The sequence below is a fragment of the Papaver somniferum genome, unplaced genomic scaffold, assembly GCF_003573695.1.
Source record: "Papaver somniferum cultivar HN1 unplaced genomic scaffold, ASM357369v1 unplaced-scaffold_10, whole genome shotgun sequence".
NCBI lineage: Eukaryota > Viridiplantae > Streptophyta > Magnoliopsida > Ranunculales > Papaveraceae > Papaver > Papaver somniferum.
In genome coordinates this window covers 2,946,613-3,018,701 of record NW_020618825.1, presented here as the reverse complement: position 1 = coordinate 3,018,701, position 72,089 = coordinate 2,946,613, and the positions used below count along the sequence as shown (strand labels likewise).

At 37.7% G+C, this 72,089-nt stretch overlaps 4 protein-coding genes and 1 long non-coding RNA gene across 6 annotated transcripts; 2 read left to right on the top strand and 3 right to left on the bottom strand.

The window, feature by feature from the left end:
- Positions 1-25,663: 25,663 nt before the first annotated feature.
- On the bottom strand, positions 25,664-26,771 carry LOC113326893 (factor of DNA methylation 1-like). The gene is made up of 4 exons (XM_026574559.1): positions 26,486-26,771; positions 26,204-26,373; positions 25,849-26,070; positions 25,664-25,741 (listed from the first exon to the last, which is right to left on the bottom strand). Exons 1-4 carry the CDS (start codon positions 26,769-26,771, stop codon positions 25,664-25,666), a joined length of 756 nt encoding a protein of 251 aa, XP_026430344.1.
- Positions 26,772-36,384: 9,613 nt separating this feature from the next.
- On the top strand, positions 36,385-39,251 carry LOC113326562 (transmembrane protein 136-like). Its single transcript, XM_026574261.1, has 5 exons — positions 36,385-36,917; positions 36,994-37,137; positions 38,512-38,631; positions 38,784-38,879; positions 38,960-39,251. Exons 1-5 carry the CDS (start codon positions 36,699-36,701, stop codon positions 39,068-39,070), a joined length of 690 nt encoding a protein of 229 aa, XP_026430046.1. The 5' UTR covers positions 36,385-36,698; the 3' UTR covers positions 39,071-39,251.
- A 64-nt stretch (positions 39,252-39,315) lies between these two features.
- On the bottom strand, positions 39,316-40,805 carry LOC113326561 (peroxidase 5-like). The gene is made up of 4 exons (XM_026574260.1): positions 40,491-40,805; positions 40,182-40,370; positions 39,901-40,069; positions 39,316-39,806 (listed from the first exon to the last, which is right to left on the bottom strand). Exons 1-4 carry the CDS (start codon positions 40,710-40,712, stop codon positions 39,397-39,399), a joined length of 990 nt encoding a protein of 329 aa, XP_026430045.1. The 5' UTR covers positions 40,713-40,805; the 3' UTR covers positions 39,316-39,396.
- A 4,510-nt stretch (positions 40,806-45,315) lies between these two features.
- LOC113326975 (peroxidase 64-like) lies at positions 45,316-46,182 on the bottom strand. Its single transcript, XM_026574633.1, has 2 exons — positions 45,869-46,182; positions 45,316-45,752 (listed from the first exon to the last, which is right to left on the bottom strand). The coding sequence occupies exons 1-2, from the start codon at positions 46,088-46,090 to the stop codon at positions 45,570-45,572; spliced, it is 405 nt and encodes a 134-aa protein (XP_026430418.1). The 5' UTR covers positions 46,091-46,182; the 3' UTR covers positions 45,316-45,569.
- Positions 46,183-64,106: 17,924 nt separating this feature from the next.
- Positions 64,107-66,016, top strand: LOC113326133. 2 transcript variants are annotated; one of them, XR_003348323.1, is made up of 2 exons: positions 64,107-65,050; positions 65,322-66,016. It is a non-coding gene; the product is annotated as an uncharacterized LOC113326133 (long non-coding RNA). The 2 variants fall into 2 exon arrangements; XR_003348324.1 differs by having other exon boundaries at positions 64,107-65,087.
- Positions 66,017-72,089: the final 6,073 nt, after the last annotated feature.

The following is a 72,089-nucleotide window of genomic DNA, read 5'->3' as shown; positions in this document are numbered from 1 at the left end:
ATTACCCTGGCCATTTCCTGAATATTCCTATTCTTTCTTTCAGCAACTCCATTAGCTTGAGGAATGATAGGTGGTGAGTATTGTTGAATGATCCCCAGTTCGTCACAGAATTCAAATACTTTGGTGTCTTTGAATTCAGTTTCACGATCGCTTCTAATTTTCTTTAGTTTGCGACCTTGTTCGTTCTGGATCATTTTAACAATAATCTTAAATTCACCAAGAGTTTCATTCTTATGAGATAGAAATGCAACCCAAGTGAATCTGGTGTAATCATCTACCATAACTAAAGCATACTTCTTACCAGCAACAGTGGGTTGTTGAATTGGTCCGAAGAGATCCATATGAATTAAATCAAGTAGAGCTTTAGTGAGAATATCTCAGGATGATTTGTGGTGAACTTTCGTTTGCTTACCCTTTTGACACGCACCACATACACCTTCAATCTTTACATTGATTTTGAAAATGCCTCTAATAAGTTCTTCGTTAATGATCTTAGTTAGAAGATGATAATTGATGGGACTAAACCACTCATGCCAAAGATGTGTAGATTCCACCTTAGTCAAATTGCAACGGTTGCTAAACTGAGTATCAAGTAGATAATAGTTGTTTTTACCACGAGTTCCTTGAAAAATTACTTTCCCAGTTTTGTCTACAATGTCACATCCATTTTCATTGAAGACAACTCGATGGCCCTTGTCACAAATTTGACTAATAGAAAGAATATTAGCAGTTATACCTTTTACGTATACTACATCATGGATTTCTGGAACACCGGGCAACTTGATCGTTCCCTTCTTGCTGATGTAGAAACAACTCCCATCTCCAAACGTCACAGGACCTCCTCCACAGTCAATAGACGAAACAAACCATGTGAGATCACCCGTCATATGTCTACTACAACCACTATCAAGAAACCATTGAAAGGGAGACGCAGATCTTAAAGCAAAGGAACCCATACTATTAGTACTTCTCTGTTTAGAGTTTCCTGATAGTTTTGTATGTCCTTTCAGAGTATCAAAAAGTTGTTTAGTTTTTTTACAAAGATTACTTGCAACATTCATACTCTTTTGAAACGATATATAAACCTGTTGAAGGTGATCGGAAGAATCACAACAACAATACGGGCCAAAACCTTGAAGTTTGTCTGAGTAGTTCCTAGTCATATCAGTTTTCACAACAACCGGTCGTTGATTACCATCTGATTTACGACTATACTTTAAAGAGGAACAACCGGAGTTTCTCAGATTCACCAAGGGACTATTACCAGATATCAAATCCTTAAGAATTAAAATTTCTGCAACAAGACCAGAGGTGATCCGGATTTGTTCATCCAACCCTTTTTGAAGAGTAACCAGTTTATCAGACTTTTTTCTACGGTTGGTTTTCAAACCTGGTGAAGCGTCAATTGAGACTTTATGGTCCATATATTCAGATCGTTACAAACACAGACCTTTGAGGTCTTGAACGTGTTTGCCTGCTCTGATACCAATTGAAAAAGCGGGGGTCTAACAACACCACCCAATATTTCTCTTAGCAATCTGTATGGACTAACTCCAATATACTTTTCTAAAGAATCAACTAGACAGTCAGACTCAATCTAAACTAAAGTATGTCGAGGAGTTAATATCTCTCTCTTGTTTTGATTTACTCGATCTAATAGAAATCAGCGAGTCTTTAATCAAACACAAGGAATAACTTGGATGGTACCAAAGACCAATATCCAAGGATCAATCAATGAAAATCGACAACCAAAGGTTGGATTACTCTAATTGATGATCTAACGCACAACCTGTGTTATTTCAATTATAAATATATAACAATAGAATGAGGAAATTGAAATAACACAGACACCATAAATTTTGTTAACGAGGAAACTGCAAATGCAGAAAAACCCTGGGACCTAGTCCAGATTGAACATATACTGTATCAAGCCGCTACAGACACTAGCCTACTCCAAGCTAACTTCAGACTGGACTGTAGTTGAACCCCAATCAATCTCCCTCTAATCCAAGGTACAGTTATGCTCCTACGCCTCTGATCCTATCAGGATACTGCGCACTTGATTCCCTTAGCTGATCTCACCCAAAAATAAGAGTTGCTACGATCCAAAATCGCAGGCTTTGACAATAAACAAATCTGTCTCACGCAGACAAGTCTATCAAAGGATCAATCTGTCTCCCACAGATAAACCCTAAAGTTTTTGTTCCGTCTTTTGATAATAATCAAGGTGAACATGAACCAATTGATAATCCAGTCTTATATTTCCGAAGAACAACCCAGATTAATAAATCACCTCACAACAATCTTAATCGTATGGTAGCGAAACAAGATATTGCGGAATCACAAACGATGAGAAGAAGACGTTTGTGATTATTTTTATATCTTGCCTATTGGAGATATCAATCTCAAGCCAATCAATCTGATTGTACTCGTACGATAGAAGATGCAAGATCAGATCACACAACTACGATAAAAGTAGTATCGGTTTGGCTTTACAATCCCAATGAACTCTTTTAGTCGTTAACCCGGTTTGAGAAAATAAAACCAGAGGTTAAAGGAGAATCGCCTCTAGTATGCAAACTAGTATCACACGTAAGGTTTGGGGATTAGTTTTGCACAATACTAGATGTCTCCTTTATATAGTCTTTCAAATCGGGGTTTTGCCTTGGTCACAAAGCAAACAATATCCACCGTTAGATGAAAACCTGATTTAGATTCAAGCTAATGTTTTTCAACCGTTAGATCGAAAACTTAGCTTGTTACACACACTTGACAATGCACACTTCTAGGTTTGTTAACCGTACCCAAACGTATGCACTTGTTGGTTCATAATAGTTAACCAAAAGGTTAGCCATATAAGCATTTCATATCAACCATGTTCTTCTTTACCATAACTAGTTCAAATGACTTCAAATGAACTAGTTAGAGAGTTGTTTAATTGCAAGGAAATCTGATGTACTACACAAGACACAATTGAAGCAAAGATGATTTGATTCACTTGAATCGGTTCATGAAATTTTATAGCCACGGTTTGCATACTGCATTCCTTAGTCTTTTTAAGTTTAAGTTCAGAAATCATCTTCAGATATATAACCCTTCTCAAGTTCGCAGACTAGGTTTGCGGACTTAAGCAAACGGTAGAGTTTACAAACTCCAGCTGAAAATCTCGGCAAAGACCTTCCGCCGGTTCGCGGACTAGTCTAGTTTGTCAACTCCAGCAGAATTTCTCGGGATGACAAGTCCGGGAGTTCGCGGACTTGGAAACAAGCCATTCCTCCGGTTTCTCTTGATTAACAAAGTTTGCAAACTTTGGTTAAAGGAATAATACTTATACATAAATGTGTTTCCACAACAATGTTTATGTCCACCATTGGTTATGTAATCTAACCTCTCATTTCCATCATTGAAAGATTCTTAGAGGATGTTATATAGTTTTTATTCACAAACCATTTCTCGTCAAAGCAATTTTCAAAGTGATTGAAACATATCATGACTTTCGTCACTAGGTAAAGATGAACTTGATCGAAGAGAAAAGCTTACAACACATATTTCGAGATATAGATAGGCGAGGTATACTCGGCTCGAAATACCAATTGTATATAATCCAAGTCTATATATATAGCATACGACTTCTTGTCTCAAAAAGTAGGAGATATAGTAGATAGAAATCAAGAATTATAGTTTTGATCACTAACATTGACAAACATGCTTGATATAGCAACGCATGCGAGTTCGACCGAGCAATTCTCTAACAGTTACTTTTGGAGAAATTACAACTGAGATACTAGAATTACATAATGCATAAGCTTTTTATGTGTCAAAAGCCATTGAAGGAATTAAAAACAGAGAGGGTTGGTCTGGCCAAGATTTCTGTCTATTCTTCTTTATCCCCTCATTTTCGAAGAGATCCGCAACTCTGTTCGCTTTCCTATCTACGAAATTGAAACCCAAAAAGTGTGTGAGATTTGCTGCTTGTCTTCTTACTTCTTCTAAAATTGCCTGACTTTGCCATTGGATTGTTGAGAGTTCTCCTTGTAAATGCTTGATGATTGCTTGGTTATCTCTTTCTATGACCAGATATTGTAAGTTGTTTTTTGTGGCCCAATTTGTAGCTTGTAGGAGAGTTAGAGCCTCTGCCTCTTCAGCAGTGGATGTTCTGAAGATCCCTGAATGCACTCCTTTGAATGTTCCTGTCCAATTGCGAATCACAAAACCAAAAACTGCATTAGTGTAATCTGAAATCCAAGACGCATCACAATTTATTTTGACAGTATTTATTCTAGGGAATTGCCAGAATGGTGTTGGTTTGATGATTCTATCAAGAGATTGATTGATAGTTTGAGAATAAGTAGGGTGCCAGTTATCATAATGACGTTTTATATCCATGTCTAGTTGTGTAGGAGTTCTAGGTTTATCCTCAAAGGTTCTAAGGCATCTCCCTTTCCATATAAAACAACATTTGGTTGCAGCCATGGAAAATGAGATGGAATTCATATCCCCTGCAATCCATTCATTGTATTTATGTAAAAAGTTATTGTTGTTTGAGTCTAAAGTTTGAGATACTCCCTGAGCTGCCATTGGTTGAAGATTCCAAACTTCTTTTGCATATTCACAGTCAAAAAAAAGATGATAAGTAGTTTCAACAACATTTTTGCAAAAGATACGTTTGTTTTCCAAAGATCTGATCTTTTGTTTAGTTGGTAATGCATCTTGTAAGCATTTGCAAACAAACAATTTAATCCTTTGCGAAGTATCCATTGCCCAAAGTCCTTTCCAAAATTTTCTAGTGTTTACAGGAATAGAGTTTGAAGGGTTAGAGAGTTTTGCGTAAAGTGATTTCACAGAGAATTCTCCATTCCTAGTTAGTCTCCACCTTAGTTTGTGTAGCCTCATACTTCCCTCATTTGTATTGTAAAGTCTGATGTTTGAAATTTCCTGCATAGTTGAGTTGTCGAATAAAGATTGTAACAGATCCATGTTCCACTTATGTGTGTCTGAGTCAATGAGCTCAGACACAAGTATTATTGTAATGTTTCTTGAAGGGAAGGACTCAGCCAGAGTTTTATCTCTAGCTGGAAGCCATTTATCTTCCCAAACGTTTATCAGTTTTCCATTTCCCACTTCCCAGATGCTATACATTTTAACGTGTGCTATCCCTTGAAAAATACACTTGCAAATCCAGGAAGCTTGAGATTTCTTCTTAGAGTGTAAATCTCCATATTTTTTAAAATATTTTCCTTTGAGGATTTTAGCCCAAAGCTCATCCGGTTTACTAACAACTCTCCAATCAATTCTACTGATCATAGCTTGGTTAACTTTGTTAGCTTCTTTAAAACCTAAGCCCCCTTGGTCTATTGGATTACAAAGAAAGTCGAAAGACTTAATGTATATTCCTTTGGATTTTATTTATTCTCTTAATTATCTTTTTTGGGAGGACAAAGCATCCCATACTAAGGATGGGCATGCTTGACAGAACAGACTTGTTCAAGACCATTTTACTTGGTTGGGATAATATTTTTCCGAGCCAGTTTTTTATATTTTGTTCTATTTTCTCAATGATATTATCGAAAGATTTAAGTTTTGATCTATCTATAAACAATGGTACTCCTAGATGAGTATCCTTTATGTTAATTCTTTTTATTTTCATTAGTCTACAACCTATGTGCTTGTTATGGACTTTTTTGCTGAAAAACAGTCCCGCCTTTTCGAAGTTTATGACTTGACCTGAAGCTGCACTAAAAGTGTGGATTGCTTCTGGTAGATTTTTACAACTTCCTAAGTATGCTCTAGTGAACAGGAGCAAGTCATCTGCGAAGAACAGGTGCGAAATAGGAGGGGATTTTGGGGTAAGTTTTATTCCTTGCACTTTTTTTGTGTTTTGAAGGTGGTTTAGCAGGCGAGAGAACACCTCCATATAGAGTATGAATAGGTAGGGAGATAACGGGTCTCCCTGCCTAATGCCAATAGAGGGTTTGAATTCTCTACAAGGTTGACTATTAAGTAATACCGCTATCAATGAAGTAGATAAACATTGGTATATAAGATCACACCAATGTCTGGAGAAACCAAAGGATGTTATTGTTTTTATTAAGAAGTTCCAATTGACTCTGTCGAATGCTTTCGACATGTCAATTTTCAGACGTATGTTACCAGTTTTCTTCTTACTTTTTTCATTGAGTGTACAACCTCATGAGCTACGATAATATTATCCGAAATCTACCTAGAGGAAAGGAAAGAAGATTGTAGTGGGGAAATTATTTTTTCTAAAGTTTTTTTGAATCTGTTGGCTAGAATCTTGGCTATAATTTTGTAAGGTGTGTTGCACAGGCTGATTAAAGTTTTTGAGAGTCGTTGTTGTAGTAAATAGGATTCGAACTCAAAGATTTGTGAAGATTAAATTTAAAGGTTTAATAAAATTATATACAAAAAAAAATATTAACAGTGGTGAGAGGTACTGGTACTAAGAATTTCACCAAATTCCATTCATGTGATTCAAATAATAATTCCATGCAATTATAGCTCAAATATTAAAAATATGGACTCTTATTCTTTGCCAATATAGATTCTCAAAATATTAGTTATAAATCGTAAGCATGGAACATCAAGCATTTAAGCAAGCATGACCCATCAAATAAAATGATAACTAATTAATTCGAACTATAAATCAATTAAACACAAGTGCAAAAGTCATAAAAAGAATTATTAAAATTACCACATGCGTGAAATAGGGCTCCATCCGTCGTCCCAGTGTTGGGATTTAGCTTCTCATATTAATCACTTGCTCAAAATACATGTTTGTTGCTCAAAAGTTGATTAAAATGATAAAAATGAGTAAAACAGTGAATGTACGACCCACAGAAGGCGTCACAAAAAGAACGATAAGAGACAGGTGCTGCTGATGTTGAGACTGAACTGCGACCCTCCAGTGTGCGTCTAGACACTGTGGATTAACGACTGTCTACGCCAGTCTGTTCTTCGTGTTCTTCATCAGCAGTAGCAGCAGAAACAGAGTTTGATCAACTCGTGATTTCTTGCTCCTGAGCTATCCTATCGACCTCCAACTCTCGACACCCCTTCTAGGACTCCCAGGGAACCTATTTAAACCAAAAACACTCGTTGAATCTCCTCCATTAATCCCAAGTAATCTTCTTTTACTCGGGATATTTTCTTTCCTTTTTCAAAGAAATACGAGATTTTCTTTCCTTTAGTTCCTCTTCCGCGCTTCTGTTGATGTGGAACACACTCCAAACAAGTTTCTACAGCATCCCAACTCCATCCAAACACGTACAAACACGCTGAATCCCGTGAACAACTCTTCCCTGCACGTATTCCCCTTTTTCCAGCTCGTGGATTGCCTAGCCAATTCAATCCAATTATGGTCGAACCAAACACCCATACCATATTTATTATGATATATCACATCTTTCCACAAAGTTTCAGCGATTGAATCGCACAAAATCATGTCCAAATGCAATCGATAAAATCTTCCAGTGAAGAGCAAATATTTTCCCGCCAAAATATTTTTTCGAATTTGTGAAGACGGTCACCCCTTATCCAGTGGTCGTCCCCTTATCCGTTGCTGGAGTCCGAATAACACATGTCCCTTGGGGTGCCTTTAGTAATTTTTCTGGGTTCCTCCGGTGCATTTCTGGGGTGTCTTTAGTACTCTATAAAATAACACAATAAGTATTTAATCGAGTCTAACAATACAGAACATTGAGAACAAAATAGACACATAAATGCGTCTATCAAATACCCCCAAACTTATTATTTTCTAGTCCTCGAGCAAAACTAATAAAAAATAAATAAAACCGAGTTAATCTCGGGAGAGTTTACCAGAGGTGTGCCCACAAAACCATTACTCCAGACCCTAGCTATCTATGCAGAACCTTGGAAGGCACTAAAGAATCTCCTTGGTTGGCATACTTATTGACTACAGGCGGAAGTACCCTGATGCGAAATTCCAATTGTTGTACACGAGTTTGCACTCAAGCATACTAAAATTCATATAAAGTGACAGAGCTCTACTCATATAGTTTCTGGACATCATAAACCGGAGTCAACCAATCACATGGATAGATTAAGAAGATAAATGTAGAGAAAAATGTGGATGATGTTGACTAAGGTGAACCTATCCTAATGGACTGAGATACTGTCCTGGACTAATATCAACACACTGGAAAATACAAGGGAACCAGTGGTCGATAATCCTAACTCTAGGTCAACTCAGCTGGCATATACAAGGGTACCAGTGGTCGACTTTATTGTATTTATTCCGGTTGGTCTGGTGGTCTGGTCTCAATTTTTTTTTTTCATCTCAGTCACTCTATTTCACCCTAATAATGGTAAAAAAAAGAAGAAGAAGTGATCAGGATTCTTTCGATGTTTCCAACACGAGGATATGGCGAAACTACCATGTTTTCTTTTTCTAACACCTGAGCTCTGTGCTTTTATGAATAGACTCTTTAGATTTTTCCATCTAATCAGATTGGTTCCTCAAATCCTACAACCAAAATGCTTTCATCCACTTAGATTAGTTAGTGCCAACCTTAATAAGCATAAATTTCTAGTCTCTGGAGCTTATTTATTGCAACTAAGAACTTTCTCCCATACCCCCAAACTTAAATCTAACATTGTCCTCAATGTTCTAAAGATGAAATTAAAAGCATGAACAAGGAGAAAATGTTACCAATGAAGCAAAAGAGATAAGGAAAGATATTACCGTGTCGCATGAATATTGAGTTACCTCCCAAGAAGTGCTAAGTTTAAAGTCTTCATCCAGACTAAGCAAGGATTAGTCACCACATAGAATCATATAGTAGTAGCCGGAATAACTGTGGGTCATCTGGATCAAAAAGTGTTACCCAAAATAAGAGGAAACTGCAACAGACCAAGAAGATACCGAACATACCCTTGCTTAAGACAACTACATCTAGTTGTGGTTCAGGTTCAGGCTCTATAAAAGGGTCTAAATAAAAGGTTTTCATCGGTTGGATTTCCTCAAAGCTAAGATTCGGTTCAGGTATTAGAGTCTGGAAAAACTCAACTAAGAACTTAGAAGCACATAACAAAAACCTGAATAATTGGGGATCCTCTAAGTCAATTAGATTTGACTCACAAAGTTGACCATAATGAGAGTAGTTGTCATTCTTAAGCAAATGTGTCGATTCTAATTTCCTAAAGCATTTAGGTTTAGTCTCACAACTTAATATTCGACACATTTGGAATATAAACGTTCCCGCAGTTGGAAGAAAACTATTTGGTGGGAAAACAAAGTCAATCTGGGGATCATAGCCTGGAAAACCACATCAACCAGAGGATGGGTTTCTAACGACTGAACTTCTTCCTGGACATCATTAGGTTCGGGAAAACGAGTATGAAGGTAATTTTGTAAAATTGTCGAGGCAGAGATATCAAGTCCTAAGTGAAGGGACTTTCTGAGAGTTAAAGGTAAGGCACTAGGAAGGTGATAATCACCCCCAAACTTAGAGTTTTCAGTGTCTCTAGATAGACTAGTTACAATCTCCCTAATTTCTGGATCATTAGATTCTTGAAAATGGTCAATTGATTCTTCTAATTTATTATCAGGTAGTGCATCTTTACTCATCTCTACGGGTATATCTTCTTCATCTAATACTATTGTTTCTAAGTCGCTAGACTCTAAAACAACATTTTCGGAATAAACCCGTTCCTCTAAACCACTATCGGCTTCGTAACCAAAAGGAAAAACTACATCATCTAAAAAGGTGGTATCCCTAATCAAATCCTCGTCCTTTTGAATAGGTGAATAATCATAAAAATTATTTGGATTTGAACTAGAAATAATATAATCATTATAAAGCTCAATTGGATTAATAGATTCCTGATCACTATGCCTACATATTTCAGATTCTTCATTACTACTATCCTCATCATCATAATAGTACAAAGATGATTGAACCTTATCTAAATAAGTAGTGTCTTTTATTCTAGCCTCGTCCTCTAAATTAGGCAAATATTCACTATTGATATCAAGGGTAGAATTAGAAACCCTATTTTGGAAATTTAGATTATTTCGAGCAGCATTAGCCAACTGTTCATTTTCTGCCTCTAGACGTGCCTGAATTTCACTGAGCATAACACTTATACGTTCACCACTCTCGTTTATCATCTCAGAATATCGTGTACACTCTTCATTTGAACTATTCATTGCAACTTGGGTCTCTTTTAGTGATGGAACAGGTTCAGAAATATCATAATCAGGACTAGTTTCCAAAAACGAGTAACCAGTACTACAATGTTCCTGATTTTCTTGCTCGTAAGACCAATTCGCGTGTGTATAGTAATTGGGCTCACCATGGTATGAACCATAAACTTGAAAAGGTTGGCGTTCCCAACCACTATTCCCACCATGATCATAAAAATTATGATGTTCATATTCAAATTCAGATCGATACTCATTGTATTGGCTTCTGTTATACCAGTTCGACATTCTTAATTACAAGGGAATTCTATACAATCACAAACAAGGATGACTCGACCAAATCAATCCTACTGATTTCTAGCAAACAAAAAGCATGATGGCTCCACTTAGATTGTTTTCTAGACCAGCTTCTATTCCTTCGAAAAGGAATTCGTTACAATTTGAGCACACCCCTTTGGAATCAATCCGAGCTAATGTAAGTTGAATCGAGGCGAGGGAAGCTCAGTGGAGCTTTGATACCCAAAGCCTCACCTGTATTACAAGGCGGCGCAGTCACGCATTCAACTTACAGAAACCATCAAGAACTTTGAAGTATGCTTAAAAGAGTAACCAATATTTTTCGAAAGATTTTCCTACCAAGCTCGTTACCCTATCGGTCTCGTTCTAATCAAATTTTAAGCTTGGGTTCGCGTTAGGTTTCGTTTTCCTAAGGCGGGCAAGAAGGGAACGGTGATGAAATCCGAACCCTTATCTTATATGGCTAGTTCTTGCCCTTTACTAGGAAATTAAAGCAGCCGGTTCAGTCCTCAACATATAATCACCTTAAGGAAGACAGTAAACCTGCTGACAGGAGATTTGCGGGTGTTTAGAAGTTTACCTCCCGTACCAGACGGGCAAAGAACTGCTGTAGTCGACTCGGGCCACTGGCTCCGGTGTCAGTGTGCGAACCCGAGGGGCCGAGACGATATTGTAATCGTCGTCCTTCCCTGCAAACAATTTATATTTAATTTTTTTTTATATAACCCTTCCGTAGGGTTTAAAATTAAAATAAATTATCCAAAGTCCAGTCCAATGAAAAGAAATACAAATAATAATAATAATAATTACAAAAATAAAATAAAATGGAAAGTCTCTTAAAAAAAATAAAAAAAAATAAATCTCTTTTTTTTTTCTCTTTTTTTTTTCTCTCTCTTTTTTCTTTATTTTTTTTTTTGCTTTGTCTTTTTTTCTTCTCTTTTAGCTTTAAGCTTTGATTCCAAGGTCTTTAGTATCCAACTTCAAACCTGTAATACAAAGACACAACCAAAGAGACGTAAAAAGAACAAATGGAATAATAAAAAATAATAAAAAATCTAAAAATTCTACCTAAGCAAAAATCCGCGTCGGTGGCGCCAAAATGATTAAAATTTTTGATGGGGTTGTAGTAAATAGGATTCGAACTCAAAGATTTGTGAAGATTAAATTTAAAGGTTTAATAAAATTATATACAAAAAAAAATATTAACAATGGTGAGAGGTACTGGGACTAAGAATTTCACCAAATTCCATTCATGTGATTCAAATAATAATTCCATGCAATTATAGCTCAAATATTAAAAATATGGACTCTTATTCTTTGCCAATATAGATTCTCAAAATATTAGTTATAAATCGTAAGCATGGAACATCAAACATTTAAGCAAGCATGACCAATCAAATAAAATGATAACTAATTAATTCGAACCATAAATCAATTAAAAACAAGTGCAAAAGTCATAAAAAGAATTATTGAAATTACCACATGCGTGAAATAGGGCTCCATCCGTCGTCCCAGTGTTGGGATTTAGCTTCTCATATTAATCACTTGCTCAAAATACATGTTTGTTGCTCAAAAGTTGATTAAAATGATAAAAATGAGTAAAACAGTGAATGTACGACCCACAGAAGGCGTCACAAAAAGAACGATAAGAGACAGGTGCTGCTGATGTTGAGACTGCACTGCGACCCTCCAGTGTGCGTCTAGACACTGTTGATTAATGACTGTCTACGCCAGTCTGTTCTTCGTGTTCTTGGTGTTCTTCATCATCAGCAGCAGCAGAAACAGAGTTTGATCAACTCGTGATTTGTTTTTCATGAGCTATCCTCTCGACCACCAACTCTCTACACCCCCTCTAGAACTCCCAGGGAACCTATTTAAACCAAAAACACTCGTTGAATCTCCTCCATTAATCCCAAATAATCTTCTTTTACTCGGGATATTTTCTTTCCTTTTTCAAAGAAATACGGGATTTCTTTCCTTTAATTCCTCTTCCGTGCTTCTGTTTATGTGGAACACACTCCAAACAAGTTTCTACAGCATCCCAACTCCATCCAAACACGTACATACACGCTGAAACCCGTGAAAAACTCTTCCCTGCACGTATTCCCCTTTTTCCAGCTCGTGGATTGCCTAGCCAATTCAAGCCAATTATGGTCGAACCAAAAACCCATACCATCTTTATTATGATATATCACATCTTTCCACAAAGTTTCAGCGATTGAATCGCACAAAATCACGTCCAAATGCAATCGAGAAAATCTGCAAGTGAAGAGCAAATATTTTCCCGCCAAAATATTTTTTCGAATTTGTGAAGACGGTCACCCCTTATCCAGTGGTCGTCCCCTCATCCGTTGCTGGAGTCCGAATAACACATGTCCCTTGGGGTGCCTTTAGTAATTTTTCTGGGTTCCTTCGGTGCATTTCTGGGGTGTCTTTAGTACTCTATCCTATGGTGTAAAACACCAATTTTCGAGCCAATTTCGCCGCAAGAGCTTAATTTTCCAAAAACATCTACAAAAACATAAAATAACACAATGAGTATTTAATCGAGTCTAACAATACAGAAAATTGAGAACAAAATAGACACATAAATGCGTCTATCACAGGCCAATTGGCCTGAAATCAGAAGGATTTTTTGGGTTTTTTCTTAGGAATTAGAAATAAAAAAGTCTTGTTCAACTCATGATGAAGCTGTTTATGTTTGAAGAAATCTTGGATAATGTTTATTAACTGAGGACCAACAATCCTCCAGTTATGTTTAAAGAAACTCACCGGGTAACCATCTGATTTCAGGATAACACTGTGTTAGTTTGATACCGTCAAATCTTATTAGGATAGCTGATAGACACATTTATATTTCTATTTTGATCTCAATTGTATATTTTGTTAGTGCTCGACTTTGTATTTATTTGGTTATTTTATTGTTTTATAGGTTTTTTTGGAGAAATAAACTTTTGCGGGAAAATTGGCTCGAAAAGTGGTATTTGCGCTCGTGGGAGAAAATTACTGTTTGGACTCTCAGTTTGGATAAGGGGCACTTCAATTACTAAGGGGCACTTACTGATAAGGGGTATCCTCTTTACTATTTGCTGCCGCATGCTATTTACACCCCATCAGAGGATAGGGGCATCCCCTTTTTCTTCATCGTTCAAACACAATTTTGGCGGGAAACTATATTATTATCTGCGTGAATTTGGCAGCATCAGTTGGACGTGAAATAACGAGATTCAATGGCTGATTTTTGATGGGCTGACTTATCAAAAGCAGACAGGCTTATTATGAGAGTTTGGATCGATTGAAATGGGATGGATAATCAGTTCTCGACAAGACAGGGGAGGATAGTTTTCTCGGGTCCTGGGAAAGATTAAAGAGAGATTTTCATGGAGTTTTTCACATGATCGTACGGTGATTGGTCTGTTTTATCAAAACAAGGAAGTTGGGGGATTTATTCATGGAAAGAAAGAAGATTTCTTAAAGCAGAGTAGATGATAATATATCGAGTATTTTTCTGTTTCAATATGTGGAAGTTACGTGGAAGGAAGGAAATAAGAGATTGTATAAATATTTTATTAGGGTCTTGAGACAGTTCTGGAGGCTTGGACAACTCAGTTTACGCGTAGAAGAAAAAGGAAAGGCAGAAAAGTCCGTGACTTGCAGAGAAGAGAATGGGAAGATAATTGAAATCTTTCTCGAAATATCGTCACCTGTAGAGTATATATAAGTTGTTTCGAGTCTCATATAGGGGGATAAAGAGTTGGGGGGTCAATTGGACAGAGATGAAGGAAAGAAGTGCAGAGAATTATTGCTGCTGCTGCTGCAGTTAATAAGAACTCGGAGAACATTGGACGAACAGAAACAGTCGCAATTCTTCTGCAGCATAAAACTACCGTTCTTCTACAGTCTTAGAACGTTGTAACAGTGGCATCTGTAACACCCTTAGAGCGTTGCAAATCTATGTGTTATGCAATTTCTTCAATAAAACACCTTTTTGAGCTATGGATTATTATTTTGTATGTGTTTTTGATATGAGAAGCTAAACCCCAACACTGGGACGATGGAGGAAGCCATGTTTCACAATTGATTGGTAACTATAATCGATTCTTTATGACTTTTGCATTGTTTTTAATCGATGTATGATTTTTATTAATTAGTTGTGAGTTCGTTTGATGATGTATGCTTAGACTTAGAGCTTTTGGTGCATCATGCTTGTGATCTACAATTAATATTTTACAAAATCTACTTTTGGCAAAGAAAAGAGTCAAAAAAAGATCTAGAATTGTTATGAATCATTATATGAACCAATTGAATGTGATTAGTGGTGAAATCCTAAGTCCCAGTACCTCCCGATATTGTGACACTCTTGTATATATTTTCTATTTATAAGTCTGAAATCAATCTCAACAAGTCCGAGCGAATGATACTTTATTTACCACTTGAAAAACTACATCAATTTTTGGCGCCGCCGACGCGGATTTGTATTAGGTTTTAGGTTTTAGATTTATTTTATTATTTAGATTTTTTTTTTGTTTTGTTCTCTTTTACGCCTTTGGTATTTTTCTATTCTTTTTCAGATTTGGAGCAAAGCTACAAGGAAAGAAAAAGCGCTATAAAAGGAAAACATCGCCAAAGAAGGAAAGAAGGAGTCTGAAAGGAGTGAAGAAGATTTTGTATATATTTAGATTTTATTTCTTTTATTTTTGGAAAATTGTATTAGGGTTTGTTGTATTTTTGTAATTTTCTTTTTATATTTGGACACTTTTTGGACTTTATTTTTGGGACATTAGACATTACTATTTTTAAAACCTCAAGGAAGGGTTAAAAATTAAATATAAACTGTTTGCAGGGAAGGATGACAGTTACGATACTGTCTCGGCCCCTCGGGTTCGTACATTGACATAGGAGTCGGTGGCCTGAGTCGACTTCAACGGTTCATCGCCCGTCTGGTACGGGAGGTAAGACTCTATCCACCCACGAATCCCCTGTCAGTGGGTTTTATTTTGTGTGACAACTCACACCCCTGCAATAAAATATCGAACTGGTATTACAATAGCCAATACAACGAATATCCGACCGAGTTTCAAAATGGACGTTACTACTTTGACCATAGTGTGAATAGTGGTTGGGAACATCAAACTTTTGAAGGTTTTGGTCCATACCATGGTCAGCCCAATTACTATCCACACGCCAACCGGTTGTACGAGCAAAATTCCTCTCTACTAGAGTCAACACGTAAGTTAGCAGAAATGAATAACTTAGTTATGGACGAAAGCAATGCAACGAGTGAAATGTCTTTCCTAGATTCAATCAGGAAGTCATGTGAGTCGACTCAGAATCTTTTGTTAGAGGCCCGGAAAAGAACTGCTCAAAATAGTCTTAATTTCCAATATAGTGTTTCCAATAGTACTCTTGAAAAATGAGGATAGTTATTTGCATAATCAAGATGACGAGGTTAGAATTGGTAACACTACTAATTTAGATGAGGTTCAACCATTTGATGAGGATAGTGTTGATGAAGAATTTCAAATATGTAGGCATAGTGATCAGGAATTTGTTACTCCAACTAAGCTTTATAACGATAATATTATTTCTAGTTCAAATCCAAATAATTTTAATAATTATTCACCTATTCTAAAGGACGAGGATTTGACTAGAGATACTCCCGTTTTAGACGATGTAGTATTTCTTTTTGATTACGAAGCTAATAATGGTTTAGAGGAATGAGTTTTTTCTGAGAATATTGTTTCAGAGTCTAGCGATTCAGAAACATTAGTCTTAGACAAATAAAATGAACTCATAGAAATGAGTGAGGATGAACCTGACATAGAAGAATCAATTGACTATTTTCAGGAATCAGATGACCTTGAAATGAGGGAAGTTGTGACTAGTCTTTCTAGAGACACTGAAAACTCTAAGTTTGGGGGTGATTATCATTCTTCGTATGCTTTAACTCTTAGAAAGATCTCTCACTTGGGACTTGACATATGTGCCTCAACCATTTTACAAGATTATCTTCATACACGTTTTCCTGAACCTAGTGATGTCCATAAGGAAGTTCAGTTGTTATAAACCCATCCTCTGGTTGATGTGGATCATCCGGGCTATGATACTGAGATTGATTTTGTTTTCCCCACAAATATTCTTCTGCCATATGTGGGAACGTCTGAATTTCAAATTTGTCTGTTATTAAGTTCTAAGACTAAACCTAAATACTTTAAGAGAATAGAAAAGACACATTTGCGTAAGAATGACCACCACTCGCATTGTGGTCATCTGTGTGAGTCAAAACTGATTGACTTTAAGGATCCACGGTTATTTAGGTTATTATTATGTGCTTCTAAGTTTTTGTTTGAGTTTTTCCAGACTCTACAACCTGATAATTTGGATCTTACTTATGAGGAACACAAGCCCAAAGAAATTTATTTAGACCCTTTCATAGAGCACGAACCTGAACCACAGTTAGATGTAGTTGTCTTATATTGGAAACTAGATAAGGGTGTGCTTTATTTGTTAATTTTCTTGGTATATTGCAGATTCCTTTCATTGGTGGTAGCTTTATTTGGTTTTGATGACCCACAGATATTTCGGTTATTATTTTATGATTTTATGAGGTTACTAATCCTTTCTTAGTCTGGTTGAAGACTTTAAACTTAGCATTTCTTAGGAGGTAACCAAATACTCATGAAACACGGTAATATATTTCCTTAACTCTTTTGCTTCAAATGGTAACAATTTATCCTTGTTCATGCTTTTAATTTTATCTTTAGAACATTGAGGAAAATGTTAGATTTAAGTTTGGGGGTATGGGAGAAACTTTTTAGTTGCATAATTAAACTCCAGAGCCTAGAAATTTATGCTTATTAAGGATGGCACTAACCAGTCTAAGTGGATGGAAGCATCTTGGTTGTAGGAGTTGAGGAACCAATCTGATTAGATGGAAACATCTAAAGAGTCTATTCATAAAAGCACATAGCTCAAGTGTTAGAAATAACATGGTAGTTTCGCCATATCTCATTGAGTCCATTTCACTTCTATTTTTATTTTATTTTTATTTTTCTTTTTAAAATATGTTTCTCTAAGTGATTAGGTGGGTCTCACGATTCAAGTTGTTACCATTGCTAGGGTGAAATAGAGTGATTGAGATAGCCAACAAAAAAAAAAAAAAAAAGAATAAAGTTGAAAAAAATATAAGAAAATAAAAATAAAATTGAGACCAGACCATCAGACCAACTGGAATAAATTCAATAAAGTCGACCACTGGAACCCTTGTATATGCCAGTTGTGTTGACCTAGAGTTAGGATTATCGACTACTGGTACCCTTGTATATGCCAGTGTGTTGATATTAGTCAAACCGGTATCTCAGTCCATTAGGATAGGTTCATTATGGCAGTGGCCTTTAAACAGATATGAGAAACACCGTTTATCTTAGTCAACATCAAAACCATCTATGTTTTTCTATATCCATCTTCTTAATCTATCCATGTGATTTGTTTGATTCTGATTTTGGATGCGACTATCTGAGTTGAGCTCTGTCACTTCATATGAATTTTAGTATGCTTGAGTGCGAACTCGTGTACAGCAATTGGAATTTCGCATCAGGGTACTTCCTCCTGTAGTCAATAAGTATGCCAACCAAGGAGATTCTTTAGTGCCTTCCAAGGTTCTGTGTAGATAGCTAGGGTCTGGAGTATAAAGGTTTTGTGGGTATATCTCTGGTAAGCCCTCCCGAGACTATAACTCGGCCACTAAGGCCACTTAGGGGTTTAAAGGCTAGTTGCATACGCTAAATGCAACCGACGATGCCTGCGACAGTGAGTTAGGATTTTATTTTCTAGATTTGATTTGCTCGAGGACTAGCAAATAATAAGTTTGGGGGTATTTGATAGACGCATTTATGTGTCTATTTTGATCTCAATTGTATATATTGTTAGTGCTCGATGTTGTATTTATTTGGTTATTTTATTGTTTTATAGGTGTTTATGGAGAAATAAGGGGCACTTCAGACTCTCAGTTTGGATAAGGGGCACTTCAATTACTAAGGGGCACTTACTGATAATGGGTATCCTCTTTACTATTTGCTGCCGCATGCTATTTACATCCCATCAGAGGATAGGGGCATCCCCTTTTTCTTTATCGTTCAAACACAATTTTGGCGGGAAACTATATTATACCTGCGTGAATTTGGGAGCATCAGTTGGACGTGAAATAACGAGATTCAATGGCTGATTTTTGATGGGATGACTTATCAAGAGAAGACAGGCTTATTATGAGAGTTTGGATCGATTGAAATGGGATGGATAATCAGTTCTCGACAACACAGGGGAGGATAGTTTTCTCGGGTCCTGGGAAAGGTTAAAGAGAGATTTTCATGGAGTTTTTCACGGGATCGCACGGTGATTGGCCTGTTTTATCAAAACAGGGAAGTTGGGGAATTAATTCATGGAAAGAAAGAAGATTTCTTAAAACAGAGTAGATGATAATATATCGGGTATTTTTATGTTTCAATATGTGGAAGTTACGTGGAAGGATGGAAATAAGAGATTGTATAAAGATTTTATTAGGGTCTTGAGAGAGTTCTGGAGGCTTGGACAACTCAGTTTACACGTAGAAGAAAAAGGAAAGGCAGAAAAGTGCGTGACTTGCAGAGAAGAGAACGAGAAGATAATCGAAATCTTTCTCGAAATATCGTCGCCTGTAGAGTATATATAAGTTGTTTAGAGTCTCATATAGGGGGATAGAGAGTTGGGGGGTCAATTGGGAGGCCACAGAGGTGAAGGAAAGCGGTGCAGATAATTATTGCTGCTGCTGCAGTTAATAAGAACACGAAGAACATTGAACGAACAGAAATAGTCGCAATTCTGCTGCAGCATAAAACTATCGTTCTTCTACAGTCTTAGAACGTTGTAACAGTGGCGTCTGTAACACCCTTACAACGTTGCAAATCTATGTGTTAAGCAATTTCTTCAATAAAACACCTTTTTGAGCTATGGATTATTATTTTGTGCGTGTTTTTGATATGAGAAGCTAAACCCCAACACTGGGACGATGGAGGAAGCCATGTTTCATAATTGATTGGTAACTATAATCGATTCTTTATGACTTTTGCATTGTTTTTAATCGATGTATGATTTTTATTAATTAGTTGTGACTTCGTTTGATGATGTATGCTTAGACTTAGAGCTTTTGATGCATCATGCTTGTGATCTACAATTAATATTTTACAAAATCTACTTTTGGCAAAGAAAGAGTTAACAAAAGAGCTAGAATTGTTATGAATCATTATATGAACCAATTAAATGTGATTAGTGGTGAAATCTTAAGTCCTAGTACCTCCCGATATTGTGACACTCTTGTATATATTTTCTATTTTTAAGTCTGAAATCAATCTCAACAAGTCCGAGCGAACGATACTTTATTTACCACTTGAAAAACTACATAAATAGCACCACGTGTATTAGTTCTTATTCTACTTTTTTTTCTTTCTTTTTACTTATGTTTCACCATGCTACGAAAATAAAACAGCAAAGGGTGTGAAGAATAACATAACTTCCTCATGTCTACTTAAGAATAACTAACTTCGTAGATGTATCGTTGCTGCATCGGTTCATTTTGGCTTTTCTTCCTCGGAAAATTAAGTATATCGACAAAGATTACATAGTGTAAGCGCAAAGCAATATTCCCGAAAGACAAAAAGAACCGCGTGATAGCAAAAACCGCAACCACTTCCGAGCATTTTGATCTGGAAATAACTCTCGAACTGAAACCCGATATGTAGAAAATAAAAAATAGCATGTCGCATCAGGTATTATAACCGCAACTATCAATATTGCAATCGAAAAAGTAAAATAAAGTATTAGCTAAAAAAAAAAATTTTGCCTACCCAGACATAAAATCCTGGATCCGTCGTTGTTTATCCTTACACACATTTCATTTGAAAAGCTACAAAGTTCTTCAAACAAATAAAACAAAATATATGAAAAGCGAAAAACAAAAATAGCTCCAGCTTTCATTGCTTAATAAACAACTACGCGAACATATCAAGAATATAAAGCATAGTTTGGATAACTTAGCCTATGTAAAGAGTGGTCAGGATTTGTCCTCACAAAAGATAAATCTATGGATGTAATCGCTTGTCATAACTGATGGTTGTGATTGTAATTATAAATGCATCTAATGGATAAAATTTACCATGTCAGTAATATTTCATTAACTCTTCATAAAAAAAATAAATGTCAAATTAAAAATGATAATAAATTAATTATTTTTTGGATATTGGTAATAAATATATTTTTCTTAACTAATATTTAGGATCATTTTGGTATTACCGTGAGTTTTACAAAAGTGATTTTTCGATGCGCGTTAACTGTGCCGAGCTATGTAAAAAAGTAATTGAACGTTTGCAAAATATAAACTAAAGCTAAAATGGATTTAAAAAGCCATCAAATTGTGTTTGAGAAAATATCAGGTTCAACTATCATTGTAGCAAATGAAAAAAACAGACATATCTCTGAAAATTATTTTATTTTATTTTACCATGTTTAAAAATAAGTAAATTTTTTACTATTATACATATATGTAAGGTATTATTATCTTAACCACTTTTTAAAAATCAATAGTGTTGATAAATTAAAGAATCTTTCACTGAAATTGTATGACATAAAATATAGTTTAAAAATGAAAAATAATTATCTTTACTGAATAAATTATAACGAATAAAAATTGGTAATATTTTGATATAGGGATGATTTTTGTCGGTTACAAAAAAGAATTGGGATAGAAAAAAAAAACAAATTTGAAATTAGAGTTGGACTATATCTTTTGCAAGCTCCTTCTGCACAACTTTTAAAAGTTGATAGGGTTTAAAAGTGTTTTAAATAAAAAGCACTCGGATGAAAAAATATTGCTATAAATATGTGTTCAAAGCACTTTTCTTGAAAGAAAAAAGCAGTACCAAACTCAATCGGACTGGCTAACAATTATAATCATAACCAAATGCAACCATTGCGACATGATGCATTTTTGAGTTCGGAAATTCTTTGTACTCCCTTGTCGCTGGATTCCAAAGACAACGGGATTGCCGGGAGTGGAACCATAGGTAAACCAGACCATCACAAGACCCCCAAAACTGAACGGTAACCCTTGAATGGGTACTCATCAATTTCAACTGCACAATCAATGAATGTATCTGTCGACAATGAATGATATAAATCGTGACTTATTGAGTAGTATAAGGTCCTATGACTCGAACAATCGTACCCTCTAAGCAAAAGATTAGGGTTGTTTCTTTCGTTAGTAAGATCAAGATGCATCTTAAGATTCTTAACAAAATCATGGCTAGAAATTAAATTAAACCATGCCTTGCATACAAACTTACATGCGAACAAGGATTTGACTGGTACCTTTAGAAGAATTTCAAAGTAAATCTCCTCCGGGATGCTCGACATCCTGTCTCTCTCGCATAAAACTTCGATACGTATATTATGAAACCCTAATACTTGAAAACTCTATGAAAGTAAAGAGCAAGAGATCCCGACTACGCTAAATATGGCGAGCAAGATCCGGACTAAGCTAAGAAACTGAAAGTTCACAGAGTTGGTGGAGGTTTTGGAAGAAATCTATGGGTCACATAGATTTCTCATATAAAGATCTATACAAGGCCACAAATGGGTTTGGAGAGAAAGAGATTATAGGGAAGGGGCGACTTTGGTGGGGTCTACGGAGGTGTATTTCTTTTTTTTTTGTTTTTTTTTCTGACACGATCCCAAAAGGAAGTTGCCACAAAGAAAATCGCTCATGATTCAAAACATGGCACGCAGCAATCTATTGCAAAATTGTAAGCATTTGTCGACTTCGGCACTGAAACTTAATGCAACTCTATCCTTACTTCTAATGTTGCCGGCTCACCAGGTTATATATGACGCCATGCTACTTATGTTTATGCATTCGGGGTTGTCTTGCTTGAAGTTGCTTGTGCGAAGAGACCAGTAGAGATGAGGACAAACTGAACAGGCGTCCTTTTAATTTATCTGGTCGATTTGGTTCTGACTTGTTGTAGGGAAGGCTCCATTGTTGAGACCTTTGATCCAATTAGTAGTGGAAGTGAATATGCAGCAGAAGAGATGGAATTGGTTTTGAAACTTGGGTTGCTATATACTCGTACTAATTCATACTTTAGACCAACCATGAGACAAGTTATGCAGTATCTGAACGGAGATGCTGCTATGCTTCACACAGATTTGCAGGTTCTTGACACATGCGATACAGTCAATCAGGCGTTCAAGCGGTCTGGAGTATGTTCGGGGAACTTGTGTCCTCATGGTATAGACAGTACAGGATTGTACACCCGACGGTGTTGGGTGTTGCTAGGGACATTGAAATCGACACGTTCCACCAGGCTAGAACTGATTCCCTTGGTCATTGTTGACTAGAATGAGATTTCGACAGTTGGGCCCTGGCATGGCAAGTATGGCACGATGTCCAGAGCCTGTCAAGGGAGGTATAAACGAGTGGCACAATCCGGGGTGGGGTGTCTATGATATGTGCAAACATATCATTTAGTAATCAGGTTGAAATCAGAGTGAAATCATTAGAGGAGAAGAGACGAACTATCAGACTAGAAGCAAGACGAAATCATAGAATCAGGGAAGGAGAACCAGATAAGAAGCCATGATCTAAAATATCACCATTTTCATAGATAATCTCTGCTTGTTACACAATGGCACATATATAGCCAAACCTATAACTGTGCATAGAAAGTAACTACCCAAACTACCTATTACATGTGTACATATCAGTCTAGGTTTATCAATCGAGCTTCTTAATTTGTCTTGCGTAGGGTTTTCTTCGACCAAGTAAAGATGTCTTCTTCAACAAAGCCAAGAAGAATAGGAGACGGAGGAAAAGGAAGCACAAGAAAGGGTGAGATTTTCGATGATAGTAATAACTCATCAGCATCGATTATAGGTAGTAATGTTGATATCTCGACCCTGATTTTAACTCGCTTACCATTAAAATCTCTACTTGTGTTCAAATCTGTTTCAAAACAGTGGTTTTCTATAATCAATGACCCCAAATTTGTTCACAAACATTTCATTCAAAACCCTAGATTATCAGTCCCAGGATTGTTCTGCCGCTGTAATTCTGGGCGCTCCACGACAAGACCCTATTATGATTACATCTTCTTAGATGGAAATACCAACAGTTATGTCCCCTTTGAGGTCGTAGCTTTTGCAAAAGAGACAAAATCCCCTGTAAAGATTGTGCAATCTTGCAATGGACTACTCTTGTGTAGTGATTGTGTGCCACACAACTGTGATCGTACCTATTACATCTTCAATCCTTTCACAAAGCAATACAAAAGGTTACCTCGATATCAGTTGAGAATTCGTGATTACCCAGATCTTCTGGACGTTCGTTTGGCATTCGATCCATTCAAATCCCCGTATTACAAAGTCACAACTTTTTGGAGGAACAGTGATCTAAGAGGGTGTTGATGGGAATAGGGGATTTGAGTGTTTGGAGTGGTTGTGATGGTGGTGATCTACTGTTGGTTGTGGTGGAGGCGGCTGTTACAGCGGAAAGCGAGGGGATCGAACCCTCCTGATACCAACTTAGAACATATATTTTGGAGGAATGACTTCCACACAACTTGTGGAGATGAAACACTTCTATTTATATTAGAGATAAGTACATTGAGATAACAAGATATTCTAAATAAAGATAATTATCCCATGTTATTAGTCGGATCTTATTGTTGCTGACCAGACTTGGTTGTTGAGTCTTCAGATTTGTTACTTGACTGAGTTGATTGAGAGATTCCAGGGTACACCACACTACCTTCCTTAACATATAGAGTTGAAATATATGATTCTGAAACCTCCTCTTGGAGGTTGTCTAGATTTGATTCATGTACTCCTCCAGATGAATGTGAAATATGGGGTTGGGGTGCTGCTAGTATCTTCTGGAATGGTTCATTGTATTGGTGCGACATGTTTGGGCCTATGGTTTGCTTTGATATTGATCGTGAGTTAGTTGGGGTAGTGCCACTCCCAAGTTCTGATCGTGAATTAGTTGGGGTAGTGCCACTCCCAAGTTCTGATCGTGAATTAGTTGGGGTAGTGCCACTGCCAAGTTCTGCTCAAACAAACATGGATCTAAAGTTTTATTACGACATTGCTGAGTCTGGGGGCCATTTCTATCTTATCGAGAGGGATTATGATATGGATCTTCTCAGCATATTCGAGATGGATTCTGCGTACTCTAGTTGGAATGAAAAAGGGAGGTTCAATCCATATGCTAGGCTTCTTCGTTGGGATTATATCGTATTTATTAAAGAGAAGAAAGAAGACATCGAGTCAACAAAGGTTGTGCTGCTAACAACGGAGAATAGGCTTCTTTCGTATGATCTTAAAGATAAGAGCTTCGAGAAAATTTATCATCTATCAGAACGACAAGTTTGATACATCTGTCAAGTTTTATCAATATATCGAGTCCTTAGCTTGTGTCTAGTTATTTAAGTGACTCTTTCTTCATTTTGTTTCTTAGCTTGTGTTTAGTTATTTAAGTAAGTGCAACATTTTAAGTTCAGTTATTTAAGCCTAGTTGTATTTTGCCAATGAATTGCTTGTTGAATATGATCATAGAAATCTCCAAGGAATTACTTGTTTTGAATTCTCTACAACAGAAATTGGAACATGGGTCTGATACTTCGTATCTGCAAGGTTTTCAAGATTTGTTCCGGCCTCCATGAGAACTGACAGAAACCAGCTGTAGTTTTCTTCTTTACCAATGGGTTATAAGCCCAATGTAGACTGTGGAATCACTTCTTGACAAAAAGTTTTTGTCTTAATCTCACATCTTCCTTGACAGGAATTGAATGCCCATGGTGATGTAAACTATCAGGTTAACAAGCACAACCTTCTTTGTGTTAAATCTGAGTCTGTAATAATTCACTAAGCATTCCGATTTCTGAGTGATCCTAGTAACTCAGAATGCATCAGTTAATATACATGATAAAGAAACTACATAAGTAATCTGGAACAATGGACAGGATTGAATATTAATTGTTTGGAAATTTGGTACAAAGAAACTGGTGCACACACCACTAAACAGCTTGAGCTTTTATCTTCGACGTTTAGCACTTTTCAGGGCTTTCAATTTTTGTAGGACGTACTCCATTGCTTCCTTTAAGCTGGCTTCCCTTCCTTCTTTGAAATTCCAGCATCATGTACTTCCTTGCCCCATTCATCTTTCAGCTCTCTCAACTATTCATCATCTTCATCTAAAACTTCTTGCACGTAACGCACAGAATTGACAACACTCTTCAAACTCCACATTGATGGTAATTTAAGGGAGAATATAATTTACTTACAGTAAGCTTTTCATCAGTTGTCACATGCTTATACGGATACCACTGCGAATCTTGTATTTTCTTTTGCCACAGCGAGCACAGCTCAGCAGATTTTGTTTCCCATTTTGTAGTCGAGAACTTCTTAATACAAATATCTCGAAATGGTTTCTCATTCAGCTCCCCCATCCGATTTATCCCAATTACAGGAGGTCGCGAACGTATATATGCAAACCCATCCAAGCCCTGTACGTAACAGATAAATCGTGAAATTGCTTCAGAACAGTGATACTTCTGGTGCATATGGAATAAAAGCAAGTTTTTCATAGATTTCTTACCTCGATTAAAACTTTGCGTGCCTCCTGTAACTCGTGGTTACTTTGGCAATAAGGGTGTTATTTAGGTCAATCAAACTATCCAACTCATAGTCTTTCTCTTCTAGTTTTTTGCACATATCATTCACCTCGGTTAAGGTTAGAACATTCTTTTCACTACTCATATCTTCGCCCCATCCATATTCTCTTGCACAGTACTTAGCTTTCTTGTAACCTGCGGCCCAGTGGCAATCCAGACAAGGTAAAATGTTTCCAATTGATTCGTTACCACGATGTTTGCTTCTCATGGTTCACAAAGTTTCCCAAAAAGACATTCACATAGTTACCCAAAAGAGAAACGGTAGAGTTCAGGTTGAACAAAAGTATAAGTACCTCTTCGCTTAAAACAGAAAGTTGCTTGCTTTTGATATCCAATTCGGCCTCACACTTGTCGATTTCCTTGCATTTCTGCTTGAGTTCTCTCCTTTGACTTTCCAATTCTCTCCTAAGTGTCTCATTCTCATACACAACCCTCTGCGTATATTTCGTTTCTGAAGTAAAGTTAAGATGGGCATACATGTTAGAATCAGTTGATAAGGCATAGTGCATTATATGTCGATCGAACCCCGCCATTAGAATTGTACACATGGTAATTACAGTAGAGAACTAATTAGATGCATGTTCTATGTCATGTAAATGAGATGAATGATGATAATGGATTCTATGCACTGAGGTTAGAGGGTTAAGAGTTACTCCCTGGAACACAACATTACATCTATCCTTTCATATTATCCATGCTCCAAATCATGAGAGGGTATAATATTTTTTCATCCATAACATTGCCTTGAGAGAACCAGGTTATCACCCAGTCTGACACTGTATTGCAGTTGCTTCTAGCTGAATCTATAGTGATGTTAATCCCTTTCCAGACTTGTCTTGCATGTCTGCATTCAAAGATAATGTGTTCCATTATTTCCTCATTATGGCTACAGATATCACAATGCACATCCATATCCCCATTGTAAGTACCTAGTCTACTTTTGGTAGAGTTGATATCCCTTATGCACTTCCAGGCACACAACTTAATCCTGTGAGCTGTTTTACACTTCCATAAAGCTTTCCAAATTCTAGAACCAACTGTAATTTCATTGATCTGAATATTTCCATTAGACATAGTTAACATCTTGTATGTGCTCTTGACTGAAAATTTGCCATCTATAGATGGCATCCATACCATGATATCCTTTTCAGATTTATCAATGAAAATATCTTGAATTTTCCTAGAGGCGTCAGCATCAAATAAATGATCAAGAAGTGGTATGTTCCAGAGATTTGTATCTGGCAGCATCAATTCAACAACTTCACTATAAAACCTGAAGGTGTCATTATAGGATAATGGTGGAAGGTTCATACCTGGTATCCATTTGTCTAACCAAATTTTAATGTCCTCACCATTGTTGACTTTCATGAAATAATGTTGTTGCAGAATTTTCATTCCTTTTGAGATACCATTCCAAGTATATAAGCAGTTTTTAGCCTCTATATATTGATGTATGATGTCTCCATTTTTGAAATATTTACTTCTCAACACCTGTACCATTAGGTGACTTGATTCATTACAGAGCCGTATAACGTGGTTTTTTTTCTCTTCCATCGGTCCTTCTTCATCTGGAGGAATTTCTTAGAAAGATAATGGCGTTTTCAAGATCATTTGTTGGTCCAGGACCCAGGATCCTCCAAGCCAATTTAGTAAGAAGAGCTAGATTAAGCTTCTCTAAATCCCTGAATGCTAAGCCTCCAACATCTTGAAGTGCATACATTATTCCATGCTATAAGATTGTTACCACTGTTGGATTTGTGACCCCAAAAGAATTTCCTCTCCATAAAAGTGAGCTGATGAATAAGACTATTAGGTAACTTAAAAGTACTCATTTGATAAACTGGAACAGATTTAAAAACATGTTTAATCATGGTACCTCTACCAGCTTGAAAACCCTCTGGACCAGGTGCACTCCACTTTTCCATGCTTTTAAGAGTATCATGGACCTCTTGAAAAGATGGAATACTAGTAAGTAAGTAGTTCTCTTCTCCATTGACAATAGTTGCCAGAATGCTGTATAGAACTTCCTCAAGAATAAGATTAGTAGTGGTACTAATTTGCTTGAAATGATTTGTTAGATGGAGAGAAATATCATCTCTAGTTTGGAGCCATTTTCCATCATAATCTTAAATAGAGTCAATGTTGTTTCTGGTTCTTGTTCTGTTTGTCTTGGCGTGAAAGTATTTGCTATTATAGTCCATATCTTTCATGAAGTGTTCTCTACTTTTGTTGATAAAACATACTCTTGATTTTGTTTCACTTGTTAAGTTCCTTGTGATGCTGATAATTTCATTATGAGTATCTGAGTCACCTTCTTGAATTGTGTTCAACTCCATATGCATGTGATCCACCTTTTGATTAATATTACCAAAATTCTCTTTGTTCCACAATGGCAATTTTATTCTTGTGATTTGAAATCTGTTGAGTAACTCAAAAGCAGGAGATCCAATGACACCAGTTTTCCAAGCATTAGCAATAACTGTAGCACAATTCTCATCATTTAACCAAGGTAAAAAGAAATTAAAAGGTTTCCAACAGTTAGGGATTGTTGAATCTGTAACTAGCATGACTGGACTGTGATCACTGCCAACTTGGGTTAAATGAAATAACTTGGAATTGGAAAATGAACATTCCACTCACCATTTCCTAGAGCCATGTCTATTATAGACTTTTTAGAATTTGTACCTAAATTCTTACTGGTCCAAGTAAAATCTTTGCATACAAACCGAATATCATCTAAACCACTGTCAGAGACAACGCTATTGACCAACCCATCAGCAGAAGAGGAAGCACCAGTGTCCTTATCAACTAAGTGAAAATTAAGATCTCCTAGCGCTATCCAAGGATTTCTATTAGCTTTACTGATTTCATGTATGAAACTCCACTGTTCTTTCTTCTTATCGTAGTTGGTATTACCATACATATATACAAGTGCGAAGAAATTATGGTTTACTAGGATCATCTTTCCCTACAAGATTGAACATATTACTATAAGTGTCCACTAAGTCACAGGTGAAGCCATTTTTCCACAACACAACAAGACCACCAGAAAGACCTACTGGATCTATAAAAACACAATTTGGATATTGATATTGTTTTAATATTGGTCTGCATTTAGTCTGTGGAATCTTAGTCTCACATAAGAAAATGATATCAGGGTTTTGAGATCTAATCAAGTCACTCAAATGATTTCTAATAGTTGCATTTTTGAATTCTTGGACATTTCATGAAATGATCTTCATAGTAAAGACCTGGAAAAAGTATCAAAATATGCAAGTATGAAGGCTTTTTTATGGGGATAAAAGAAGCAATGTAGAATGAAATAATGACAGAATTTAAAATGAAAGAACCAACTGAGGCTGATATTAAAAATTTTAAAACTACTTAGAATATCTATTTTAAAAGTACTAAAAAGGAAATGAAAAAAACTAGAGTATGTTTTGAATACCTGAGTCTCCATCCATGAGTTGATAGTTTGATTATTTCCAGTTCTGACCATTTGAGATGTTTATTTGTCTGTGCTGGTATCATAATTGTTGATGATGGACCCAACTTCACTGTAATTGGCCTCATTTGAAGGATCTTCAGTAATTTTTAATTATTTTTCCAAGCCTTATTTCTTCAGAGGCTACTTTTCCATCCTTCTTAAGAAGAAAATCCAGATTGATAACTTCTCCATCTTTTGGAGGAATGAAAGTTGCACTATTCTTTAACTTCTTAATATTAGATTCAGAGGCAGGAGCATTACTACAAGAGGTAAAAGATATTTGTTTCATTATGCTGCTAGCCTTACCAAAGAAATATGGCTTCTCATGAGCTTTAGCTAATAAATTAGCCGCATCCTTACATACACATTTGCAATGCTTGATCACATAACAATCAGCAAAAATACCTGTTGGATGTCTTTCATAGAAGAATTTAATCCAGCGAGTGAACCCAGCATTTGTGATAGCTTTAATTCCCCTTCTGAAAGGATAAGAAAAATCCACATTGCCACAAACTTTTACCGGATCACTTCTAACTGCAACAACATCATTCGATAACAATGACTTTCCCATAATACCTTACCTCCCAATTTTGTGACAGCATCAACATTCATGTGTTCTGGAAGACGGTGTTTAAGATGGATCCATAAATGTTGGAAGTCCCGATGCTTCTCCGTGTAAACCATTTCAGGAATGTATTCATGAACAACTAGCAAATGTTTCTTCACACTCCATGGTCTTTCTTCAATGTCTTTGTTGAGGAAATCCCACTTACTGAATTTGAAAATCATCATATTCGGCTCAACCTCCACAATCTTGATGTCTTCTTCAGTCATAAAAGGCTACATGAACTTGATATATTTCTCCACAACTTCAACTTTCATCCTTCATTCTATGATAACTTTGCGAACTGCACTTGCTTCCCAGCTATTTGCCTGATCTCCCTCAGTAGTATTTGGTTGTTGAAACACCACTACCTCAGACGTTTCACCCAAATCCAAAGTTTCTTGTTTAAACTTGTTAACAAGTTCTCCTAGTTGACTAGAATTATCCTCCTCCATTGTTTTGATGAAAAACTTCTTAGGGTTTAACCTTTCTTTATAGATGATGTATGTATTATTTCTTGAGAATAATACGGGGTGAAAGACTGTAAGTATAGATATTCAGAGTATTTTCTGGGATATTATCTCTATAATTCTGGGAGTAGAGTGAAAGTCTTTCGATTTTATCGTGGTAAGTTTTGTAGCTAGCTAGTAGAATGTAAAGTAAAAATAGGAAACTAATTTTCTGTTTTATGCTGAAATTACGGGTTTTGAATTTTTTTGAAAAGGTCCAAAGGAGGGCTTCTCTATCAACTAGACTCACTGAGTTGAACGCTCTTCTATCTTCTTCCATTTCGAAAAACTGATACCTTCATAGATAGAATTTACTACCAAACCTTAGCAACTTACTCAGCATACACGTGGATCATAACACACGTTAAGGCAAACGTCATCAAGATATAATTCAAACTGCAAACACATTTAGGAGACACAGGAAAAGTTTAGAAACTCATTAATCATCCATGTTCTAAGAAAAGGTGGTGTGTATATGTGGGTCAAAGAGTGGTCGAGATCGTCCGGAATTTTGGACGTTAAAGATTATGTCTTGGCCCAAATATCTGCTTAACTACTTAACCGTCCCGGACTAACCTTGATACGGTTCAAGTTCATCTGACCATAGCCTAACCACTTAACATAATCACGCCATAACCCTGCCTAACCTAAAACCTACTTTAACCCTAATTGTAAGCTAAGTAGCTAACTATATAGGCTAACCTTGGTTCTGACAAATTGATCACGACCACTTTAAGAATTTTCTTATTAAGGGCACATTTTCTAGCTGTGCCTCATGTTTTCCTCTCCAACACCTAACATTAGCTGTGCCTCCCATTATTTTCCTCTCATGTATATTTCCCAGCCACGACTATCAACAGATCTCTGGATTACTTAGATGCGTTTTTTCTCCGAGGTCACAACATTAATCTCTAGGACACTACCAGGAGCTTACTGGGTCATCCCAGTCTTTATTATATGATACAATGTAATGGTTTTCTTCTTAAATGCATGTGGTGACCACCAAATAAATCGTCGATCACTTGGTTGATTTTAATATTTACACCATCTTAATTTGGGCAACTCGAACTCATATTTTGTTGTCAAGTATATAACTGTTATCTCCGTTAAAAAGAAATAATATTCCCATCTTTTTTTAAGAAAGAGATACTATCATTTTTTTAAATGGAGGTAATGTATGTTCTGTGATATAAATTAAAAATAAAAAAAAATATTTAAAAATGGGTAGAATGAAACTGTTTACATCCTGGCTCTCTTCACATTTTTATCCATTTAAACAGTATCAAAATCTAAATGTCCTTTTCATTCAGGAATTGTTGATTTTGATCTTTTTAACCAATTTTGTGTTTTCAGGTTGGATAGAGAGTTTATGCTATAGCCTAACCAATACTAACTTTAATTATGCTGGGATCCAACCAGAGCTAACCTTAACCTAATCAAAGATTACTCTATGGCTCGGCCAACGCTAACTTTAACTTAGTTCTTAACTTAACCACACTGTAACAACTAAATCTGAATTAGCGTAATCGTACTAACCATGGGCCCAGCTAACTCAAAAATCCTGCTAGCACAAAAAGGTTGAGCCTGGCGGTATGCCGGGTGATACCTAGTCAAGATTTAAAAAGAGAGTAAAACAAAAACGCGATGCAAAATATAAACTTAACAAAGATAGGTAAATTAAATTGCTTAAAAATGATTGGAAAAAAACCAGTGGTAATAGTAAAGGTGATGAAGATCAGATCATGTTAAAAACTTATGCCTTAGTCGACTCAGAAACGTCGCCCGATCCTCGGAGAAAACAGAGAAGAAAATTGATTTCAATTCATATCTCGCTGGAGATAGTACTACGGTTTACAGTACAGCTCATCCTATCTACTTGACATGTTAGTCATAAGTCTAATAACCAACTTGTGGTGAGTGTTTTAACACGTGACATATGTCAATGCAATGAGTGGAGAGACCTTAAAGGATTATAAACCGCAGGATTTAAAATTGCCCAATTTGTGGAGAGATCCTAAAGAATTATAAACCGCATGATCTTAGATTGCCCAATTTATGGAGAGGCCCTAAAGGATTATAAACCGCAGGATCTTAGATTACCCAACAATGTCGGACTAATAATCTCAACACGCCTCTCACGTGTAGCCTCGTTGGGTCTAACACGTGGACAATTAAATCGGGTGACGCGGAATAAAGATATGGTCAAATTACTCGTCGCAAATAACCTACTCTCATACCATGTTCGAATGTGGACATCCAACTCAAAACCAATTGGTAATGAGTGGAGAGGCCCTAAAAGATTATAAATCGCAGAATCTTAAATTGCCCAACCACGTGGGACTAATAATCTCAACACTGTATACTGTGCGCTAATCAAGATGGATTTACACCTCAAAAATGCTTGTCAACAAGTTCAACTCGTGGTTTGTTTCAAAAAAGAATAAAGAATGAGAAAAAAGAAAAAGAGAATCTCGAACTCATGGAAAAAGCAAAAGGCACTTTAGGAAAATTCAACATGCAACCTGCGGTAAGGATGTCATGGCTAGGGGACCAAAAGAAATAGTTAAATGTATGCAGCATGGACAAAATCTAAATCCTAAATATAAAAACGATGAGTCAAACACCGGATAATATATGCCACCAGCGATTAAAATGTTGACAATCTTAGTACATGAAAACATTTTTTTTTCCATGTATCTCATCCTTTGATTTTTCGCGTCTCCTTCCGTAGCTAGTCTACAGACAAGATCCTGCAATCTTCTTACCTCTTGACGCAAGTAATTAGTTTCCATTTGTAGTAGCAGATCCTACTACTACACCCTTTGGTTAATCTATACAACTCCGTCCCTCCGACCCAACAGTTCAACAACTCTTCCCCTCCAGCCCAACATCCCTACACACCACCTCACAGACGTCTTAAACTCCTTCCCTCCGGCCCAACAACTAAGCGTTTGTCTTCCGCCCCTTCAACTTCCTCTTTATCTCCTTCGCCCACTGAACACATTACTTCGTCCACTGAACCTCCTGCAACTCTTCCCCTTCTGCCAACAACTCCGTCCACTGGTCCCCCTTCACTTCTTCCACCTCTTGCTTCCACTGATCAGCGTCCCACTCCCTCCACTCCAAATTCCTCTTCTACAGCACAGCGTCCTTAGGTCCCTTCTACAGAACAATGTCCCACTCTCTCCACTCCAACTACCGATACCAATACAGTATCACCATCAGCCACAACTCCTTCGGCCCCTACCATCCCTACAGCTCCTTCTCGACCTACCACTCGTGCCTCCCGTGGTATTTTCTGCCCTATAAATCGTCTCAACCTTCATATCCAAACCTCTCCCTCTATCTCTCCTCTTCCTCGCTCTCACTTGTATGCCCTTAGGGACGTTAACTGGAATCCTGCCATGCATGACGAGTACAATGCTATGTTGAAAACTAACACCTGGGAACTTGTACCACGACCACGTGATGCTCATGTTATTCGTTCCATGTGGTTGTTTCGTCATAAATATAATGCTGATGGATCATTACAGCGACACAAGGCTCGTCTTGTTGCTAATGGCAAATCTCAACAAGTTGGAGTTGACTGTTTTGAAACGTTTAGCCCGGTTGTCAAACCTGCTACTATTCGTACTGTTCTCACCATTGCTACATCACGGTCTTGGCCCATACATCAGCTGGATGTCAAGAATGCTTTTTTTCATGGAGATCTAACCGAGACAGTATATATGCATCAGCCTCCGGGATTTGTTGACCCTGATCACCCGGACTACTTATGTAAATTGCGTAAATCACTTTATGGCCTCAATCAGGCTTCCCGGGCGTGGTTTCAGAGATTTGCCAAGTTCATCATAAGTTGTGGTTTCCGCGGCAGTGTATGTGATCAATCACTTTTTGTTTATCAATCAGGGTCCGAAACAGCATACCTACTTTTATACGTTGATGACATTATTTTGACTGCCTCTACTGATGCTCTCCTATACCGCTTCATTGATTTGATGAAGAGAGAATTTGCAATGTCTGACCTTGGTCCTCTACATCATTTTTTGGACATCACTGTTACTCCTTCATCCTATGGATTATTTTTGTCTCAATCTTTATATGCACAGGACATCATTGCGCGTGCCTCTATGACAAAATGTAATCCAGTGACTACTCCGGTCGACACAGATTCCAAGCTCAGTGCCACCTCTGGCCCAGCTGTTTCGGATCCCACTTTATACAAAAGCCTAGCAGGTGCTCTGCAGTACCTAACTTTTACTCCGCCAGATATTGCATACGCAGTTCAGCAGGTATGTCTATTTATGCATGACCCCCGTGAGCCCCACATGCATGCTCTCAAGCGAATCATTCGCTATCTACAGGGCACCACCCACCACGGACTCTTTCTCTCGGTTTCCACTATTTCTGGCCTAACTGCATACTCTGATGCTGATTGGGCGGGTTGTCCTGACTCTCGACGACCGACATCTGGTTTTTGTGTCTTTCTTGGTGACAATCTCATCTCCTGGTCCTCCAAGCGACAAGCAACAGTCTCTAGATCCAGTGCTGAAGCTGAATACTGTGGAGTAGCAAACGCGGTTGCTGAGACAACATGGCTTCGCAACCTTCTTCTAGAGCTCCGACTACCTCTACGACGTGCTACCATTGTTTACTGTGACAATGTCAGTGCGATATATATGTCTGGAGATCCTGTTCAACATCAACGCACCAAACATGTGGAAATTGATATACATTTTGTTCGTGAACGAGTTCGTATTGGTGCCATTCAAGTCTTACACATCCCCTCTGAGAACCAGTATGCTGACATCTTCACCAAAGGGCTTCCTCGACAATTATTTGTTCGTTTTCGTTCTAGTCTCAGCGTTTGTTCCTCTCCCGGTCAGACTAAGGGGGTGTAATAGAGTTTATATTATCTTGTTACCTTATTTATCTTTAGGAGATTATCTCCCTTTACTTTGGTTGTAAACACAAAAAATATTATTGGAGTTTTATATATATATGGATCCTGGAGAACATAAATCTCCAAGGGAATTATCATCAAATCCAAGAGTTACAACTAGTATAGATTGGTGTCAATTATAATCACTGTGACAAGGAAATATCACTACATCCAGACCCACAAAATTCGTCTCAAAACGAGCTTGCGTGCAAAACTGTGAACCTGTAATCAAACTACATCAAACAGTTATTAGGTTTAGGGTTGGCATACTTGATTATTGGCTCATATAGAAATTATCCATGGATTAACCTTTTGCGTGTACGTCATCTCCTTCCTCATCAAGCAATACTTAGGTCATCAAGTAGTACAATGTAAGTTCTAGTGATATAGCAGCAACGTACAATAACTTTTTCCTTGGGTTTATTGCGACTGCTTGTGGGGTTGTGTACAGTTAAGGTTTGTTATATAGTAGCTGAGACATATCATAAAAGCCTTGTGTTCCTAGTTATGTGGTTGTGCTTGGCTAACACAAAGCTCCGAGTCTATAATTAAATGGTATTCAACAAGAAAAAATAACCCCATCTTCTTTTTGTAAATAGAATTAGATGAAGTCATATGGATTGAATGGGTGATTGCTTGCGAATATACTTCTTAACATTTCAAGTTTAGGCTGTTCTTGTTTTGGCCTTTTAGCCATTAAAGGGAGGGGCCAACCACCTTCTTCTTCCCAACTAAATCCAGCTGTGCTAACTTATTGGACTTGATGATTTTGCAACATTATTTGTTTTGAGCATATCTATATTTTGGGCATCTCTTAAACATATCTATATTTTGTTTTGTTAATTTTTTGTTTATGTTCAGCAAGAATTGATCAAGGAATCTGTTATTGAAGTTTCATCTTTATGTGTTAAAAGAGAGATGGAGGATTACATAGTGAGATTGGTTGTCTGTGGAGTAATTTCATGGACAGCATTATTTATTTCAGTGAGGAAAATGTTCCCCAAAAAATCATTCAGTTTCTGTAATCGAGTTGTTTCAACAATCCATGCTTCACTTGGTGTAATTTTAGCTTCTCTATCTGTTCAAGACTGGAGTTGTCCCGTTTGTCCCATGGCTGCCCCCTCTTCTCCTTTTCAGGTACTTCACTTTCTTTCTTTTATTTTCATTATATTTTCTCAAATTGGTTTTATATAGTAGTTTTATAACTTTGCAGATGCAAACATTGGCAGTGACCCTTGCTTACATGATTTATGATCTAATGTGTTGCTTCTTTGGTCCTGATCATTTCAACATTGACAATGCTGTTCATCATCTAGTCAGCATCATCGGCATTGGTGCTGGTCTCTATTACCAAATGGTACTGTTCCAAACTATCAGTTCTTCGAATTGTCGGTTAGGGGCTGCGATATATAGTTCTTTAATTATATACTTTGAAGCTTGAACCAGAAAGAATATGGTGCTATAGTTCCTTAATTACTAAGCCATTAAAATAAGCAGAATCTAAGAGAGAGAATAAATTACCAATAGTATTGTATTAGCCGATCTAAATCGATCCTTTTACTCGATTTTGTAGAACCAAAACAAGAGTAAAGTTTGTTCTGATTCTTTCTGCTTCTTCAATGATTAAAGGGGATTTTTCTAAATATTGTCGCTCCTAAATTTCGTTTCATAAAGTACCATTATCTTTTTAAATCTTTCTAAAATACCATCGCTTTGATTACTTCCGTTAACTTTAAACTCAACGGCGGTTAAATGACACATGTTACTTTCTCTTGCCTCCTAGAAGACTGAAATACCCTTAACCCATACAACTGTCTCTACAGCTTTAGCATGCAATTCTCGCTGAAGTTTGAACTGATTGTGAAGTCATCTGTTTCATTGTCATTCAAGCCTGAAAGACTTCATTCACTATATAGTAAATATCACAAAGTCCCAAGAATTTACTTTCATTTAGATTGGCTCTGAAAAAGATTCTTGAACATGAATAAGGCGGTGACACGTTATCAACTCAATTTCTATAACATGCATATTTCAAATGTTTCATTGCTATATGATTGGATTTGTTTCGGCATATATGGGATCGGAGACGACTGCCCAACTTGCACCTTAGATTAATACTAGCATAAGAAACAGACATTGCTAGGATATGAGCACGTTTTAGGCTTTAGCTACACCTTGGAGCCTGCACATAACTTCTCCTCTCAAACATATGCTCCAACTCATTTCTCTGTTTTCACTTAACGGCCATAACCTTCTTGACCAAAAAATCCTTTTGTTAGATATTCTTTTGACAAGTACTACCTGCGCTATCTACACTATGTGGCGCCTAATACGGACTAGATTTGCACCCTGAATAAGCTGATAAACTGAGGCCCATAAGAATTTAAGACCATGATTTGAAGTACCGGATTGGCTTCAGCAGTAGTGAGTTATGTAAGTTGTCAATTGTTTCAAGTTGACATTCAATGTGCGATAAAGTATTGATGTGCGGTTGATTATTGACAAAGATAATTAGGTTAATATTGGAATGTTTTGACACATATTCTAATTGGAATGCTCACTTAAGTTGGATACTGACTTTTTATTAACAATAATGGTATTTTAGAAAAAAAAAATATTAAAAAGGTGATGGTATGAAACTTATTTTAAGAGTGACAGTATTTTGGAATACTTCCCATAATTGAATTCAACTGTTATGAGTCCTCTGACTAGTTGCTTATTGTTCTTGTAGTGTGGGTCTGAGCTGGTTGCAGCATTGTGGGTGACAGAAATATCTAGCCCGTTTCTTCACGCGAGAGAGCTTCTCAGAGAACTTGGCTACAAGGACACTGACCTAAATTTACTGGCTGATGTGAGTCACTCATATTATAAGTTGGTCTGCTATAGATCTTAAAATTGATGCTTTTCCGGTCAAGCTTTTGCCTGATCATCTCTTTTATCTACATTCTAGTTCTTTTATGTTGCTCATGAAGTTTAGCTTGATAAATATTAGCGGTTATGCAGATCTTATTTGCCGTCATCTTCTCAATTGCAAGGATGGGTGTCGGTCCTTATATCACTTACATTACATTGTCTGCGGACAACCCACTACTTATAAAGGTATAACGATAACATAAGTATTTTATCTTCAAATACAAACTGAACTCGTGAACTGAATTTCGCTCTCTATTGGCTCCCAGATAATGGGTTCAGGGTTGCAGTTGGTTAGTGCGTTTTGGTTCTACAAGATTGTAATGATGGTGAGATACAAACTTTTCAAGAGGAACAATGCTAGTAATAAAGTGAACTAAGGAAAATTGGTTTTGTTAAGAAAAATGATTTGTCACTGTAAAGAATAGCTAGATATTTGAGAGTGGTTATGAATAATATACTCATTTTGAAAGTTCAAAGAATCTTTCAATGTCGTTGATCCAAAATGCACTTTATTCAATTCTATACATATTGATAACTTAGACTCATGTTGGAAACAAACCTGTTTATTGATGATTTCTTTGAAGAAATCAATCTCTTTTCACTTAAAGTTTTTTTTTGAGACTCGGATAAAAAGTTCAAACGATTTTTATTAGCAACCTGTAGAGACACAGACACTCTTTTCTTGTAGTGTTATGTTTAAATCTCAGTATTTTTTGTAATTCACGGAACTACATTTCTTTCTGATTTGTCCTTGCTTCCCTGTTAATACTTCAATTTCTCCCATTTTAATCATTGCACGGATAAACTTTTCGGCCCATACCGAAGGTTGATAGGCGTTTTGCAAGACTTCCTTTTTAGTTACGAAATTCGTCAACAGTGTCTGGTCTGATGTGAATAACCCTTTGTTTTGTAATAAACCATGGTAATATTTGTTGTCTGTAACTCCTGGTGTGAATCTGTCCATCACAACAATACTGTTATCGCTTTTACATTCTTTCCTCAATGTTGCTGCTAAGTGGAAATCAAGCGTGGGGTCTGGTTTTCCTGTATTTTGGAAGTTCACATGTCGCCCAGAGATGGAAGAACACTGCGAAACACCTATTGTATGTGCTCCTGAAAACATGATAAATTTGAATCTCTCAATAAGTTTTTACTGCTAATAAAAGTATGAATGGAAGGCTCTGAACTCTTAGATGGGGGCATTTACCTGATAGGGTAACCATTTCTTCAGCTGTGAGACCTTTCTGAGCAAATCCTTGTATAAGCTGATTGACATCAGCAAATGGGGGTGGAAGTTGTGTGAGAGCATCCGCTTCTAGAGAAATGATACCATCTTTTCGCCCTCCTCGAACATCATATCGTGGGAATTTGCCGGACTAATGATACAAAAAAAAAACCATGAGTAGGCTGATATATTTGGAACTAGGTATGAAAGTTCTGAACATTAATCATGATGGATATTATAGATATATATGTGGGGTTACTTACCAGATGAACACTTTCCCTAGTTGCATACGTGAGGATATCAGCACATGAAACAACTCCGGGGCAGTGATACTCCAACACTCCTTTAATTTTGTCGATCACATCAAAAGCTTTAAGGCTTAGATTTGGACCTGCATCTTTTTCTGCCTTGTTATTTGGCGTAGAGTTTAAAAGAACTGATGCATCACATCCCTGTTAAGAAACAGCAACAGTAAAATTCGATTAGAAGCGTTTTCTTCCAGTACTATATATATTACATGTCTGACGAGAATATATAAATATATACCGTAAGCTTCGGTATATACTACTTACCCTTACAAAACAATCGTGGAAATGCATCCTTATCAACCTAGGAGGAACCCTCGGGTCATCGCGAACAATATCTTTCATCATATTGGCGATAATCGCCTCAGCCAGTGGACATTTTTTGTAGTAATAATGATGCCTTAGACCATGTTCAGCACTAACACCAAGCAGAGACAAGTTGAGGACAACAAAACAGAGAACAGAAACAACTTTAATCATAGTGTTCATTATGAAAGTCAATTGAATAGTTGAGCTCTGAATCAAACTAATTCTCTAACTCTTTCTCTTAATGTGATACAATGCGAATTCCGGACACCCACATGCTTAAATAGTATGAACTGCTTGGCTTAATCTTTGACTTGGTAAAGATTTAAAAGCTAAACTATGGTATTATCAAGATTAGAAATGGTCATCACCGAGTAGATGAGAATATGTCTTCGATAAGATTGTATGAGTTTTCAAGTTAACATACAAGTTGACATATATTTCAAGTTATTGCCCAGTAAAGAATGAGATGTTTTAGCTGACTTAGAATAATTTAATGACCGCAAGCGGTTGCTAATTCGTTAACAGCTCAAATGGTGTTTGAAATATTTATTTATGTTTTTGTTGAGTACAGTTAAGTACAAAAGTTATGACATACAGCATACTTGGGATATTTTAACCATAGCTAACTTGTATGGACAATCTGTATAGGTTGACGATACAAAGTAGGTAATGGAAATTTTGGCCATGGTTGATCTATTCTAATTTCAATGTTATTTTATCAAAATTTTGAGTACTGTATTTGACTGATTCATCTGATTGCGCTATCTATGATGGAATAAAATGATCTTCCACGCGGTAGTTATATAATTTTAATTTCCTCGTTTTGCATGACTATCCATATGTAGAGTAGCACAGGATGTATTTATTTATTTATTTATTTTGGCTTTGCAAATGCGACTAATTCTAGATTATGTCATTACAAATGAAATGTTCTTTTTGTGTGTTTTTTTTTTTTGCTTAGCTTTCTTAATTTTAAAAAGGGCTTGGTTGATTATATGGCTGCCATTACAGATTAAAACGTTGGATATCCAAACATTGTAGTCAGAAAAGCCAAGCCCTTGTATAATTTGTTTTAGTAAGTAAAAACTGATACAGCCACACAAGAGATGAAATCTTTAAAAGCTCAGTTGAGTGCGACTACTGATTCCATGAGCAAAAGTCCAAATCTTCTTATTTTTTTCTACTACACACCCATTCGTGATTCGTCACTGTTGCCGAGCACGATTTGACATTCTTGTAACCTGCCTCACAGTGGCAATGGATAATGTAAATTCCCTATCTACTTCTAGTGTTACTACTGCTGGATGTTCTTTCGAGTTTAAGTTGGAAAAGTTTTCTTTACTGAGATTTTCTTTAGTACCGATAAAAAGAAAAGAAAAAAAATTTCTTTAGTGTTTAAAGCACTTCTTACGCTCTGAATTCTGTGTTCCTTACCCAGTCGTATAATGTTTCTTCCATCAATCGAATCGATGGTGCATGTATATATCCGTGACTGCCTAATATACTAGACTCATGATGTAAAGAGCAAATCAAGGTACATCCATGCAGGCCTTGAATATTTCAGTTTTGGAGAAAACCAGTAAGAGAAAACAGAAAACAGGGATCATACAAATGCGGAGAAAGGGATCAACTTCAGTAAAACAGATTAAAAGGATCAGATAAATGCACTGAATGCTGCTATGCAAGGCGAAGATTAACCTAAAAATGGAATAGCATATATGATAATTAGTGATCGTTCTTCTAACAAACCGAAGAAAATATATGAGAAGATAAATGCAAAAATAGTTCTAAGTATCAGAGCTAGGCTCGTATGAGAGTGGAATGAGAAGCAGACCCAAAGGGCTGCGTCCATCCGTATAGAGGTCCACGTTGTAGTGGTTTACTCCGCCCTACATGTGGAGGGGAACTTGTTGGAAAAACTATAAGATAGTCTCACATTGCTAGCTCCTTAGCCTAGATCTTAATATATAAGGTGTGGAGCCATTCCACTCATTGCCAATTGATTTTAAGTTGGAAGCCCATAAACTTCAAACACTAACAAACGGAAAAAAAAAATATATGAGAAGATAAATGCAATAATAGTTCTAGGTATCATTGTTGAATAAACAACTGCATAACATCTCCACCAGCTTCTCTTGTTGGGCTTACTTTCGGGGAAACCATAGGCGTAGTAAAAGCTCCTACGGCTCGAACTGTCGTACCATTTAAGAAAATGATTAGGGTTGTCTCCCTGGATAGTAAGATTAAGATGCGTCTTCGCAAAATCATGGCTAGAAATTAGAGAAAACCATGCCTTGCATACACGCTTGCATGCTAATAAGGATTTGACGGGTACCTTTAAGAGAATTTCAAAGTAATCTCCTCTGAGATGATGGACATCCTATCTCTCTCGCATAAAACTTAAAAACTCCACGGAAGTGTAATGGGCAAGCCGCCTCGGACTATGTTAAATATGGCAAATTTGATAAAACTAGGATAGCCGGAACAGAAGGGGGCGGGCTTACAGGCTGGTGGAGGTGGGTCCCGCTGGCACAATCTTGGAGGAAAAGATTGCATCGGAAATTGCTATAAATCGGTAGATTCGGAACTGGAAGCGAAAACCATACAGATTTTCGAGATGAACCCTCAAAAGACCGATTCTCTGAAGTTAATGACCCAGTGATACGGCTACATGCTTCATTAGACCGAACAGTGGACACGGACCATCGGAGATAATACCTTGAGAGTCGACTTAAAACTTCAAAAGACACTTCCCAGGCTCTTTTAAATAGGGGAAAAATATCGTTTGGTCCTTTTTGAGATGGGCCCATGTCTATTTAGTCCTTTGGAAAAATGTCTTTATTTTTTGGTCCATAATTATTTAAAAATATTAAACAGACAAAAATACCTTTCCGTGTTAATTTTATTTATTTTCCTGTAGCAATTCATTCGTCAAAATTAATTTCTGTTAATTTTTACTTATTTGACAGTATGCATACCCGTTTGCACTCAGTTCCGGCATTGAATGTTAGTTATCAAGTATGCCGACACCATTTTCCGGCATGATCTTCATCAATACCGGCATGGTATTCATCACTTCCGGCGATGTAAATTTTTTTTATTTCCGACAAGGTCTTCATCACTACCGCCATGCTCTTCATCTATGCCGGCATGGTCTTCATCACTACCGGCATGGTCTTCATCTATGTGGCATTGGTCTTCATCACTTCCAGCATTCTTCATCACTTATGGCATGGTCTCCATCACTTCTGGCATGGTCTCCATCACTTCCAGCATGGTCTTCATCAATACCGGCATGGTATTCATCACTACGGCATGGTCCTCATCGCTTTCGAATGATAAAAAAAAAATCGTTTTCAAGGGAGTGGGGAAATGGGAAAAATTTAAAAGGGAAGAGAATTTGAAAGGGAGTGGGGAAAATTTAAAGTTTGAAAGGGAGTGGGGAAAACTCTAATTTGAAAGGGAGTCGGATAAATGGGGGTTATGATTTTGTTTTTTTATTTTAAGTTTTTTGATTTTTATTTTGAGAAAAGGGTATTTTAGTATTTTCATACCCAAAAATCACCCCTTGGCACACACCATGGGTTGGGGGAAGTAATCTATATCCCCCAATTAGTTTTTTTATCCCCTAATTTCGAGCTCATTCTCAAGGTATGATTCTCTTTCGTTTTGGTTGATTGAGATAATTTTTGTTAGCTTTTCTCTTTAATTTTTGTTAGATTTTCATTCCTTTGCAAAACTCTATTTTCAAGGTATGATTCTCTGTTATTTTGCCTGATTGAGGTAATTTTTGTTTGCTTTTCTCTTTAATTTTTTGTTTAACATCAATGGATTCATGGTGCTTCGCGCCTAATATTTGTGTCATTTATGCAGTTTAATTTTTCTAGATAATTTTTGTTAGCTTTTCTCTTTAATTTTTTTTTAATTTTTGTTAGCTTTACATCTTTTGCACAACTCTATTCTCAAGGTATGATTTTCTGTTATTTTGGTTGATTGAGATAATTTTTAATATGGATGTTTTCAACGCCATAAGGATTTATGGCGTTGTGTATCATACGCCTTGCACTAAAACTGTAGCTTTTGATCCAGGTAGTTTCTTCGTTGACAGAGTCCTTTTGCATCTTCCATATACCTACCATTCCAGAAGAGATACCATGCGTCATAAGACAAAGACTCTTATCAAGTTCTACCAAGAACGTATTGTAGTTGCCGCAACACTGTGCCTTTTGATGATCAGGTTCAGGAATCAATTTTAACCTCTCAGCTGCAACATCGAAACACAAAATGTTTTCGGATGCGAGCCAATATATAGATCCTTCAACAAACACTAGTTCCGGATGCTCATCGGGGTCCCCTAAATCTGGGCAAGGAAAGCTGGGTTGGTGTTGGATTTTTCTCCATGACATGGTTGTACCTAACTCTAAGACCTCACATTCCAATGAAGAGTTGGAAAAACACAGTTTCAATTGAACCACTTTGTATACATTCATTTTTGCATCGAAACCAAATACACATGCGCTTGCCTCCTCATCTTCTTCTTCAATCCAAGGTTTCGGAAGCTCTAGTATTTCTCTGGTGATTGGGTTCACCATAAGCAAGGAAACACCGTATGAAAACACAGCAAGCTGTTGCAGGAAGTCAGTTTTGATATCCCATCGGTAGGCACCTTTATTCTGAACTTGTCATTTTCCATGATCTTACGACTAGGGACTCTTCGTGTTCCCACAATTTGTTGAAAATTGTCAGATAAAGATAGTATTTTTGAATACAATTTGCATAGATGAAAACAATACTAATAGATTGATCATTTCTTTGTGATGATCAAAATGTTTTTTCACGAATTTAGGATCTTTGATCAGTGATCATGTATGAGATGTGTAGGAAGATGTTTTACAATACTGGAATCTCTCGAGATAAAAGGTTCATGATGATCACTTTGGTTTATTTTGCATATTTTGATGGGATGACCTAACTGAGAATTCATCTTTGAAAGAGTTTGATATCTCTCCTGCAGGACTATAACTTAGTGCTTATTACTTAGCTTTCCCTAGTTGCATACGTGAGGATATCAGCACATGAAACAACTCCGGGGCAGTGATACTCCAACACTCCTTTAATTTTGTCGATCACATCAAAAGCTTTAAGGCTTAGATTTGGACCTGCATCTTTTTCTGCCTTGTTATTTGGCGTAGAGTTTAAAAGAACTGATGCATCACATCCCTGTTAAGAAACAGCAACAGTAAAATTCGATTAGAAGCGTTTTCTTCCAGTACTATATATTACATGTCTGACGAGAATATAAATATATACCGTAAGCTTCGGTATATACTACTTACCCTTACAAAACAATCGTGGAAATGCATCCTTATCAACCTAGGAGGAACCCTCGGGTCATCGCGAACAATATCTTTCATCATATTGGCGATAATCGCCTCAGCCAGTGGACATTTTTTGTAGTAATAATGATGCCTTAGACCATGTTCAGCACTAACACCAAGCAGAGACAAGTTGAGGACAACAAAACAGAGAACAGAAACAACTTTAATCATAGTGTTCATTATGAAAGTCAATTGAATAGTTGAGCTCTGAATCAAACTAATTCTCTAACTCTTTCTCTTAATGTGATACAATGCGAATTCCGGACACCCACATGCTTAAATAGTATGAACTGCTTGGCTTAATCTTTGACTTGGTAAAGATTTAAAAGCTAAACTATGGTATTATCAAGATTAGAAATGGTCATCACCGAGTAGATGAGAATATGTCTTCGATAAGATTGTATGAGTTTTCAAGTTAACATACAAGTTGACATATATTTCAAGTTATTGCCCAGTAAAGAATGAGATGTTTTAGCTGACTTAGAATAATTTAATGACCGCAAGCGGTTGCTAATTCGTTAACAGCTCAAATGGTGTTTGAAATATTTATTTATGTTTTTGTTGAGTACAGTTAAGTACAAAAGTTATGACATACAGCATACTTGGGATATTTTAACCATAGCTAACTTGTATGGACAATCTGTATAGGTTGACGATACAAAGTAGGTAATGGAAATTTTGGCCATGGTTGATCTATTCTAATTTCAATGTTATTTTATCAAAATTTTGAGTACTGTATTTGACTGATTCATCTGATTGCGCTATCTATGATGGAATAAAATGATCTTCCACGCGGTAGTTATATAATTTTAATTTCCTCGTTTTGCATGACTATCCATATGTAGAGTAGCACAGGATGTATTTATTTATTTATTTATTTTGGCTTTGCAAATGCGACTAATTCTAGATTATGTCATTACAAATGAAATGTTCTTTTTGTGTGTTTTTTTTTTTTTTTTGCTTAGCTTTCTTAATTTTAAAAAGGGCTTGGTTGATTATATGGCTGCCATTACAGATTAAAACGTTGGATATCCAAACATTGTAGTCAGAAAAGCCAAGCCCTTGTATAATTTGTTTTAGTAAGTAAAAACTGATACAGCCACACAAGAGATGAAATCTTTAAAAGCTCAGTTGAGTGCGACTACTGATTCCATGAGCAAAAGTCCAAATCTTCTTATTTTTTTCTACTACACACCCATTCGTGATTCGTCACTGTTGCCGAGCACGATTTGACATTCTTGTAACCTGCCTCACAGTGGCAATGGATAATGTAAATTCCCTATCTACTTCTAGTGTTACTACTGCTGGATGTTCTTTCGAGTTTAAGTTGGAAAAGTTTTCTTTACTGAGATTTTCTTTAGTACCGATAAAAAGAAAAGAAAAAAAATTTCTTTAGTGTTTAAAGCACTTCTTACGCTCTGAATTCTGTGTTCCTTACCCAGTCGTATAATGTTTCTTCCATCAATCGAATCGATGGTGCATGTATATATCCGTGACTGCCTAATATACTAGACTCATGATGTAAAGAGCAAATCAAGGTACATCCATGCAGGCCTTGAATATTTCAGTTTTGGAGAAAACCAGTAAGAGAAAACAGAAAACAGGGATCATACAAATGCGGAGAAAGGGATCAACTTCAGTAAAACAGATTAAAAGGATCAGATAAATGCACTGAATGCTGCTATGCAAGGCGAAGATTAACCTAAAAATGGAATAGCATATATGATAATTAGTGATCGTTCTTCTAACAAACCGAAGAAAATATATGAGAAGATAAATGCAAAAATAGTTCTAAGTATCAGAGCTAGGCTCGTATGAGAGTGGAATGAGAAGCAGACCCAAAGGGCTGCCCGTCCATCCGTATAGAGGTCCACGTTGTAGTGGTTTACTCCGCCCTACATGTGGAGGGGAACTTGTTGGAAAAACTATAAGATAGTCTCACATTGCTAGCTCCTTAGCCTAGATCTTAATATATAAGGTGTGGAGCCATTCCACTCATTGCCAATTGATTTTAAGTTGGAAGCCCATAAACTTCAAACACTAACAAACGGAAAAAAAAAATATATGAGAAGATAAATGCAATAATAGTTCTAGGTATCATTGTTGAATAAACAACTGCATAACATCTCCACCAGCTTCTCTTGTTGGGCTTACTTTCGGGGAAACCATAGGCGTAGTAAAAGCTCCTACGGCTCGAACTGTCGTACCATTTAAGAAAATGATTAGGGTTGTCTCCCTGGATAGTAAGATTAAGATGCGTCTTCGCAAAATCATGGCTAGAAATTAGAGAAAACCATGCCTTGCATACACGCTTGCATGCTAATAAGGATTTGACGGGTACCTTTAAGAGAATTTCAAAGTAAATCTCCTCTGAGATGATGGACATCCTATCTCTCTCGCATAAAACTTAAAAACTCCACGGAAGTGTAATGGGCAAGCCGCCTCGGACTATGTTAAATATGGCAAATTTGATAAAACTAGGATAGCCGGAACAGAAGGGGGCGGGCTTACAGGCTGGTGGAGGTGGGTCCCGCTGGCACAATCTTGGAGGAAAAGATTGCATCGGAAATTGCTATAAATCGGTAGATTCGGAACTGGAAGCGAAAACCATACAGATTTTCGAGATGAACCCTCAAAAGACCGATTCTCTGAAGTTAATGACCCAGTGATACGGCTACATGCTTCATTAGACCGAACAGTGGACACGGACCATCGGAGATAATACCTTGAGAGTCGACTTAAAACTTCAAAAGACACTTCCCAGGCTCTTTTAAATAGGGGAAAAATATCGTTTGGTCCTTTTTGAGATGGGCCCATGTCTATTTAGTCCTTTGGAAAAATGTCTTTATTTTTTGGTCCATAATTATTTAAAAATATTAAACAGACAAAAATACCTTTCCGTGTTAATTTTATTTATTTTCCTGTAGCAATTCATTCGTCAAAATGAATTTCTGTTAATTTTTACTTATTTTTTTAGAAAACATATAAAGCAGAGTTCATTCCAGAAATGAATTCCATATAAAAAGCTAAAAAAACAGAGCTCAATCCAGAAATGAACTCTATATAAAAAGCTAAAAAAACAGATTTCATTCCAGAAATGAACTCCATATAAAAAGGTAAAAAAACAGAGTTCATTCCAGAAATGAACTACATATAAAAAAGCTAAAAAAACAGATTTTATTCCAGGAATGAACTCCATATAAAAAGCTAAAAAAACAGAGTTCATTCCAGGAATGAACTCCATATAAAAACAGAGTTCATTCCAAAAATGAAGTTCATTTCAGGAATGAAGTTCATCTTAAGCAGCAGCAACAACAACAACAACAACAAAACGCATAAATCTTCATCTTCAACAGCAGCAACAGATTTCTAGGGTTTGACGAGTTCATCTTCATCATCATCTCCAATCGCAACCACATCAAGAAACCAAAAACCTAATTAAATCTTCTACAACAGCAGATGTATCTTGAGTTCGTCTTCATCTTCATCATCATCACCAACTCGATCAATAAACATCAAAACGATGAAGAAGACGAAAGAAAATCAAGAACAGAGATCCGAGATGAAGATTATATTCGTTTTCTTCATTGTTTTTTCTTCTTCATCATACACAGCAGCAGAAACTTCAAAACACCATCGTCTTCATCATCAAAACAGCAACAACATCTTCAAAATTGAGTTCGTCGTCTTCAACGGCATCTTCATCTTCGTCGTTTTCATCATCTTTGTATGATTCATCATCTTCATCATCACTGCAAATCGTATTCATCATCTCTGAAAATCAAAACCCTAGAAAAAACACAAATCTTCATTGTTTCTTTGCAGCAGCAGAAGAAAAAGAGATGAGAGAAACTAGATCTGAAAATAAAGAGGAGAGAGAAAGTAAATCTGAGAATGAAATATTTTCTATTAAATTTTTGTATATATATGATCACCTTAGGACCAAACCATTATTTTCTAGGACCAAACAATAATTTAAGGGTATTTCTGCCACTACAAGATGGCATTTACATCATACATGACATCACCCTAGGACCAAACTATAATGTTTAGGACCAAACTATAATTTATATTACCAAATAGGACCAAACAGACAATTGACTAGGTCAATCGGACCAGACTTTCTCTAATATATTATTTGCAGGACCAATTGGTATTTCCTACTTTAAATAGAAGACTGGACTAATCACATCGGTTTACCATAAAACTCAACACAATTCATTCGGCTAGACCACCCTCCTATACTCCTCCAGCATCATTTACACCCCACTGAAGCTGCAGCAATTCCTCCCTGCGGGCTCGCAACTTCTAAGTTCGTGTCCCACAGTCCCGCAGGTGGCCGGTGGTTTCACGAACCAGACACATCGGAAGACTTTCCACTTGCTTCATTAGAAAGACACCAACATCCAGCCATTAATACAGTACTGCATCCAAATTGAAATAGTGGCAGTTAGAGGAGTCGACTAAAAAGGACATACGAGAAACTATATGTTTCTGTTTATAGAACAATCAAAGGTAAAATAATCTTGTATGTTGATTTAGCAAACCAATGCCTTAAGCCACTCAGCCATCCCTCCAAGTTTTGTTGATCGGAATTGGATTGCCAGGTTGGCTTCTCTCTCAGTTCAAAATACAAGTCTAAAACTGCAGTTGCAATGAAGATTGAAGACTACATGGCAACTGATCACTAAGAACACAACTTCGGGAATTTAACAAGGCTAGATTCTTCATCTTCATTGGCCTATTTGGCCAAATAGGACACCACATCTTCATTGGTTGATTGGCAAAGGGACTGAGGTAAACTATTGGAAGGCATGAACATGAAAATTCAAAAATTCACAATCACGGAATTGTAGGATTAAGTCAATGATATTGAATGAAATAACAAAAATTACAGAAAAAAAAAAAAAAGATTCTCACTCTTTGTAGTTTGTGTTGGCGCAATGCGGAAGTATGATGGGTTTATGGAAATGATTTGGGAAGAGAAGTTGGTTAATTGGAAGTGAGGCTTTGATTATTTTGGAAATGAAAATGTTACAAGATGATTTAGTGTAACAACTTTGGCTTACACGTTTGTTTTATAAGAGGCTCTTTGACTCTTACTAACTAGCTCTCACTCTTTACTAACTCTCACTATAACTCTTACTTCACTCACTTGAGTTTTTGATTTGGATTGATAGTTCACAACAGCTTACATTTTCATTTATTTATACTAGGACATGACCGACTACTAAGAAGCATCTAGAGACAGAATACTCTAGAGTATGAGGCCCATTAAGCTAAAGAGTAGTCTAGTGAAAGAAGACTCTAGACAGTTGCGGATTAGTCTAAACTTCAATTTGTGTGCGGACTGATCTAAGATTGTTCTAGACTTAACTTTGTCTAGAGAATTACCTACTTCTCCTGACCAATCTAGATGAGTCTGGATTAATCACAAATTATCAAATATTTCTAACACCCCCTCTTAATTTGTGATGTTAAGCTTTTTTCTGAAATGATTGAATTTATCCACGGTGACTGCTTTTGTGAAGATGTCCGCATTTTGTTCTTGTGTCGGACAGAATTGGAGCTCGATTTCTTTATTTTCCACTAATTCTCTGATGAAGTGGTGTCGTATCTCTATGTGCTTCGTCCTTCCGTGGAAGACTGGATTTTTTGTCATTGCAATTGTAGACATGTTGTCACAGTAGATAGTTGTCGGCTGCTTTTGCCTTTGTTGTAGGTCGGTCATTATTCTTCTCAACCATACTGCTTCACATGCTGCACTTGTTGATGCTATGTACTCTTCTTCGGCTGACGATAGTGCCACCGTACTTTGTTTTTTAGAATTCCAAGAGATAACTTTTGTTCCCATACAAAAAACATAGCCTGATGTGCTCTTTCGGTCTTCAATAGAACCTGCCCAATCGCTATTTGTGAAGCCAATTAAATCATTATCTTTTTCTCTTGTATACTTGATGCCAAAATCCTTCGTTCCCTTGATATACCGAAGAATTCTCTTTGCGGCTGCATAGTGTAAATTGCTTGGATCGCTCATAAACCGAGAAACAATACTTGTATCATTGACCATGTATGGCCTTGTATTTGTTAAGTAGATCAGTGAGCCGACTAGACTTCTGAATAAGGTTGGATCAACTTTTTTCGCTCCATCATTTTTTACCAATTTCTCATTGGTACCCATTGGAGTTGCAATTGGTTTGGAATCCATCGTGTTGAACCTTTTCAGTAAGTCTTCTGCATATTTTTCTTGGGAAATGAATATTTCTTCGGGAGATTGTTTTACTTGAATCCCAAGAAAATATCGCATAAGTCCTAAGTCTGTCATCTCATATTCTTTCATCATCTCCTTCTTAAATTTTTCTGCCATCTCTTGTTTTGTACTGGCATAAATTAAATCATCGACGTAGAGACAGACGATTAGAAAATCTGTACCTTGTTTTTTGATGTAGAGTGATGGCTCACTTGGACTTTTCTCAAATCCATTATCTCGGAAATACTTGTCGATTTTGTTATCCCATGCACGCGGTGCTTGCTTGAGACCATATAGTGCTTTGCGGAGACGATATACCATTTTTTCTTTTCCTTTGCAGACATATCCTTGAGGCTGTTCGACGTACACCTCTTCTTCAAGTTCTCCGTTTAGGAACGCCGAATTTACATCCAATTGGTAGACCTTCATTTTTAGTTGAGCTTCCAAAGCTAACACCATTCGGATTGTTTCTATGCGAGCGACTGGGGCGAATGTCTCGTAGTAGTCAATTCCTGGTTGCTGGGAATATCCTTTTGCAACTAGCCTTGCCTTATGTTTTTGAATTGAACCGTCTTCATTATACTTTGTCTTGTAGACCCATTTCAGACCAATTATTTCTTTATCAATTGGCTGATTGACAAGCTCCCATGTCTTATTTTTCTCGATCACTCGCATTTCTTTGTCCATGGCATGTCTCCATTTTTCTTCTTTTGCCGCTTCCTCATATTTTTGAGGTTCTAGTGCTATAAATGCACAATTAGATGTATCATAAATATCTCTTAGGGAACGCACCTTTCTAGGTGGGGCACTTGCTTCCGATGAACTTGGACTTTGTTGTGTTGGACTAGGAGATCGCGGGCTTGCTGGTGGAGTACTTTCTTCTTGACGTGGCTGATCTGGCTCGTCTTCGATGAGTAGTGGCAACTCGTAGTTGTCTGCTTCATCATTCCAATCCCATGATTTGAATTTATCAAAAATAACATCTCTTGAAATTACCAGTTCTTTTGTATCTGGCTTTAGAAGTCTATATGCTTTAGACTCTTCGCTGTATCCGATGAATATTAGCTTTTCTCCTTTTTCATCGAACTTTTCTCTATGTTGGGATGGAATATGTGAGTATGCTACGCAACCAAAAATTCTGAAAGAAGTTACCTCGGCCTTTTTCTTATGCCAAGCTTCATATGGAGTTTTGTTGAGAACTGCTTTTGTTGGCGAACGATTAAGGATGTAGATCGCCGTGTTGACTGCTTCTGCCCAGTAACTGTTGGGTAGCTTCCTTGCTTTCAACATGCTACGAGCCATTTCCACGATCGTACGATTTTTTCTTTCCGCGACGTCGTTTTGTTGTGGAGTGTATCGGACGGTAAGCTCCTTCTTAATACCGTTTTCTTTGCAGTAGTTGATAAACTCATTTGAGGTAAATTCTCCACCACGGTCTGTACGGAAAACCTTTATTTGGTGACCACTTTGCTTCTCTGCCAGTGCCTTGAACTCTAGGAATTTAGGTAATGCCTCGGACTTTTGCTCGAGAATATACACCCACATCATCCTGGTATAATCATCCACGAATAGGAGAAAATATCTTATGTTGTTGAGTGAAGTTGTTCTTGTCGGACCGCAGATATCGGCGTGCACCAATTCGAGGGGCCTTCTTGCTCTCCACGATTTATTTGTAAATGGAAATCTATGGAACTTTCCAAGAATACAACCTTCACATATTTTATCTCCACCGCTGATATTTGGAAGACCAATTACCATGTTCTTTGATTTTAGAACCTTCAAGGATCTATAGTTGAGATGCCCGTACCTCAAATGCCATAACTTGCATTCATCAATATGATTGGTACTCATTGCACAATTTTCAATTGATGGCATAGATAGAGGAAAGACAAAATTTCCTGACATTTTTACTTTTGCCACCAATTGCTTGTTAATTTTATCATAAATTGTGCATTCTCCGTCTTCGAAATGTAGTGAGTACTCCTTTCTTATAAGTTGTCCAACACTTAATAAATTTTGAGCTAGGCCAGGAACATAAAGAACATCAGATATGTATCGAGTTTTACCTGACTTTGTACGTACGGATATAACTCCTCTTCCTTCAACATTCTGGAACTTTCCATCTCCGAGCTTGACCGGTGGAATCTCTTGTTCCTCCAATTTTACGAAATATTCTTTGTTTCCTGTCATATGGATGTTGCATCCCCTATCGACGTACCATATACCTTGTGCTTCTTGTTGCGAGGTGAGGCAGGAATAAGATACTTGATTTTGAGAATCATTTGTCTCGGAATAGTTAGCTTCGTTAAGCCAACAATCTTTTTCCATTTGATTTAATTTATCACATTTGGTGCACTTATATTTACAATTTTCGGTTGCATGGCCAAACTTTTTGCAAACATTGCAACGGAGATTTGAGGAGTAATTTTTTCCGTACCTTTGATTGTTGTTTCTGTAACCTCCTTTTCCTCTTCCACGTCCGCGGTAGAATTTTTTGGGCCCTTGATTTGATGTCGACCCTTTCTCTTGAGGTGATGTTGATGACGATCCCCCTCTGGAGCTTTCTTTTCTGGCTTCCGTATTTTTCTTTTCACTGAAATTTATTTTTTTTTGAAACGCCTGCTCCAACGGTTGCTCCGCGAACCTATTTATCCTTTTCTCGTGCGCCTCGAGTGAACCCATTAATTCGTGTACCGAGAGAGTCGATAAATTTTTGGACTCTTCAATGGCAGCGACGATGTGATCGAATTTGAACGGTAAGCTCCTTAAAATCTTTTCTACAACTCTTTTATTTTCTATGGTATCTCCATAACTACTAATTTGATTTACTATACCAGTAACTCTTGAAAAGAAATTCTGGATAGTTTCATTTTCTTTCATAAGTAGATTATCAAAATCTCGCCATAAGTTTTGTAGTTTAATGGATATTACCTTTTCTGATCCTTGGAATGCTACTTTGAGAATATTCCAGGCCTCCTTCGAAGTTTTCGCCACCGAAATTCGAGGAAAAATAGTTTTTCTTACCCCTTGTTGTAGAAATAGTAGTGCTTTAGCATCCTTCTTCTTGTTTTCCTTGTACTCCTTTTTCTCTGCATCCGTCCATGACGATAGAGCTTCTGCCGACTCGGGTACCTTATAACCATCTTCTGCAAAATCCCATAAATCTTGTGAAATGAATAATGTTTTCATTTGTAAACTCCAATAATCATAACTCTCACCATCAAAAATTGGAATTAGACTTTGGGCATAATTGAAACCTTGAATACTTTGGTTAATTGCCATGGGTAGTGTTTTAGGATTACTGGGTTAGGTTTGCTCTGATACCAAATTTGTTGGCGCAATGCGGAAGTGTGATGGGTTTATGGAAATGATTTGGGAAGAGAAGTTGGTTAATTGGAAATGAGGCTTTGATCATTTTGGAAATGAAAATGTTACAAGATGAATTAGTGTAGCAACTTTGGCTTACACGTTTGTTTTACAAGAGGCTCTTTGACTCTTACTGACTAGCTCTCACTATCTACTAACTCTCACTCTAACTCTTACATCACTCACTTGAGTTTTTGATTTGGATTGATAGTTCACAACAGCTTACATTGTCATTTATTTATACTAGGCCATGATCGACTACTAAGAAGCATCTAGAGACAGAATACTCTAGAGTATGAGGCCCATTAAGCTAAAGAGTAGTCTAGAGAAACAAGACTCTAGACAGTTGCGTATTAGTCTAAACTTCAATTTTTGTGCGGACTGATCCAAGATTGTTCTAGACTTAACTTTGTCTAGAGAATTACCTACTTCTCCCGACCAATCTAGATGAGTCTGGATTAATCACAAATTATCAAATATTTCTAACAGTTTGAAGTTCTGTATGCATAGAACAGACAACAATAATGACGGGCACAAATAGATGCATATCTTCCATTCTTGCCCACCAACCTTAAGCTAATAAGGGAATGAGATTACATGCAAGAACCTCATTGATTGGAAACCCTCCTGGTGCTAATCCTACCCCTTGTCCTCGTGGTCTTCCTATCTTTGTAGTATCATCTTTCAAAGTTAATCAACTTAAAAATAAAGTAAATATGTTTGATTTTTCGAGCTTTTATCTTTTTAAACTCCATGGATGTTGCAGGAAAGATTATCCGTGTCAGATGTACAACTCAGTAATGTTGTGTTAATCTCCCACCAGCTAGTTCACATGTGGGCCATAACACATGATTCGGAAGTCTGGGACCTATTTTTGATATTTGAACTTAGGAGAGATGTTTTTAAGATAGTATATTTTGGGTTGTCAACTAATTCTAGATTATGTCATTACCCTTAGATATTTGATTGAATTTAAAATGATGATTAAGAAGGATTTTGATCATGAAGGAGTGAAAAACTAATAGTTTCTACTCATTCTATTTTCTTTTATTTCTTTCTTCATCATGATTTCTCTCTTTATAAATGGTCAATGTAAGACCATAGAGATAAGATGACATGTGGACATCTATTGTCCATACAATTCTACTACTACTTATATTCTTACACTCCTATTACATTTGAACATTACATTAACACTCAACAATCTCCTCCTTAATGTGATGTTGTACTAAGTAATTCCCTAAAGTTTTGGAACTTTCCTTTGGGAAGTGCCTTGGTGAATATGTCTCCCAATTGGTCTTCCGTCTTGCAATACTTGAGTTCTATCTCACCATCTTCAACCGCTTCTCGAATGAAGTGATACTTGAGTTTGATGTGCCTTGCTCTACAATGCTCAACCAAATTTTTGGACATAGCAATTGCGGATTTGTTGTCACAAAAAATTTCGGTGCACCCTTCTTGCTTCTCTTGAATATCTTCCATGATTCTTTTTAGCCATACAACATGAGATGTAGCTATTGATGCCGAAATATACTCCGCTTCCGCCGTGGATAGAGCTACGGATTCTTGCTTCTTCGATGCCCAAGTAAATATGCACGAACCAAGAGAAAAATCATACCCCGATGTACTCTTCATGTCATCAATACACCCTCCCAAGTCGCTACCACAATAGCCAACTAATTTGACATCCAAATTTCTTGAATACATGATTCCAAAATTCATTGTTCCTTGTATGTACCTCAACAACCTATTTGCCGCGCCAAGATGTAAATGACTAGGTGAACTCATGAACCTAGAAAGCATACTTGAAGCAAACATGATGTCGGGTCTTGTGTGTGTAAGATACAACAAGTTTCCAATAAGACCTCTATAGTAAATCTCATCAAATTTTCTTCCTCCATCATCTTTCTTGAGTTTCCCATTCACTACAAGTGGTGTAGATGTAGGATTACAACCAAGCATACCAAATTTTTTCAACACCTTTTCGGCATACTTGCTTTGAGAAACGAACACTCCATCTTCACTTTGGTGAACTTCAATACCAAGGAAGTACTTGAGCAAACCCATGTCACTCATCTCATATCATCATCATTTCTCTATTGAATTGTTCAATCATATGAACATCATTACCCGTAAAGATAAGATCATCAACATACAAGGCAACGATGAGAATAGACGTACCTTTTGTCTTCACATATAGTGTAGAGTCACTCTTGCTTTTGTTGAAGTTTTGCCTTTTGAAGTATCCATCTACCTCACTATACCAATCTCTTGGTGCTTGCTTTAGGCCATACAAAGATTTCTTTAACTTGTATACCTTGTCTTCTTCTCCTTCAATCACAAAACCTTGTGGTTGTTCTACATAGACCTCTTCATGGAGTTCTCCATTCAAAAATTCCGATTTGACATCAAGTTGATAAAGTAACCAACCTCTTTGAGATTCCATAGCAATCACTGCTCTAATGGTGTCAAGACGAGCAACCGGTGCAAAAGTCTCATTGTAGTCGATGCCGGGTTGTTGAGAGTATCCCTTTTACACCAACCTTGCTTTGCGCCTTTAAAGTGACCCATCCGCATTGTACTTCACCTTGTAGATCCACTTCACACCAATAACTTCTTTGTCACTTGGCCTTGCTACTTTCTCCCATGTGTCATTCTCATTAATGACAACAACTTCTTCTTCCATAGCTTTTATCCAAACCGGTTCTTTTGATACTTCTTTAAAAGTTTCCGGTTCAACCGTACAATAGTTACATATTTCATACACTTCACTCAACCTATTCATTTTCTTTGGTGCCGATGGTGGTGATGTTGATGCACTAGTACTTGGAGATGTTCTAAACCTTGCATTTGGGGGTGTTTGAGGTAGTTCTTCACCTTCTTCTTCACCTTCTCCAACTTCACTTGTTGCTGAATTTTCTTGCTCTTCATCAACAATAGCGGTTCTCTTCTCAATTTTACCTTCTTCCCAATTCCATGAAGCACCTTCATCGAACAAGACATCACGGCTTGTGATCATTGTGTTGTTTTTCAAGATAAACAACCTATAACCTTTTGATTGGAGGCTATAGCCAAGAAATATACACCTCTTGCTTGATTCATCAATCTTTGTTCTCTTCACCTTTGTAATTTGAGAATAACACACACTACCAAAAACTTTTAGATGTCTTACCGATGGCATTCTCCTATTACATGCTTCAAAAGGAGTTTGGTTCCATACGGATTTTGTTGGACACCTATTCATCAAGTAGACGGCGGTGTTAACATCTTCGGCCCAAAACTCTTTAGACATGCCCTTCTCATGAAGCATGGACTTCGCCATCTCCATCACAGTTTGGTTATTTCTCTCGGAAACACCATTTTGTTGAGGAGTATAACCTACAGTTTCTTTCTACTTTGATGCCCAAGTAAATATGCCTGAACCAAGAGAAAAAGCATACCCCGATGTACTCTTCATGTCATCAATACACCCTCCCAAGTCGCTATCACAATAGCCAACTATCATGGTATCAGAGCTAGGCCCGTATGAGAGTGGAATGAGAAGTAGACCCAAATGGCTTCTCGTCCACCCTTACAGAGGTCCACGTTGTACTAGCTTAATCTCCTCCGCCCTACACGTGGGGGGGAGCATGTTGGAGAAACTATAAGATAGTCTCACATTGCTAACTCATTAGCCTAGATATTAATATATAATGTGATGGGCCACTCCACTCATTGCCAATTGGTTTTGAGTTGGAAGCCCACACACTTCAAACATGGTATCAGAGCTAGTCCCGTATGAGAGTGGAATGAGAAATAGACCCAAAGGGTTGCCCGTCCACCCGTACAGAGGTCCACATTGCAGTGGTTTAATCTCCGCCCTACACGTGGAGGGGGAGCATGTTGGAGAAACTATAAGATAGTCCCACATATCTAACTCCTTAGCCTAGATCTTAATATATAAGGTGTGGAGCCACTTCACTCATTGCCAATTAATTTTGAGTTGGAATCCCACACACTTCAAACACAACACTCCCAAATTGCAAAACATAAAACCCCGATCCAAAGGTTTTTTTGGTAGTTCAATTTCATTGAGTATCTCGTTGCTGATATTTAGAGAGACTAAAACATCTGATAAGTCTTTCCTTTTGGCTAACCAATGACCATCTCCATTAACAACAACCTCGGACGGTCTGTTAACAGAAGGAAATACGTAAGGTATATTTTCAATGGTTTTCCATGAATTTGATCCTAGCAAATAGATTTTGAATAAATTTTCATAATTACCAACTAGTAACTTGTAATTATTACTCTTGTAATCATAACCAAATGCAACCATACCGACATTATATATTTTTGAGTTTGGTAATTCTTTATACTCCGTTGTGGCTGGATTCCAAAGACAAAGGGATTGCCGGAAGTTGAACCATAGGCAAACCACGCCATCACAAGACCCCATAAACTTTACTGAATAACAAGAGGGTTTGAATGGATAATTAATTTCCACTGCATAATCAAGGAATCTATCTGTAGATAATAATAACTCTTGTGAGTGACTTACAGAGTAGTGGTTCTTAATGATAACCCTCCAATTGTCATACCGTCTAACCAAAAGACTAGGGTTATTTCTTTGGACAGTAAGATTAAGATGCATCCTAACAAAAGCATGGCTAGAAATTAGAGAAAACCATGCCTTGCATACAAACTTACATGCTAATAAGGATTTGACTGATACCTTTAAAAAGATTTCAAAGTAAATCTCTTTTGGGATGCTCGACATTCTGTTGTTTCTCTCGCATCTTCAGTACGTATAAAGCAATTGAGTTTCAAATTTGAACACTCGTATGTTGATAGAGTTATGAACCCTAATACTTAAATACTGTCTATAATACTTATAAAAACTCTGCGGAAGTTCTGAGTTATGAGAAATTTTTTCGGTTTTGCTACACACACAACGTTGTGTGCACCGAGAGGGGATCCAACGGCAGAAAGGTCACCCTCTTTACATTGGGATAGGGGTGGGTAGAAGTGGGCCCCACCCCTCCCTCACACGGTGCACACAACGTTGTGTACGAATCATTTTCGAAGTTTTTATATACAAGGAAATATCAATTGGTCCTACAAAAAATATAGTAGAGACAGTCTAGTCCAGTGGACCTAGTCAATTGTCTGTTTGGTCCTATTTGGTAATATAAATTATAATTTGGTCCTAAAAATTATATTTTGGTCCTAGGGTGATGCCATGGATGATGTAAATGTCACCTTGTAGTGGCAGAAATACCCTTTTGGATAAGGACCACATATATAGTTAAAGTAAGAGAGAATAAATCATTCTCAGATTTACTTTCTCTCTCATCTTTCTAGATCTAATCTCTCTTTCTTTTTGTTTCTTCTTCTTTTTCCTCCTGTTAATGGCGTCTCCCTTTTTTTTCTTCATTTTTTTTTCCTGCTGCTGTAAACGATGATGATGAAGGTGAAAATGGATTTAGATATTTAGATCGGTAGTTGTAGACGATGAATACGATGATGTTGGTACTGTTGAATACGATTTTTTTAGGTTTTTTTTTCTTTTGACGATGAAGATGATGAAGAACGATGGTGATGAAGGTGAAAATGGATTTAGATATTTAGATCGGTAGTTGTAGACGATGAATACGATGATGTTGGTACTGTTGAATACGATTTTTTAGTTTTTTTTTTTCTTTTGACGATGAAGATGATGAAGATATATTGTTGGTGCTGCTGTTGACGATGAAGCCGATGGTGTTAATCTTGATTTTGATGATGATGATGATAAAGAAGATGAAGACGATGGTGTTAATCTTGATTTTCTTTTTTCTACTGCTATTAACGATGAAGATGATGAAGAAGATGAAGATATGTTGTTGTTGCTGCTGTTGACGATGAAGACGATGGTGTTAATCATGATTTTGATGATGATGATGAAGAAGATGAAGAAGATAAAGAAATGAATTCTGTTTTTTTAGGTTTTTGTACGGAGTTCATTTCTAGAATGAAGTCTGTTTATTTAGGTTTTTATATGGAGTTCATTTCTGGAATGAAGTCTGTTTATTTAGGTTGTTATATGGCCTTCAATTCTGGAATGAAGTTTGTTTTTTTTAGGTTTTTGTATGGACTTCATTTCTGGAATGAACTCTGTTTTTTTAGGTTTTTGTATGGAGTTCATTTCTGGAATGAAGTCTGTTTATTTAGGTTTTTATATGGACTTCATTTCTGGAATGAAGTCTGTTTATTTAGGTTTTTATATGGAGTTCATTTCTGGAATGAAGTCTGTTTATTTAGGTTGTTATATGAACTTCATTTCTGGAATGAAGTCTGTTTTTATATGGACTTCATTTCTGGATTGAACTCTGCTTTTTTAGGTTTTTATATGGACTTCATTTCTGGAATGAACTCTGTTTTTTTAGGTTTTTGTATGGAGTTCATTTCTGGAATGAAGTCTGTTTATTTAGGTTTTCATATGGAGTTCATTTCTGGAATGAAGTCTATTTTTTTAGGTTGTTATTGGACTTCATTTCTGAAATGAAGTCTATTTTTTTTTAGGTTTTTGTATGGACTTCATTTCTGGAATGAAGTCTATTTTTTTTAGGTTTTTGTATGGACTTCATTTCTGGAATGAATTGCTACAAGAAAATAAATAAAAATTAACACGGAAGGGTATTTTTGTCAGTTTAATATTTTTAAATAATTATGGACCAAACAATAAAGGCGTTTGACCAAATGACCAAACAGACATGGACCCACCTAAAAAAGGATCAAATGATATTTTTCCCTTTTATATAAGCTGGGTGGAGGTGGGGTCCCACCGAGTGGTCCCATCTATAAATGACAGAGAAGAGGGGCCCACCCATATGAGTAGAACACTGGGAGGGATATTGCGAGTCCGTTAGATGACCTGCATGATGTCACGACAATCTTACAAAGGAACAAGTAAGAAAGATCGAACCAGTTTGTTGTGAATTTTTGCATAAATTAAGAGACTCTGTACTAGTGAAGTGCAAATATTATTTGGATGCTGTAAAGAACTGGATGTAGGGGTTCTCTCTATCTAAATATTATTTGAAAGTTTTAAGACTAGTTCCAGCCTCCATGAGAACTTGCAGAAACCAGCCGTACTTTTCTACTTTACCAATGGGTTGTAAGCCCAATCTAAAATGTGGAATTAATGGGCCTAACACATCAAGATTGTTCTTCATCACTTCTCCTCATCTTCCTTGTCAGGACTCAGGATTTGAATGTGCAGTAGTGAAGTAAACTGCAGGTTTAACCAAGCACAACCTTCCTAGTGTTGAATTGCAGTCTCCGTAACTATGTGTAACGCCATCTTCAAAGATGGGATTCTCCAAATGCGATGATTTTCAGATAATACAAGTTTTTATGCTACATATGGATGTAGGTCGATGATAATGAAGTGGTGGGTTCTGCTTTACATTGTTTAGACGAGGATGAGCGAAAACATGTTATCGTTGGCTATAGTTTGAAATTTGCATTTGGTTATGCTTGACCTTGCAAGTTACAATTAAGTTGCAAAATAGGGTCACACCCTCACCCTAGTGAATTCAGTAAATTTTCTTTTGTTAAGCCAGAAACGGATTTTCAATGTGCTTACAATTTAGTATGTTGCGAATGATTCCGGGAAATGTGGAAGCAGGAAACCAGTTGTATAAAGTTCTTCTTCCATCTATCTAATCAGCGGTGCATGTGTGTTTCCGTGACTTATTTATATGCCTAATATACACGACTTATGATGTAAAGAACAAATCAAGGTATAGAAACAAATAAGCACAGGCACCCTTCCAACACTCCCAAATTGGGAAACCTGAAACCCTGATCCAAAGGTTTTTTTGGTAGTTCAATTTCACTGAATATATCTCGTTGTTGAGACTTAGAGAGACTAAAACATCTGATAAGTCTTTCCTTTTGGTTAACCAATGACCATCTCCATTAACAATCACCTCGGACGGTTTGTTAACAGAAGGAAATATATAAGGTATATTTTCAACGATTTTCCATGAATTTGATCCTAGCAGATAGACTTTGTATGAACTTTCAGAACTACCAGCTACTAACTTGTAGCTTTTACTCTTGTAATCATAACGGAATGCAACCATACCGTCATTATATACATTTGATTTTGTATTCCAAAGACAAAGGGATTGCCGGAAGTGGAACCACAGGCAAACCAGACCATCACAAGACCCTATAAACTGAAGGATTATAAATAGGTATAGGCCTACTTTTCAACCCGATAGACAACCATATGCCTGTTTTTTTTGCACTTTGCAAAATTAGGCCTCCGTTCGTGTTACCATCCAAAATCGTTAGTTAGGTCAATATATCGCGTTTATTGGTCAATTTCTCATCCAATGAGAAGATATAATGAAACAGAGATTACCATATTACCCTTTTACACGTGTCGTATGCATGAACATCTATCTCATCGGCATTTACTCCCTATGAAAATGAATGCGTGAGATTTAATGACATACATCAGTGACACGTATGGAACCACACGTGTATTAATCTGGACAGGAATCTTATCTTGGTAATTCTCTAGGGAATTTTCAATGTCTCATAGAAATTAGAATGAGCTAAACAACTAGGGCGAACAGATAATGATTCTCTCCCCTAGCTGCTACCACCGGCAAGCCAAGGCCACTGATAGATTTATCTGGATTCTCGAAGGGTTAGATTGAGAAGATGATGTTGTTGAAGGTTTACTTGAAGAGGTTAAGCAAGCTGGTGCTCAAGAAGAACTCGAGAAGAGGAATTCGAAATTAGGGATCTGTCGATGAGAACCAAATCAAGAAATTAAAGTTTCTGTCTTTGATTAATTGATATGAATTGATTGGAAATGAAGATGAACATGCAATCGTTGCTATCTGTGGATTAGTGAAGAAATTCATGGGTTCTAGTGATTGATTGAGATGGAATTCGAGATATTAGAAGATGGGAATAAATCAAGAAGAATTGGTGATGGTGATGAACAGATAGGAGAAATTGGTTCTGGTGGTCACTGTCAATTGATTAAGGTGATGAGGGATTTGGGTTTACAACGATTTCAAATAATGTTGGTGCTGCTGTGATGCTGATGGATTGGGGCTGAGACAAAGAGATGGTTAGTGTTGAATCGGAGAAGCTAAGGAGTGGTGGCTACTGCCAGAGGTGATTGAACGTCAGATGAAGAATCTTGTTGCTGTTGAGCTGCTAGAAAGAATGGAAGCGAGTTTGTATTAAACCATGGAGGTGGAGAAACAACCACCAGTCGCAGCGGCAGGAAAAAAATCAACGACGGAGAAGAAAGGAAAGGTCCCCAAATTTCAATTTCAATTCAATTATATTTTGTTTTAATTGGTTTTCATTAATTGGCATTTTTGATTTATTTAGGTTTTGGTTTTTGGTTCTGTAGACGATTAGAATGAATTTCATGCACAACATGTGTTTGAGAAAGGGCGTAAAGTATTTATCTCCTTTTGGATGGCGCAGAGAACTATAACCAATTACAACGGGTTTGCTGAACAGAGGTGATTACAATGGGTCTGCGCACTGATGTTTTTTCATGTAATTAATTCATCCCTTAGGGAATGCCCCTTTTGATTCAGAGGCAAACATTAATGTATGGCAGAGCTTTAGATCGGCATACATCAATAAGTCTTTTGGTTCAAGTAATCGAATTGCCTAAAATTCCCCAATTTTAGATCAACTTACATTAATGTACAGGCAACAATCTCTTCAATTCCTCACTATCAGTCTTTTCAGTTCACGTAGTCATCGTTTCACTTTTTTTCATTTCAGGCATATTGGTGACTTTGGATCCCGTATAGTTTTTAGCTTCTTATACTACGTTTGCAATCAGTTGCCATTAATGACCTGAGCCAGCATTGCCATCAGCTAGACAATGGTTAAATGTATGAAATTGTAGTGGAGTTTAGAAGTTGGGGTTCCGTTCACATTGAGTTTCCATGGAGTTTTGAGCTTAAAAAGTGATAGTATGCTTTGCCAAGATATCAGTGAACAAGATGTTGTCCCTGTCGTTAAATACTTGATGCTCGATGGATGATGGATCAAGGTGATTTTAGAATCCTGAACGATACATGGGCCATGAGTCTGTGTTTAAATCGTTATTGTGATCAAACTTCAGGCGTGTAAATGATTTTTAGATGTGCCTTGTCACATCTGCAACTGGTGCTGGCGTGTACTATATTCTACGCGTGAACACAGAGATCAATGTCATCTGAGTGTTCAGAAATAATGCACGCAAACTCATGACAATACAGTAAATAGGCTGCGCCTGAGGGGAATGGATTGGTTATGTCGAATCCTTGACTCAGAGTTCTAATACTCTTCCTCGTCTCATCAACTACAATCTTAGCTCATATAATAAGATAAATAGTGGATGAAGTATAAAATGTACGAACATGATATATCATTAATATCGAATTGAACATAAAAAGTATAAATACATGAACATAGATGAAACGATTAACTTATATGATTCTCTGTCTGCGGGTTTGAATTTTTCATTATATGTATGAAGGTTACAGAAATAGTCGAATGACTTTGAGATCAACATAAGCCTGCGTAGCGGGAGGAACTTCACTTACACTTTCTCTATCTCTCTGTCTCTGTCTCTGTCTCTCTCCTATTCTCTCCTCAATGTTTTTTCGCCCCCTCTTCACTTGGGAGAGAGGGGTATTTATAGGGTGGTTACGTGGGGTCCACTTCTGAAGCCCGTTATAACCTCATCCTCTTGTGTCTTTTGCCGCTTACGCAGTGGTCTTCGTGTTCTTGGTTCTCTCTGCGTGTTCCGTTTGAATATTCATTGCTATCTGTGCTTCCTCCACAGGCTGACTAACACGTATGCTGTTTGAGGGTATTTAATGCGGGTAGTTGAGATGTCTGTCCGCTGTAGACAGCTGTCCTCTGCCCCTGTCTTGTCTGCGTCAGTCTGACTATCCCCAGCCGTAGATCTTAGATCTTTCTGGGGTTAGGATAAAGTGACTCTTGGGTTATCCCCAGTGCTTCGCAGTGTTCTAGTGTTTCTATCTCCTCGATCCTCTACCGTTGGATCTGGTGGGTGGCGACGCTATCTTGACAGGGCACGTCTCTTGGCTGTCCACGTGTGATATCATATCTTGATGCTCTCAGCCGCATGTCCTCCATGTGTGTCTTTGTGGACACGTGGCAGAAGAGGAAATGTGTACCTACAATTTGCCCCTTTTCATCCTACTGGGCGGTTAGTTGAAGTGGGAAGAAAAAACATGTTATTCTCTTCATCTTCTCTTTATTATTTTCCTAGATTTTAGGGCACGTTTCCCACTACTTGCAATAACTTCTTCTTGGGTAGTGGAGCGGTTTTATTTCTCTTTGTGTATATATATGAGAAGGAATATGAAAATTCTCTAGTCATAAATTTAATTTCTTCTCTTTCCTCAGAACTTTTATTTTTTGTTCTCTGCTTTTGTTTCCTTGTTATTAATTGTTGCTGCTGCTACTGTTGTTTTTGTCTTTGTTGCTGCTGCTGTTGTTGTTCCTCGAAGCTTTTCTGCTGTTGCTGTTGTTGTTCCTCGAAGCTTTCTGCTGCTGCTGTTGTTCGTCGAGGATTTCTTCACGACCCTGATTTTTACTTTATAGGTAAGTGGTTCTACTGTGTTTGATTATCTTTTGAAAAATATATTCGTTTTCTGTTGTTTGTGTACTACGCAGACATGACTGACCATCCGCGGGTTTCTTATCAAACTCCACCGCCTAGTCCGCGTAGATCTCCTCCACGTAGGGATCCTGATGTTTCTCCGCCTGGTGGCGGTTCGTCTAAATCTTCCCAAGGTGATGCCCGCGTTCATAGGGTTTCGTCTTCTTCTTGTCAGAGGCACTTAACTTCTAAGAGGGGTGGGTCGCATAGAGGGAATACGCAGAAGGGGGACCGTCCAAAAGAGGCTCCTGGCTCCCGGTATGCTGTTTCTCGTCCCTTAGTTAGTCAGCGTGATGAACCTAAGAGAACGCGGGATGTCCTACGTCTTCTGTCAGTGGCGCCTCCTTCCGCGTCTCATCAACATCCTCTACCTTCCCCTCCAGTGTCTGAACCCAAGGGGAGGTCTTCGAAAGAAGTGGTTTCGAAGACTGATGCATCTAAAGTTCATCCTAAGAGGAAAGCTTCCGAGAGAAACCCTTCGAAGGGTTCTGCGCCTGATCCCGTGGAGGAGGAAGATATTTCTCAGGAAATACGTAGCGTCGTTGTTGGGGAAAAACATGGTCTTCAGCTATTCGATGTTCGTTTTTACGCTGCTGATGATGATATTACTTATGAGATGATATCGACATATAAGTTTGATGAATTTCATCTGCTGACCACGGTGGGGGCCTTTGAAGCGGGTCTTATATTGCCTTTGTACAAGTGTGGGGATTCTTTTTATTATGATGTGCTGGCTGGTCGAGAGGGTTCTTCGAAGAACACACACTGTCGCTCTATTTCCCAACTTTATGGGAATTATCTTCGTGCACTGAGGGAGTGTTATCTTCGGAGCAAAGGAGAGACAATGATGACTCTTTATGTACCCAATCATGAGGAAAAGGAGTGGTATACGCCTGAGAATTTTAACAAGTCTTTTGGTGACTATGTTAACAGTAGGAATCGTAAACCGTGGAGTGTGAGTCTTCGGAATATTGTCGCTCCTCGTGGTGAGATCCGCCTTCTGAGTGAAGTAAGTGGTGCTAAGGTGAAGTACGTCCCGGGTACAGATAATTCTACTAACAAACTGGTGTTTCCTACTCGTGAACGAATCAAGCGTGATCATGACTATGAATGGCACGCAACTGTTATTGAGGTTGTTGGTCCTTGGGCTTGGGGATGGGTTCCAGGTCCGCAGGGATGGTGTCCTACCGCAGATATCCAGATACATGCGTCTCCTCCTGCTCGTTATGGGAATTTACGTCCTTGGCATTTGAATTTTGAGGGCATGAATTTCCAATATGCCCTCGATGTTGTTGATGGGGATGACGAAGAGAGTTCCGATGCTGATCTTCAGGCGAAGAATGCTTCGGTTGTCAAGGTAAGATTTCCATATGCCTTGTCCTTTAGTTGAGGAAGTTTTAACTCTTTTTTAAGTCAGGGATTTTTATTCTTGTGCCTTGTCTTTTTAGGCGACAAAGAAGAGGAGGATAAATCCCAAGCAGTCCACCACTGTAACAATCGAGGAGGCGGAGGTTTATGAAGAAGTTAACAGTCCTGTGACTGAGCTTGGAGAGGATGAAGATATGTGTGATATGGAAGAGCGTACTGATACATCCCCTCCAGGTCATGATGATGAAGAATTTGTTGAAGGGAATACTACCGCTGGTGGCAGCGGTATTGGTGGTGAAATTAATCCCGCAGGTTGTCATGATGCTAGTGCCGAAGCTAATCCTGCGGGTTGCGGTGATGCTGGTGATGATAACACTGGACTTGGTGATGAGGGTGTTGGTGGTGAAATTCCTGCTATGTCTCAGGAGTTTTTCTTTGGTCGGATTTATTCTGCGGAGGATAGTTTTGACATAAACGCTGCCCTGGGCCTGGCTTCTGAGTTCAACCTGCTTTCCCCAAACGATGATTGGAATGTGCTTCGTAATTCTAACAAGGCGGACGGAAAGGTCAAGGGAGTCGTGGATGCTAGTGATGTTCCAGAGGGGAGCGGTGCTAGAGACCTTCCAGATTTGGATGCGGAAGTAGCCTCAAATTCTTCGGGTGCTAAATTCACGGACATGGGTAAGGCCTCGGTTGGGTCTTCTGGAGATGATTTTCCTCAGTCACTGATCCGTGAGGGTGATGATTCCATCTTAGCTTGGTTTAAAAATAAGAACTTGATGTTCGTACCCAATACAGCTCCTGTAGTGGAGGGTGAGAAGAAATCTGATGCCTATGCCCGTAAGATGATGCAATTGTTTCCCGAGGACCAGGTTGCAGAAGCGTGGGATAAGAATCTTCGGGCCTTGGAGGATGCCCTAGTAGTCGACGCTCCCTCGACTGTTGCTGATATGATGGCGTTGGCTGATGGGTATCAGTATGGATTTCCCCAACAACGGATGTTAGAGGTGAGTTCTCTTATCATTTTGCCTGGTATCAATTTTTAGCAATTTTTAGATTCAGGGTGTTCTAATCTTCTGATTCGCAGATGATGAGGAGTGAGCATTGCAATCACATGTTGTACCAGTTTTTTAAGGCCAAATCCCTTAAGTTGGAGGCTAAGCTTCGTCTTCGGGAAGAGGAGCTTACTGCGGCTGAGACTGTCATTGCTGATAGGGATAGGGAGATATGTGAGTTTAAGAGTCTCCTCAAGGCTAAGGAGCAACAAGGCGAGGTGGAGGAGAAGCTTCGCATGGATCTTGCTATGGCTCGTAGTGAGTTGGAGAAGGCCAAGAAGAATTCTTCGGATGTTACAGGTTTGATTATCTGTTCTTTTCCTTGTTGTTGTCCTTTACGGTAATTAGTGTTCTGTCTGAGTCTCCCTCCCCCACCCTATCTTCAGTGGGTGGATTTCCTGAGTTAGTATGGCTTCGGAAAGAGCGGCAGCATCAGAAATCTCGCATCACAGAGTTGGTAGAGAAGATAAAGAGCAAGGCTGATAAGTGGAATGCTCGTGTCGATGAACATAATGCTCTGGCAGAGGAGTGGCGGGTCAGACGAGTCCAAATGGTTGATATGCAGAACCAATATAACAATGGTCGTCGTTTGTTTGATGGAACGTTGTTGTGGACGCGTGATAATCTTCGTGAATCCCGAGAACAGGTCTCATCATTGGAAGATAAAATCAATCTCTTGGAAGAAGAATTGCGTCAAGCTCGTTCTTCCCAGTCTTCTGATGTTAAAGATTACCTTCGGCGTCTTGCTAGGGAGAGAGATGACGCTAGGGCTGATATGGTACGCCAAGCTGAGGCTGAGAGAAATCTTGAAGTAAATATGTATCGGCTCAACAAGGGTCTGGAGGGTTTAAACAATGAGGTCAATCATCTTCGTCACTTGGATTCAATGAAACAGGTAGAATTAGATGCGAGTCAGTAAGCCCTTTCAACCCTTCAAGCGGATTATAATAAGTTGTCAGATGAGTATAATTTTCTTGGTGAAGCCCGTGATGCTGTTGTTAACGAATATGAAATAGCTTCGGCGAGAGTCGAAGGTATATGATTATATTATCGAGTGTGATTCTGTAATTTCTTGGACCTAACCATCTGCATTTTTCTTTTCCTTGCAGAGCTCCAGGGACAGCTTCGCACTGCAAATGAAGAGCTTGCGGAGGCTCAATCTCAATTAGTGCATCAGGAAATTCAGATTAATTATCATAAAGGTTTAGCTACAGCAAGGGACGAGGCTTCCCAAGCCGCTTCAAAGGAAGTGAGTCGCCTTTCCTCGTTGTTGTCAAAGGCTGAGATGATGAATACTGTTATTGCGTACAAGGATCGGTGTTAACTAGTGGAAGAGAGCAACAAAATTCTGGATAGCATCGAGTATGATCTTAAGACCGAGCATGGCCTTATCAAGAGCTATCCGCGCCGTGAGAAACCCCCTCCCCCTACATCTGGTTCTTCAGGGCCTTCCTCGGGTGGGAGCGTACCTTCAACGCAGAAGGGGAAGATTGCTAAACCTGCTGGTGGGGTTGAACCATCCAAGTAGATTTTTGTAGAGAGTTGATCTTTGTTGATTGTGAGGCTTCGTGAGAATGCTTTTGTATTTTCTTGTTTCCGCGTATTATTACCAAGCCTTTAATCAACTTTTAATGAATTGATCATTGTTATGGTTAATTTGGAATATAACTGAATGTAATCAGGGATGGTGAAGTGTTTGAGTGCGAACCCGAAGATATGTGTATCTTCGTGAACGTCTTGAGACCTGTCACCCCGCTGGCTAATCCTGGGCAGAGGATTCCCAGACGGTGGGGGTCGGGGCAGAGTTCTAGGATATGAGTTGTTTGGAATGTACATTCATTCCGTCAACCCGCTGCCATAAGTGTAAGTGAAGTGTTTGAGTGCGAACCCGAAGATATGTGGATCTTCGTGAACGTCTTGAGACCTGTCACCCCGCTGGCTAATCCTGGGCCAGAGGATTTCCAGACGGTGGGGGTCGGGGCAGCGTTCTAGGATTGAGTTGTTTGGAATGTACGTTCATTCCGTCAACCCGCTGCCGTAAGATTGGTTGGGTATCTCTTTTTCTGCTGGATGCCTTCCCCATGGTCCTACACTTATAGACGCTGATAGGGAGTCCCGAGAGATTGTAGGTGACTACTTTCCCCAGGTAAAATAGAACAACAATTAACACCAATGTTTACGTGGTTCGACAGCAGAGTGTCTACGTCCACGGGTGAAAGAGGGTTAAAGTGTCTATTCAGTTTGTTGAGTTACATTTAAAAGAATTCCATTGATGGAACCTATGAGGTAGCAAATAGTAAAAAATAGGAGGATGAAGTATTGACGCGGAGGCTGTATTTATAGGTGTAGGGTTCTCGTGAGGTGTTATATTTACACGCAGTCGTCTTGTTACTATGTTGCTCCATGTATTGGCTATTGTTTGCCAAAAGTTTGCTTGATTGATAGGTT

Coding starts and splice junctions, on each gene's coding strand:
- LOC113326893 (XM_026574559.1), bottom strand. CDS start 26,771: ATGGCGGGGTTCGATCGACATATAATGCACTATGCCTTATCAACTGAT. Junction 26,071..26,203: donor ATAACACCCTTATTGCCAAA/GTAACCACGAGT, acceptor TGTTACGTACAG/GGCTTGGATGGGTTTGCATA. Junction 25,742..25,848: donor CAACTGATGAAAAGCTTACT/GTAAGTAAATTA, acceptor GATGATGAATAG/TTGAGAGAGCTGAAAGATGA.
- LOC113326562 (XM_026574261.1), top strand. CDS start 36,699: ATGGAGGATTACATAGTGAGATTGGTTGTCTGTGGAGTAATTTCATGG. Junction 36,918..36,993: donor CCCCCTCTTCTCCTTTTCAG/GTACTTCACTTT, acceptor ATAACTTTGCAG/ATGCAAACATTGGCAGTGAC. Junction 37,138..38,511: donor CTGGTCTCTATTACCAAATG/GTACTGTTCCAA, acceptor TTGTTCTTGTAG/TGTGGGTCTGAGCTGGTTGC.
- LOC113326561 (XM_026574260.1), bottom strand. CDS start 40,712: ATGAACACTATGATTAAAGTTGTTTCTGTTCTCTGTTTTGTTGTCCTC. Junction 40,371..40,490: donor TCCACGATTGTTTTGTAAGG/GTAAGTAGTATA, acceptor GTTTCTTAACAG/GGATGTGATGCATCAGTTCT. Junction 39,807..39,900: donor AGAAATGGTTACCCTATCAG/GTAAATGCCCCC, acceptor TCATGTTTTCAG/GAGCACATACAATAGGTGTT.
- LOC113326975 (XM_026574633.1), bottom strand. CDS start 46,090: ATGAACACTATGATTAAAGTTGTTTCTGTTCTCTGTTTTGTTGTCCTC. Junction 45,753..45,868: donor TCCACGATTGTTTTGTAAGG/GTAAGTAGTATA, acceptor GTTTCTTAACAG/GGATGTGATGCATCAGTTCT.